Source organism: Sorghum bicolor, chromosome 1 (genome assembly GCF_000003195.3).
Source record: "Sorghum bicolor cultivar BTx623 chromosome 1, Sorghum_bicolor_NCBIv3, whole genome shotgun sequence".
NCBI lineage: Eukaryota > Viridiplantae > Streptophyta > Magnoliopsida > Poales > Poaceae > Sorghum > Sorghum bicolor.
Window position 1 is genome coordinate 52,495,526 of NC_012870.2, and position 72,089 is coordinate 52,567,614.

The window sequence follows — 72,089 nt, forward strand, 5'->3', positions numbered from 1 at the left end:
GTCGCGATCCGTCTTCTCCGGCGAGTTTTTGCCCCTCAGCCGCAGGCTTAGATTTTAGAAGAGAAAGGAGATTGTAGATAATAATTCTTGCTTGCTTATTTCAATAGAGTCTACATATATTTATGTCCCTTTAACTATGCCTCCTTATGCTAAATAGCCTATTTGGGACTAATATAAATTGCAACTTAAAAGGATAACTAAACTTATAAAAATAACTGGACCAACAATCAAGGCCCGCCCCTAGCCACCTAATTCGGCCTAGCTGCTGGGCGCGCCTTCTCCTGCTGTTGCAGCGCGCTCAGCGGTCCGCCGGATGCCTCGGGCCTACCGTTGACGTGTGTATGTGCGGCCCCACATGAAGCCTATCGGTTCAAATTGACCTATGTTCTGAACTACCGACTACAGCTAATTACAACCGAGATTATATAGAGCTTCTACATATGTACAAAGTGATGTTTCACCAACTATCTACTATATAGGCCATACTACCTACAAGGCCGTCCCGGCAATGTCTGTCTACCTTGCCATTTAGTCAAAGATAAGTATAGAGCAGTACAACGGTAGGTGTGGCAAGAGCTGACCAAATTACTAACACTGTTCTGCAACATCATTCATGATCCCGGCTATTTCCTTCGCCATCTGATCCTCATTTTCGTCTGAATATATATAAATTGAGTTGCCATTTGTCTTCTGCGATTGACATGATAATATCTCAGATCAAATTATATTGTAGTGGCAGTAAGTTGTTGAGAAATAAATGGGATAAAAAAGGCCAACTTGTGTAAATCTTCTTTGACGTCTTGAACCGTTACAAGGCTTCATGTATTTTATCATTGAATTGCAAAGGTCCTTTTTTTCTATGCCCCAATACTAGTCTAATGAATTGTACCACTACAGCATACGTAGTTCTATTTCCTTGACATAACTAGCATTTCATGTCCCTATGAACACAAACAGACAGGGTTTTATCAGTATATAGGGATATATGATTTTTTAGTCCATATTGTTTGCTCATGGACAAAACAAATTTGACTATATGGAAAGTTAATTGCACCATTTTGTGATTGACCATGGAGATGTTTTTCCTTAATTTGATGCTGGGTTTGGACTCAACATGTTTTTATTCTCTGAACTGCTGTCATCAGTAAAGTTAGGATGGAACTCTCAGGTCCACCATCTCCATTGCAGTCTATGAGGGGTAGGCGAGTAAAGTGTGTATGTACCCTGATAACAGATACAGATTACCAGGATGAGCTCCTGCGCTGCTGTGTAGAGACCGGCGCCATAATGTAACTCTCTCTCGATCTCACTGTACTCACGGTCACCACAATTACTGATGTGCCATTAGTCATTCGTCTGAATATGCTGTCACACTCACATTCGCCTTTGCCATGAATGCATTTATGTTTTAGCGAGCTCGTGTGAAAAGTCATGACTGAAAATACTGTTCGCGAAATTATTTATAAGAAAAAAATATTGCTAGCTAGCAAAAAAAATACATCTTATAAAACAAGCGAACTGAGCCTGGGTCTGAGTCCGTGTGTCCCATGCATGCTGAGAACCAACATTTACACAGATGGGCATGCAATTGCAGTGTTAGGTAGTAGGTGCAATATTAATATCAATGATGCATGCATTGGAAAGAATTCAACTATCCAAGGCACACCAAAGTAGCTAGTCGATCAGGGCGGTGGATCTGATCGAGGAGGTGGAGCCGAGGAGGTCATCTGCACATTATAGCGAGGCAGCCGAACTGTGTACTTGTTGCGTCTTGATGGTAATGCATGTAAGTTGGGCTGGTGTCTCGCATTGAACATCACATGCGGCCGGAACATCACATGTGGATTACAAACGAGTGATCGAGTCATTTCGCTTTACTATTATGCTATACATATTCTGTGATTCAATGTACAGTATATAGGAGAACGATGGCAACCGAGCGAGGGGCACCGTCGGGAGGAATCATCTACAGTAGCATTCATGATTCATGCATGGGGACGATCGACGTACTAGTGTACTACTGCTGGGGCCCCAGCTTAATCAGGGATGCCAGTGCTGAAAAAGGTTTTCAGAGCAAAGAACACATTGAATACCTAGTGTCACGGTTCTTTCAGGTAGGTGCATGCCTTTGATTTCTGGCAAGACGGTCATTCAATGTACTCAAATAGAGTATGCACATCTACTAGTCTCGGGCTTTGTTTAGTTCACTCTGAAATTTAAAAACTTTTTAAAATTTCCGGTCACATTCGAATCTTGTGACACATAGAGCATTAAATTAAATATAGACGAAAATAAAAACTAATTGTACAGTTTACCTGTAAATCACGAGATGAATCTATTGAGTCTAGTTAGTCGATCCATGATTGGATAATATTTACCACAAACAAACGAGAGTGCTACAGTAGCGAAATCCGAAATATTTTCAGAACTAAGGCCTTGTTTAGATACACCCAAAAACTTAAAACTTTACAAGATTCTCTATCACATCGAATCTTGCGTCAAATGCATGAAACATTAAATATAGATAAAAAAGATAACTACTTACACAGTTTACCTGTAAATCACGAGACGAATCTTTTAAGCCTAGTTGTTCCATAATTAAATAATATTTGTCAAATAAAAACGAACGTGCTACAATGTCAAAATTCAAAAAGTTTTTGGATCTAAACAAAGCCTAAACAAGGCATTGATTGGATCTAAACAAGCCCACTCAGATCGAGCTGATATCCAGGACAACACGGATACTGCAGTGAAGTTATTAGATGGCGGGAGAAGATGAGGTTTCAATTATGGTCTCTGCCAGATTTCTTCAGCAATTTATGTCTTACAACTGCCTCTCCATGACGTGCAACATATATACCCCGGACCACCAACTATGGGCGTACTTTCGGGTAGCTAGGAGTTGGACGAAAAATATATATAGGAAAAAAATTCTGCCTCTTCAATATTGAGGCATATAAGGTCTGTTTAGAAATTCTGAGATTAATCGAAACCATTTCCACTCCATTAAAAGTTTCTCAAATGCTCTAGATCCACCGAATCCGGAGAAATGGTGGATTTGAGGGCTAGATTCACCAGTTGGTAGAGCTCCTCATGAGGGGGTGCTTCACCAACTCATGTTTGGTAGAGTTGAGAAAAAAATACACATCACTATCACTAGTTACACACATACTGGTTCATTTCTTTTCTTTTCCTTATTCTTCCCCAAGCTTGTACGGTTCAGGTCCCTCGTGTCCTCTCTAACCGCGTCCTCCTCGATCGGACATGGCGAGTTCTAGTTAGTCCTCGATCACGAGCACCACACCCTTGCTGGCCCAACGTATAGATGCCCCGCACGTCGCTCCCCTGGCTGCCATCCGTCCACGCCCCGCCATGGCTGACCCGCACGGGATCTAGCGAGCCCCCCAGCCACCTGTGCCCCTCCCCTGGCCTCTTCTTGCACTGTTGCGCCACCGCTATGGGGATGTCGTCCACCTCATGCAATGACTTGGGGTGCCATGAACGGTTCGGGTCCACCGTGTCCTACCCGATCGAACATGGCAAAGCTCTCGTGAGCCCCCGGCTGCACATGCCACTCCCTCCGCCGCGCCGCTGTCCCAATCCCCGGTTCTGCTCTACTCTGACTATATAGGAATAGGAATGAAAGAAAAGAGTTGACGCATGGACCTAGGAAGAAGCTTTTTTCGGACATTGACAGGTGGGCCCTATATCCCAAGGGCAAAATAGGCTATTCCCACCAAAATGCCCTTGCATGGATCTAGAGTTGTTGCATTACTCAAACAGTTTCCTGGTAAATCCACAGTGATCCATGGTGAATCTAGGTCCATATTCACTTTTTTAGGTGGTAAATCTCTATTAATTAAACAAGCCTATATTTATCTATTAGTGGTGAATATCTACCAATAAGACCATATCTATCTATCTATCTATCTATCTATCTATAGATAGATTGATAGAAAGATATATATATACAGACAGATATAGGATATGTAAGACTTACAGCTAGCACACCATGGCGAGCATTATATATACCTAGGACCACGAACCACGGTTTCAATATCATCTAGAAGGTGACTCAAGGTTCTCCATAGCATCCCTTTTTTTCGTGTGACGGCCCTGTTAATTTTGTGTTAGTACGTGTAGAGAGAGAGTACACCAGCAGATATATACACGTGCAACGCGCATCGCACGGTTGTGAATGCCACTCGCCCACTCCATCTCCATCCACATCCACATCACATACGCACTCCCCACCCACGCTAGCTAGGACAGTACACACGAGAGTACCATGGTGTCCTTCAAGGCGCGTCGCATGGATCCCGAGCTGGTGTCGCCGGCGCGGCCGACGCCGGCGGAGACGAAAGCCCTCTCCGACCTGGACGACCAGCGCACACTTCGGTACTACGAGACGGTGATCGCCTTCTTCCGCAGCCGCCATGGCTACACCAGCCACAGACGTCCAGATGATCCAGCCAAGGCCATCAAGGCGGCGCTCGCGGAGGCGCTGGTGTACTACTACCCCATCGCCGGCCGCCTCAGGGAGGCCGCCGGTGGGAAGCTGGTGGTGGACTGCACCGCGCAGGGGGTGGTGTTTGTGGAGGCCGATGCCGACGTGCGGCTGGAGGAGCTGGGCAAGCCTCTGCTGCCGCCGTATCCCTGTGTCGAGGAACTCCTGTGCGATGCGGGTGAAACACGAGCCGTGATTGGCAAGCCATTGGTCCTCATGCAGGTATATACAGCCTCCGATGAGCTCCTTTCATGTGCCTCTAGAATATTATACAGAAGTTCTCTAGTTTCTTTGTAAGATTTTATACGTGACTGACATTGTGTCTTTTATGTTTTTTGTTTGTATAGGTGACGAGGCTCAAATGTGGTGGCTTTGTTATCGGATTCCACATGTGCCATACGATCGCAGATGGATTCGGTATGGTTCAATTCTTTAGATGTGTTGCTGAACTAACTCGCGGTGAAAACGTGCCCACAGTTTTGCCCGTGTGGAGAAGAGAGCTCCTAACACGACCACACAAGTCGTCATCATCATCTCTCATCATCACGCATTCAAATGCCTCATCATCAGATTACGACAACAACAACAAATCTGACGACGTGATGCTGTCAACTCCAATGGACAACATGGTAGTCCAGTACTTCCTCTTCGGGCCAAGGGAGATAGCAACCCTACGCGGCCACCTCAGGGGATACCAGCTCGCCGCCACCTCCGCTACGTCCTTCGAGCTGCTCACCGCGGTCATGTGGCGATGCCGCACGACAGCGTTGGGCTACCAGTCCGATCAGCGCGTTCGCCTCATGGTCACCATGAACGCGCGCGGCAAGTGGAACCAGCACACGCTCATCCCGCGGGGCTACTACGGGAACGCCCATGTGTCCCCCATAGCGGAGGCCACCGCCGGCGAGCTCTGCGGCCAGCCGCTCGCCGACACGGTCGAGCTCGTGCGCAAGACCAAGCTCAGCGTGACCAAGGAGCGCATGGAGTCGATGGTGGACACGATCGCGTCGACGCGGCAGTGGCCACCGCCGACGATGGACAGGATCTACGAGGTCTCTGATACCAAGTGGATCGCCACGAATGCGACGCAGTTTGGGTGGGCCGAGCTGGTGGGCGGTGGGATACCACTAGCTGGTGACCTTACTTCGAAGCTGGGAAGCGACCACATGAGCTGCAAGAACCAGGATGGTGAGCACTCCACCATTGTGTCCATGCTTTTGCCCAAGCCGGCGATGGAGAAGTTTAGCGGTGAGCTGTCGGTTTGGTTGAACAACAAACATGATGAGAAGAACTTGGTTATACTGAGTTCCCTCTAGTCTAGGAACAAATTTAAACATTGTTATTGTACGTGCAATTTGTTGTACGAAAGAGAAATGATTGGCTCAAGGTGAATGAGAATTTTTATATAATATCTTTAATTTCAATATTCTTTGCAGTTTATATATGTCAGAGAGAATGGGAGAGAACACGCCGCACACTTTCCATTACATTCAGAGAGGGTTAAATACAACAGCCGGGTGATCACACACTACCTGCCGATCCTATAATTCAAGCAAGGTGAGTGGTGAAGCCGGTGACTAGCTGTTACAATAGAAAGAACTAAGTCATGACCACTCAATCCTAACTATCATGCTAACAATATATATGGCAATGCTGTAACTCTGAGGTTCGATGAGTTTGGACGTCTGTCACATAGCGACTTAACCGCTCACTCATTCTTTATCCACCCACTCCCCGCTCCCCATCCCATCTCATTCCTATTGCCTTTCTTTCTTCTCCCTCCTCTTGGACTCTATTCCTCACAGCACTCCACTCTCTCTTTCTGCCCTGGTGGCGCCGCCCCTCCACGCCGTCCACGCTGCGACAGTGGCGGCTACCGGCGAGCTAGCCCTCTATCCCTCCTCTTCCTCCCTCCATGCCCCTGTGCCCCACACGAATCTCTATGCCACCAAGAGAAAAGGGGCGGCGGCAGAGGCTTCTCGGCATGCAACTCCTTCCTGCTTCCCTATCTCCCTCCCCTTGCTCTGGTGACCTTCATGCCACTTGAGAGAAGCCTGATGGTGGTGGCTTCCGATGAGGTACGTGGATCCTTTCTGGATCTAAGCTGTTTGCTTCCTCCTCCTCCTCATTTGGATCTGAGCTCTCCTCCTCTCCTCACTTGGATCTAAGCTCTCCTCCTCCTACTCCTATACTCTTCCTCCCTCTGGATCTAAGGAATGTGGTGGTCATTAGGGTTCCTACAAGCTCTCGGATTTGGATCTCACTGTGTTGCAATGGTTCTCTCTGACTATTTTGGCAGGTTCCCGTTGATGGTGTAGTAGTGCTGCTTGAGATGTATGTAGTATATTTTAGTTGCTTCAATCTGCATGTTGTAATAGTTATTATATGTTGTTGTAGCAGTTGTTCGGTGTTCACTAGTACACTAAACCACTACACATGAGGTTCCCAATCCCTTTCCATAGGCGGATTGGAGAACCGCCTGCGCTGGATGCCTGTGGAAATAATTTTTTCACAGGCGGGTAGTATGGAACCAACTATAGAAATCAATTTCTACAGGCGGTTCAATTATACCACCCGCCTGTAGAAATATATTTTCTACAGGCGGTTGTTATTACAAAACCGCCTGTATTAACATTTTTAAATCTCTCGCCAATTTTCAAATTATCCCACCAGACCCTATTTTTTAGTTTATACATTAATATATATACATAAACATACATATATATACACATAATATTGAAACTACTAAGGCCTAGAGATCATGTCAACCATTGCAACATGCAATTCATTTATATATATATATCGTTACTTTATACATAAAGTTACATTAATTACAAACATGATGACACATTAAGTTTTTTATGTTTACATACATAAGAGGTTTCACCTTTGAAACCTCTTTAAAGTTACATTAATTACAAACATGTTGAACGCGGTGATGTTTTGCCGAGGTATCAGAGAGTCGCCACTCCCCACTAGTCTTTGTTGGAGCACCCGCGCAAGGGTCTTGCTCCCCTTTGGTCCGCGCAAGGACCAAGTGCTCTCTACAGGCTAATTCTTCGACACTCCGTCGCGGTGAATCGCTCAAAACCGCTCACAAGCTTGACACGAGCCACCCATAAGAACTCTAGGCGGTCTTCATGCCTCCAATCACCACTGAACCATCTAGGTGATGGCGATCACCAAGAGTAACAAGCAAAGAACTCTCACTTGACCCAAACAAGGCTCTAGAGAGTGGTGGATGCACACTTTAACTCTTGGAACTCAACTAGAGAAGGATTCACTCAAGAAATCTCTCAATTCTCAATCCTCTCTTGGCTCTTGCTTCTCTCTTGCACCAGAAGGTGTTTCTCAGCTGATCAAATGGGCAAGAGACCTCCCATGGACGAGGTGGAAGAGTATAAATACTCCCCATCAAGTCCAAGGGCCGGCCATCCAAATTCCTGAGAAAACGGGAGCACCGGACGTGCTCAATAGAGCGTCCCATGCCCCTTTAATGGCTAACTGTACTTGCACCTGCCACACACCGGACGCACCAACAGTGAGTCCGGTGCCTCACTTGGACCATATTCGGTGAGAGGACAGATTGCAACCCTCTCTGGGTACGGGACCAGACGCACCACGGTGGGTCCAGTGCCCGCGTCTGGTGCGAGGTCATTCTGCAGACCTCCCTAGGTATGAGATCGGACGCACCCCAGCGAGTCTGGTGCGTGCGTTTGGTGCCAAACCCTAGGCACCCAGACTCGCTGACCCAAGTCAGCACCACCGGACGCACTCACAGAGCGTCTGGTGCTAGCGTCCGGTGATGTTTCAGCACCCAAACTTCGTCGAAACGCGACGTCTCCAAAACAAAGTTTGTTGCTCTTGATCTAAGGACTTTCTCAAAGCTGCCTAGTGCTAGGTTTACCAAGTGTGCACCACACCTAAACCTAAAGCTTCGCCTAGGTCAAGCTACCCGCTCAATACCCCCCTTAATAGTACGGTCAAAGGAAAAAAAAAGTTCTAAACTACTCTAAGTGCCATTCTTTACCATATGGTACCTAGACCTAGTCTAGTCTCAACGATGTCCAACAATCCTTTGAAAACCGAAACAATTTTCACAATTAAGTTGGCATGAACGATCTAGTCCATCGATCACCATTACCATGACCTAACACAAATGACTTTGCCTCTGCAAAACACACGTTAGTCATAGTAATCAACATTGTCATTAATCACCAAAACTCATTAGGGGCCTAGATGCTTTCACCTCTGCTCTAATAACCGGATCGAGTTAGCTTTAGCCTACTAATCTGCCTTAGCGATCTGTATTCAGGCTTTGCTAGGATGCTGGTCCGATCGTGATATTTCTCTTCGCTGGGAATGACTTCTCTCAATATGAATTTGCAGATGTCCTCAACTATGTTGTATAAAGTGGTTTCACTCACGCTCTTCGCCTTTTCAAAGTCTTTTTGCTGCATAGGAAGTTAGAAAACATCATATATTTAAAGTTCATAATACACAATTAACAACCTTAATCACACAACCATATAAATGACTATTAATTACTTAGAGCATTAATTACATTATAAGGGTTAGTGACATATCTTCCGCCCTCTCTCATGAACTCGTAGACGTAGAATACACACTGGACCGATCTGGGTGGTTGCTTGTGGCACTACATCAAATTGACAAGCTAGAAAAAACAACATTGATGGAATCAACTAAATATATATCTCCATTTCAATAAAATAAATTTGAGAAGGAAACATGAAAAAAGAAAAGGGGAGACATCATCTAACCATCTAAATTAAAGCAACCTCATCCATGAAAAAAATATAGTGCATAATTAAAAAGAATTGAGAAATGGAATATAAAATCATAGTGAAACATGAAAAGGGAGAGAGGAGAGGCATCATCTCACCATCTTAAGCAACCTCATACATGAAAAATGCATATTGCATAATTAAATCAAATTGACATAAAGGAGAACATCCTAAGCAATATAATTAAGTAACAAGAAACCTATCTTTCTCTCTCTTCCCAAACATGGAAATACTATTCATGGAAACCACTACACATATATTTCTTGGATTCACTAATTAGAGAAGGAAATATGCATTGAAAAGGGGAGAGGATAGACATCATCTAACCATCTTAAGCAACCTGATTTGAGCAAATATAGTCCATACCTAGCTACTCTACTCTCTCCCTCTCATGGTGAAATCCTGGATCCAAAAAGTACCTCAAATTGAGCAAGAGGGCAAAAAAAGGCATTAGAGGCATCAACTAACCTTTCTTAGCCCCTCCTTCTAAGAAATGAAGATCAAAACCTCCCCCCTTGTATTTTGGAAAATCTAGATCTCCAAGATGGGCTCTAATGGAAGGTGGCTGCGAGGAGGAAGAAGAGGGGATATTTATAGAAAGAATAGCATAGACCGTTTGCTTAAGAAACCGCCTGTGTAAATCGATTAACACAGGCGGTTCACATAACTGAACCGCCTGTGTAAATGTAGCATTAACATAGGTGGTTCAGTTATGTGAACCGCCTGTACTGACCCATTTACACAGGCGGTTTTTAATTCTCGCTATACAATTTTACAACACATGCGCACGATAACTAAAACCGCCTATGGAAAGTTTTTGCCACTGCTAGCTTAGAGCATCTGTGTACTAGTGGTTGTGGTAATAATATGTTCATGGTGTTTCAGCTACTTTAGCATAATGTTTCAGTTGCTTTTCATTATTGTTGCAATAATATGTTTAAGTTGTTTGAACTTCTTCTCAATATTGCACCTATTGTCCTTTTTTGTTTGTTCCAATATATATGTTTATGGGGTTTCAACTTCTTCAACCTATTGTTGTAGTAGTTTGTTTGGTTGTTGTTGCATAACACGTTTCATGGTGTTTCAGTTGCTTCACCCTACTGTTGCAGCGGTAGGGGGGCAAGTTGGGGGTGGGATGTGGAGGTGAGCTGGCGGTGGGCAGAGGTACTAGGAGGCTAGTGAGGTTGGGGGAAGACAGATCCTATGTGTGTGGGGGCAGGACAGGTGTTGATATTTACTAACGCAATAAGGAAATGATCCGCAAGCGCACGGATATCGGTGAGCATTTCACCCGGGAGGTTTTCCAGAGTATCGTATTTATATTTTTACCACTAGGAGAAAGGGTGCATCTGACTAACCAAATCTATTGCTACTATCCCTTTAGGCTACAAAGAATGTTTCTCGATGTGAGTGACGTATAGAGAAGACTGCAACCGTAGTCTCGTTCTAACCTTGGTAAGGATGATCTACTGTTCTATTGGGGAGGCTCACGGAATCTAGACAACACAAAGGATGTTCGACCCGTACCTATAAACCTACCCGTCCTGCTAACAAGATATGGGATATAAAGGTAACTCGGAAATGTCACGTTCCTCACTACTACCACGGTCCAGCTAGTCAGGGGATATCTATGAGTACCCTAGCCTAAACACCACATTTACGCTAGCAATGATTACTCTAATACTCAACCGGAAGAGTTAAAGTAAACTCATAAAACAAAGAACAATAAAACAAGAACTTACTAGAATTAGAAGTCGAATTACTGAAGAATCTTAGAAGCAAGCCTCGGGTTAGAAGACTTGATCCCGCAGGTACAACTCGGAGTAGACACCGACAGGCCGGCCTTCCTCCGATCTACACCTCCACTCTATCTCTCTCAATCTAGTAGAAACTAGAAGATCTATTTCTACTTACATTGGTTGCTAAGCCTAAAAAGAAATATTATTTAGAGAAGAGGTTTTCCTTCGAGGGCACCCCTCAACTCTATGATAACTTCTTATCTCCTCCAGGGGCCAGGGGGGTCTCCTTATATAGTCCTCCTCCTCTATGCGTTTTTGGGTCGGTAGGCGATGTGGTACTACGTTATCCTTGATCCTTTAGGTCGGTGGAACATCGTGTGCGAAGAGAGTCCCGAACGGAGTCCAGGACAGGGCGGGCGCCCTGGGCCTGGCCCCTTTCGGCCTCTGCTTTCTTCCCGTGGCTTCTGGAGTCTTCTAGATGGTAGAAAATTACGCGGTGCGTTGATATCTCTATGTAATCCCGACATGTGGGCCTTTCTTTTGTATTTCCTGATAACCCCCTACAGAAATAGACAAACACCAAAACTCGTGGAATTCTGTTAGATAAAACCCTAAGTCTAGGTGTTGGTTGCATTTGGATCCTTTTCTTTATTTATTTGATGATTATATTTGGTACTTAAGGACCGTCAACAACTCTCCCAAGCTTACCTCTTGCTCGTCCCTGAGCAAGGATGAACTCAAGAGTTTCTGCAGTGGTTTCATGCCTTAAAAGTACACACGCATTCAAACAAGATCTCATCTCTGAGTTACAATAAACTGTTAAGACTTAAAACTTACTCATTTTACCTTTCACCATGGGGCTTGTAACCGTCACTTGTGTCTTGAGCAGTTAAAAGATAGAACGGTCAAGTCAAGCGCCATGTTTCTTATTCTTGATCAGCTATAGCTCTGGAGTTTTTGCAGATTTTCAAATAAAACTCAGAGATTCCTTATATGATTCTCTCAGATCTCTCTTTTGTAGTATTTCTGGATCCTTACCAAGGCAATAATGGTATATGCCTTCTCTCAAAGTATGTGGTATTTTTGGTATAAGGCATAGTGATATTGCCTTCTCTCTCACCCTACTCTAATAAGGTTTTGATATCTGGAGCTCATAGGTGGGAGACAGCAATTACATACTTACAAGACATTTATTGCATAGTCAAACCATGGATCCAGAGAAACAAGTCAATAAGTCAAATCAAGATGTGCATGTGTGGCGAGTGAATGGTGTATGGTGATGATGGTGATAACAATGGTGAAAGTCTAATTCTACTTTTGCTCTTTTGAGGGGATACATACCTTTCTTGCACTTTGAAAACTTTTTTTTGAGGGGAATGAGATGCTCTATATTTTCTTTTCTTTCCTCTCAGGTGGGTATCTTGTGCCCCTAATTCTACTGTCGGACACTTGTCCATTTTTACCTCTCGTCTCACTTTTTCTTTTCTTCGAGGTTCCGGGCACTTGCCCCTTTTTATTTCCTCGTATATTATTTATTTTTTTTCTTTTCGTTTCTTTTTTTTAGAGCACTCATCTCCTGAAATAATGTAGCAAGTGGTAGTAACCAAAATAACTGGAGCATTTATTTCACAGAGAATAACAGGAATAGAAAAATATTTTTGGCTATTCTCTCCCGGATTAGGAGTAGAATAATTTTGGGTGAAACTGGAGATGGAAATGAGTGGATATATGTGGATGGTACTTCCGGAGTAGAAGTAGCATATATGAGTGAACGTGCAAGTGAATCTTGATTCTAACCACATGACAAGCTCCTAAGAGTCTACACAGCTTGACCACACTCAATGCTCATAAGCAGTAAAAAGTAAATGTGTGGCTCAAAGTCTAATAAGCATGTATATATGGCTGTGGTAGGATTTTAAACTCTCATCATACAGGAACTCATCATGTGTTATTTTAAAGATTTTTCAAAGATAAAATTCTCCAGAATTCTAGCATCTCTAGGAACAGATAAACAGCAGCTCAACCTTCCCATATCATATCTGTTAACAACTTAGACTTTAGATCAAGTACTTTTCCCACAAGTTCAGGTTTAGAGCAAGCTTTAAATTATAACAGTTATGCCTAAACTTGAGAGAGATTTCAATTTTAAGAACTAGTCAAGACAGAGCAACTATTCATCATTTCCATGTGAGAGTTTATCATGAGGGTTCATAGCAAACTTTATTTATTTATTTATTTAGCAAACTAAGCAAAGATATATATATAAAAGTACAAAATCTTTATTTGGGTTTTCATGATTATGTATCTTTTATTATTTGAGTAAAGTATAAACGCGAGTAGAAACACTTAGCTGGATAAATGGGGGTGCTCTCCCCCAAGCTGGATTTTGACATAATTTCTTCTGATGTAGCTAGCAGGTGGTGGAGGTGTATTTGAAAGTCGGCAGCACCCTGACAGCGATTAGGATGTCCTCTGTCTGCTAGTCTTTTTTTTGATCCTTGAATTCTGTGGAGCTCAAATAGACAACAAAGCTTTGTGGAACTGGTTAAGTGTTAGCATAAATATCTAGCCTTTATCATGTTGAGCCTCCTCAATAAATGTTACTTATTTAGCAGGATCATGCACTTATTATTTTTATATTTTTATTGTAAGATGAAAACTTATTTATTTTATTTTTATGCCACCACAGTGAATGTACTTATGGGTTTTATGCCATGAGCATACTCACATGGGGCTTACTATTTTTTTAACATTTTTTTTTCTTTTCAAGATAGCATGAACCTGATTAACTAAGCAAACTATTGAAAGGAAAAGGATAACTACCAAGTTTACCTCTTGGCAAGGCGTTCGGTGTTTTTAAGTCTTACGAACGGGACTCTCCATTTTCTCAGTCGTCCTGGGATTCGCTGGATGGCGTAGTCGGTGATTCCGGCGGCACCTCTTCTTCGTGTATAACTATCTTCTCTCTCCACACCTGACTCGGTGCTACGGTCTCCTCAGGACAGTTCTGTTCAAGCTATATGTCTTCAGACCTTATCACTTCTCCTTCGTAGTCTACCCATCCGTCCTTGATGATTTGCCTCCTCTGGTTGCGGTTGCGTTGTCTTCTTCTTGTCCTGACCTGCTTAGAGTCTTCAACTATATAGTTAGAATCATTAAAGTAGTGGCGTACCTTCTCAGAGGGGAAGTGCATGTGGACTTCTCCGGTTCCAATATAGATGATAACTTTGATAGTGTTGAGGAACGGTCTTCCAAGGATGATGGGTGGATCGTACTCGTCTTCTCCCATGTCAATGACCTGAAAATCATCTGGAGCTGAATGTATATTGGTTGTAGGGGCATGGTTCCATGCAGGAGCTGATAAGTGACTGTGGCCATTATGTTGTCGTCAGATTCGGTGTCATAGAGTGTCTTCTGAAAAGAGTATCCATTGATGTGCACTCAATGCTTGGAACACCAGGGTCGTCCTTCTTAATAAGGAAAGGTGACTTGAGTCGACGATCTTGACCTCCTCCGACAAGGATCCAATGTTTAAAATCTTCTGGACAAGACTTCTCACTGTCTTCATCCTTTAGGTGCATCATTTGATTAGGTGTGAACCTTGACGTCTGCACTTCTTGATACGGTGTCACCTATATTCTTTGATTGCCCAGCAGTTCGAAGTGCAGTGTTGGCAATATCCTGCTCAGTGTGTCTGTGCTCATAGATCCAGGTCCTTCACTTGGTGAAATCTGGGAGTTATAAAACTCCTCCATGTTTTGCTTGAAGTGTACCTGCTCATAGAGACAAGGCAGAGATCAAGTGCATGGGCCCTGTTGGTGGAAAACACCAACAGAACCAAAAGTGTATTTGTTCTTCTCTAACCTTAAGCATAGTGAGCAAGAAAAAGTTGATGGATCATGAGTGTAGCATTTGTCAGATCAGATGGCTCAACCTAATGGAAAGATAATCTATCTATATTTATGTTTTGTTTATATCTTCCAAAGATTGAATGTGCAATACTTTAGCTTATATGATTAGGAGTGTGGGATCACGAAGGTAGTACTAAGAACAAAGATTAAAGGACTCAACATGTTGAATTAATTGGGTTGGTTAATTTAGAGTTACAGATCATACATGTTTGTCTCTTTATTTTGTGTGAATGCCAGAACCAAGGAGAAGTTTATAAAAGTGATAGTCAAGTACCTTAAGGTGTTACCTTACTTGAAGAGTGATGGTATAGTATCACCTTGTGGAAGCTTTCCTTTCTTAGCGGTTGTGCATCGTGTTTGTGGCACCCTCCATGAATCATCTCTTTATGATAAATGAGCTATGTCCTTCTTGTGCAAATTGTTAAACTTCATGTGTCTCCTTTATCTCCAATGAGATTGTATCTCAAGACTTCCCAGGTTGATATTGAAAGTTTTCCTGCAGGGGTTAGTCTAACAAAATATCCCATATCTACTATAGCATACTATCGGCTCAAAAATCAACCTAGACACCATGTCTAATTTGATTTAGGATGGCATTTTAACCTAAGCACCATGCTTAATTTAAAAATCCTTTGGAAGTAAGATCATCATTCCTAAACTAAGCACCATGCTTGATTTAAGAGATAAATGAAACTAGTCCAAACCTAGACATATACTAAAGCAAATAAAGGTAGCATGAGAGCATTTATAGAGATCTACTCAAGTGGAGGTGAAGTAGTGTAATTAGTATTTAACAAATTGAGCATGTCTCAAAGGTAAGGACAACCAACATAGCAACATGGCAAATGATGTTTTTATGTAAGGTATTTCCCCCAAGCTTGAATTTTGCAAAATTCAATGTTGGATGAATTTAATTCAATGTTGCATGATGATTGGTTGGACATACCTTGTGCTTGTCATTCATCCGATCTTCTTGCTCCAATACTAGAAAGGTTAGTGGCAAGAATACCCGAAGGAATATTTCTACAATTATCTTTATATGCTCAATACACAAGGCAATGTTGCAAATAATTAGAAGTTCATGTTACGATCTGATAAGTGCTTGTTTAAGGACGCTAAGCTTATCCTTGGGAAACCATCAAATTATGTCGGCGAAGTGGTTTCCCCTCTAACGCTGACCTATATCAAGATCAACTCAACGAGATCTGCAATATTTATTATAGACATATGCATCGACAACCGCCCTTTTAAAGTTTTTATAAATAGAAAGGAAGAGGGGGTTGGAGATCACAAATGTAGTAATGTTGGAGAGACCAATTGATTGGGGAGATATTTTATATGAGCAAGGACTTGGTGAGGTATTTATGAAATAACTTCCATGCTCACTGTTGTTTCTCTCATTCTCAAACTCCAAGGATGATTCTTCACGGATGCTTAAAATTCCTCTAGGATTGTCTCTCAAGTTTGTTTTATCTATCCATTCAATGGTGATAGCACATGGATTTTTAATGCCCTCTAGCCATTGATGTTGCACTTCTCAATCCTCCTTCTTATGCATGGGATGTCTAGAGAGATTCATAGGATTATCGGGAGGTTCAAGAGAAAGAGAATAGTAGAAACTATTAAGCTCAAGGATGGGATGGATAGCCGAATCATGGGATTGAAATGTTTGGAAATTGGCTATTGAAACTTCCTTTCCTCGTCTGGGAGATGATTCCTTCTCTATCTCTAAGATTTTTCTATGAAGACTAGTACAAGAAGGATGTCCACGAATGAAGACATACCTTCCTTTACTAATAGATAAAGAAAGAAAGACTCTACCAAAGGTTATATGATTAAGACCAATGCGAAAATATCGAGAAAAAACATGGTCTTGTAGGGCTAGGTCTGAACCAGAATTTATAGAAAGATTAACAGATTCCCTAGGTGTAGCTAAAAGTGCATTATCTTCTTGATTAAAAGATAGGACCTCGGCTATAGAAAAGGGTTGGTTTTGACCTATTGCAATCAACTCCAGGCACAGATCATAATTAGGGGCAGGACTTGTTGACTCCCATGGTCTATGGCTGGTCTCCGAAGGTGCAAAGAATTCAATAATAGGTATGGAATTTGAGTTATCCATAAAGATAAAAAGATAAAAGAATAAAAGTATAAAAGTATAATACAAGATAATAGCAAGATTCAAAGTTATCTCAGCAAACCGTCTTTCTCCCCGGCAACGGCGCCAGAAATGCTTGTAGATATTTGGTAACGCAATAGGAAATGATCCGCAAGCGCACAGATATCGGTGAGCATTTCACCCGGGAGGTTTTCCAGAGTATCGTATTTATATTTTTACCACTGGGAGAAAGGGTGCATCTGACTAACCAAATCTATTGCTACTATCCCTTTAGGCTACAAAGAATGTTTCTCGATGTGAGTGATGTATAGAGAAGACTGCAACCGTAGTCTCGTTCTAACCTTGGTAAGGATGATCTACTGTTCTATTGGGGAGGCTCACGGAATCTAGACAACACAAAGGATGTTCGAACCGCACCTATGAACCTACCCGTCCTGCTAACAAGATATGGGATACAAAGGTAACTCGGAAATGTCACGTTCCTCGCTACTACCACGGTCCAGCTAGTCAGGGGATATCTATGAGTACCCTAGCCTAAACACCACGTTTACGCTAGCAATGATTACTCTAATACTCAACCGGAAGAGGATTAAAGTAAACTCATAAACCGAAGAACAATAAAACAAGAACTTACTAGAATTAGAAGTCGAATTACTGAAGAATCTTAGAAGCAAGCCTCGGGTTAGAAGACTTGATCCCGCAGGTACAACTCGGAGTAGACACCGACAGGCCGGCCTTCCTCCGATCTACACCTCCACTCTATCTCTCTCAATCTAGTAGAAACTAGAAGATCTATTTCTACTTACATTGGTTGCTAAGCCTAAAAAAAATATTATTTAGAGAAGAGGTTTTCCTTCGAGGGCATCCCTCAACTCTATGATAACTTCTTGTCTCCTCCAGGGGCCAGGGGGGTCTCCTTATATAGTCCTCCTCCTCTATGCGTTTTTGGGTCGGTAGGCGATGTGGTACTACGTTATCCTTGATCCTTTAGGTCAGTGGAACATCGTGTGCGAAGAGAGTCCCGAACGGAGTCCAGGACAGGGCGGGCGCCCAGGGAAAGAGGGCGGGCGCCCTGGGCCTGGCCCCTTTCGGCCTCTGCTTTCTTCCCGTGGCTTCTGGAGTCTTCTAGATGGTAGAAAATTACGCGGTGCGTTGATATCTCTATGTAATCCCGACATGTGGGCCTTTCTTTCGTATTTCCTGATAACCCCCTGCAGAAATAGACAAACACCAAAACTCGTGGAATTCTGTTAGATAAAACCCTAAGTCTAGGTGTTGGTTGCATTTGGATCCTTTTCTTTATTTATTTGATTATTATATTTGGTACTTAAGGACCGTCAACAACATGTTCCTTGCGTGGGGAGTAGAGGAAGAGCAGTTCCTTTCTGGAGGCGGCAGGTCGTGTTTCCATCTCTACTTTCTTCTCTTTTCTTTCTTCGTGTGGGGTGGGTGGGGGTGCGATTTATAATAAGGCCTCATGTTTGGATGCTAGCGCCCAGACCGGGCATCCCGGCGCTAGTAGTACCGTTATATATATGGTGTAGTGGTAGAGCTGGTCAAGCCATAATTACTATAGGACCACTAACTAAGTTCGTTCCTAATGGTTGGCTATTTGGCTAGCTAGATCTGACGTGATAAGAAAAAAGTATAAGAAAGAGTAGTCACTAGCGATGAACAAATAGTTGATCTATTTTAACGTAACCCAAGAATATGTGAGAGGAGCATGTGGGTCCAATAATACAATAATACATAAAATAGTCTTTGCTTATATCTCTCACCTCCGCGTCAGCTAACTATGTAGGTCAAAGCCGAAGTTTGGTTTTGGTAATTAATGACACCAAGTTGCTAATGCCTTTTGTTTAAGTGATTTGAGTTAGGCATAGCAACACATGTGATGGAGGAGCAAGGTGGCATGGAAAGGTGGCCACATGATCACAAAGAGATGTAGCATGATGTGAAGATCATGGTGATAGACGAGGAGCAAAGTTATCAAGGCAAAGGTATAAACATAGGGTTTTACTTTTGCCGGTCTAAGATGAGTAGAGAAGTGATTGACCGGGTTTAGGATAGATAGCCGACTATCAAGAGGGGAAATCACGGTCATCTCTCGAATCAAGTGCTACTAGGTCCATATCTTGAGCATATGCATTAGGATCTAGTAAAGTGCTAACTTAACTCCTTTGGTGAAAATGTTTGTGAAAAGCTAACACACATGCACTTTGGTGGTGAACACTTGATGGTGTTAGCACATTTGCAAAGGAGGTGGAGTTCCTAGGGTTGAGAGAGGTGTGGGTTCATCTATTGCGCCGATGGGAAATTTGGAGAAGTCATGAGAGTGTTTCTCACCGGACGCACTGCGCGGAGGCACCGGACGCTGGCCTTTAGCGTCTGGTGTACTGTCGGGGGGTAGCAGAGTGCACCGGACGCACCGGAGTGAGTCCGGTGCTCAGCGTTCGGTGTGCTGGCATTTTGCGAACCTCTCTGCGTATGAGTCCGGTGAGCACCGGACGGTCCGGTGCTCAGCATCCAGTGACCCCGAGAGTCTGTATACCTCCCTGAGTTTTAGTCCGGTATGCACCGGACGCGTCCGGTGTGGACCCACAGAACGTCCGGTATTTTGCAGGTGCCGTTAGAGACTGACACGCGGGATTCAAGGAGGACACGTGGCCAACCCCTGAGCACCGGACGCTGGGGGTCGAGCGTTCGGTGATCACTTGTTAGCGTCCGGTGCCCCGTTTTCAGCCCAGTGAAAGTGGCCAACGGCTAGTTCTTTGAGGGAGCTTATAAATAGTTGGTGGCTGGCTTTGGGAGGCCATCTCTTGCACATTTGATTACTTGAGAGATACTTTGAGCTAGAAAACACTCATTCCACTCATCTCCTTGCTTGATTGCTAATCCTAGTGAGATTGAGTGAGATTCAAGTGCATTGCTTTGAGAGTTGCATTTAGTGGCACTTGATACTTGAGTTTGCTGCGGATTTCTTGTTACTCTTGGGTGTTTCCTGACGCCCTAGACGGCTTGGAGCAGCGGTGGTGTTGAGCTCGTGATTGAAGATTGTTTCGAGCCTCACCAAGTGTTTTGTGAGGGATTCTTGAGCCTTCCCCGTGGGAGATCGCAATTGGCTACTCTAGTAGATTGCTCGTGGCTTGGAGGATCCCCATCTTGTGAGTGGATGTGCGGCACCCGCTGAGGGTTTGGCTTTGGATTGCCAATTAGCTCGTGATCCATCAAGTGGGTGTATCGCCACAACGAGGAGTAGCTTACCGGGAAGCAAGTGAACCTCGGTAAAAAATCTTGTGTCATCTCTAGCCAAGGTCTCACTTGTGATTGTGTACGTGATTGATTGGATATATCTCTACTCTACAACGTTGGTATAATAATCACTCTCCACTCCTTACTTACTTGTATACCTTGCTAGTTGTTTAGCTTGTTTAGTTTAGTCTTCTTGTTTAGAAGTGTAACTAGTCTTCTCTTGTTGTTGTGCTTTAGTGTTTAGCCTTGTACTAGTTTGTATAGGTGGCTTGCATAGCTTAGTTGAGCTACTGCTAGAATCGCTTCGTCTTTTGTTTTACTAACTCACTTGCTTAGTGAAGTTTGTAGAAATTTTAAATAGGCAATTCACTCCCCTCTAGCCATTTGGATCTTATAGTAAGTAGTACGATTACGGACGCTCTATGCGCAAGAGTAAACAATGTTCCCGGATGAAATCAAAGTAAATACCTATGGATGCACAAGAGTAATGCTCATAAACATAAATGTGGAAAGTAATAAATAGTGTATGAGATTGGATGCAACACTACTACAGGGCAGGGATATAGTAACACCAATTTGTGTTACTATAGGTTGAAAAAAGTGTTACTAGCTCTCTTAGTAACACATTTTTGTTTGTGTTCCAATAGGCTATGTTACTATAGACTAGTTTATTGTAACACATTTAATTATCTATTGGAACACTTGTTCAGTGTTACAATAAAATTTATTGTAACACTTTTTTTCTTCTATAGTAACACTCACGCCATGGTAGAGCACATAGTATGTAACACATTTATTTAACTATTAGAACACTTGGTAATGTTACAATGATTGTCCACTGTAACACATTATTTATTTCTAGTAACACTTTTATATTATGGAAGAGTGTAGCATACAACAAAGTAACATATACTTTGTAACACTTTTTCATGTGTACTGTAACATATTTATAATGATTCACCTTTATGCAACACCCGAAAAGTGTTGCAATATGCCGGATATGGTTGCAATAGATAAAATTGTAACGTAAAAAAAATAATTGGAAGATGTTGTTGCAACACCACGTGACACATGGATTATATAGAATCACACAAATATGATACTTTGGAAAATGACATAGACCACATTTATCAATAACAAGATCCACATAACATAGGATGGTTTCAAACAAATGTGCTTGTTCAGAACAAATCATTGTATATGTACATAACGATATATTGTTGTAGGGAAAAAGACATAGTCCAGAAATAAAAAAAACCAAGAACTAGCTAGAATTCGTAAAGGCCCTTCCTTCTTTTTCCTTTCTCTATACACATCGATGTGGGCATTCAACCATTAATCATTTGAACCTGCAAAGAAAATATAAGTTATAATAATACAAATGAGGCTATATACATAGATGTCAAGTTAAGAAAGGTTGTTCGAACATACAAACATGGAAGGCCAAGCAATTGAGACTCCTTTGGCATGTGCATCACCAATATTTTTGCATCCAGGCATGGGCCTTACTAATGGCTCATCTTTTGTTATAGGGTGATCAATACGCACTCTATAGAATTGACTTCCTATCTTAACTCCATCAACCATGGCTTCTGGATCGGTGCTGAGGAGAGTTGCATAAGCCACATGAGCCTTATTAGGATATTTTGAAGTCATTAGCAGCACCGTGGACCCAACCTACATTTATTTGACATAATCTTTAGTGACTAACAACCCTTAGTTGTATGTCATGATCATGCAACCAGAATAAGTGATATTATATTCGCCTACCTTCATTAGAGGAGGTTGTTTATGTGTTTGACGTTTGTAGCATGCAGCCTTGTCATGAGCCACCTCCTGATGGTCAGACCCTCGGTGATGACCCTTACACATGTGAAATGAAGAATTGAAATAATAAGACAAACATTTTACTATAATTATAGCAAAGTATTGTTCATAAATACCTTTTGTTTTTTTGTTAATCTACTTGTGGTGGCTAAAAGTAGACCATCATTATCACTGTATTCAGATTCACATGCCTCTTTGCTCTAGTAAAGAGAAAACAAAAAGAAGGTAGCACGAGTTAATAAAAAAAATTCTTTGTAGATAAAATAAGTATTGAATTCACAAGAAAGTGACTTTACCAAATCATTCTTGTATTTAAGGAATCCATCATTCTGGTTGGGTGCAAAACCTTGAACTCTCTAAAAATTTTAGATGATATTAAAGCCAAAAAATCTAGATTAAGTGAAAACATGGAAAAATATCAAATACCTTTCTGTTAGAATTGACCGCATGATTCTGAGAATTGTTATGATCACTCATAGCACAATTTCCCTAGAAAAGATATAATGTTTTAAGTAAAACAATTCAATATGGAGTTAAAAATAAAACTGTACATTGTTACCATTGTCGCTTCTTGGTTCTCATGGTGTCTTTGATTGTTTTTTAGTTCTTCGATAACTTTGTCTTGCATTCTAGAATGCTCTTTGAGTTGCCTTATCTCCTCCAGCATGTGAGTATCTACATCAGATGATGATCCTTCTAGTGAAACTATATTAATGTCCTTAAAGTGGTGTGTTCTTCGACCATAAACTTGTTTAGGAACCGGAAGCAATCCCATGCCATGCAATTGTCCAGCTTTCTCTTCTCCCAACACCTGATGCAATGCGTCACCTTCCCATGCAACTCCTCCCTCACTATTTTGTGCTAACTCTGGTTGTGTGTCAAGGAGATTTTCCAATTGAACCTACCAGCAAGAAATCTACAGATTAAAATACACAAATAATTTTATATTTGCAGAAATTCTCATGTGCATATACCATACCACTGGATCATTTCTCCCTTTTGCCCTTTTCTTATGAGTTCGGAGGAAAACCTTTGCTCTATGTGGCTGTTTTTTTTCAGGATCAGCTTGCCTCTGAAAGAATAGAAATAAAGGAAAAGTAAGAATAACCATATAGACATTTTTTGAAGAGAAGATGACTCACCATTTCCTCAGACCAACGAGCATAACTCTTTGTACCCGCTGTATGTGTTGTCTTCTTCATTTCACGACTTATTTTGTTTTTCTCACTAAGGGCCTACAAGAATTAATAAATATTGAACTATTATACATACAGAATCGTCAATAGTATAGATAAGGATAGTAAAGATGCCAGATTGCATAAATATTGGTGCCTTACTTTTCCTTCTCTGGACTTCCAATAATTTACTAGGGCCTCCCATTCATCTTCTTCAATATCACTAGGACAACGCTTCTTCAAAACAGACTTCTTCTTCTTTGGATTAAATAGTGTCTTTTTTAATGTTGCCTTATATTTTCTCCAATCTCTTCCAATTGATTTAAATATCCATTTCTCACATGACCGAGGATACAAGAACTTTGTCTAAAAAAGAATGTCAGTAATGAATGAATTTGACTTCAAGACATGATAACAAGCATATATATACTTGAGTTGATAACAGTATGTGTTGCAGAATTCAGCTAACCTGTATGTATTGAATTATGGTTTTTGCATTTTTTTTCTTAACTTGTCTCCAATCTTTAGCACCAACTGGACAGTAACCACCATTTCTTGCTATTGTACCCAAAAATTGGCCTAAAAGGCCACCTTCTTTTCCAATGGGTTGTCCAAGCATATTACATCTTACTACTATTCGATCTCCATCAGGTAGATCCCAAACATGTGGTAAAACAGTCCCTTTTCGCTTATTAGGTACTTCATCGCCATCACCTATTCAAAACAGAATAATAGTGATAGTAAGTAGTTAACATGCAGTCTATATGAATGGGATTGATCTATCTAATTTGTACCTAATGTGTTCTGGTTCTCATCATTGGGTTGCTCAACCTCATTAGCATATATTGCTTCAGTATGCATTACATTTAATCCTTTCAATCCTTTCTTTTTCTTTGTACCTCCACTTCCTGCTAATCAAATGCTGAAGACATGAGCATGTGTTTGTAGTAAATATAGAAGAGTAAATGATATGTTCATTATAATACCTTTAGTTTTATTCGGTTTAGATATGGATGGTTTTTTGTTGGACTTGGTAGGGACTAAAGTGGCTAGTCTCTGCTTCGTCACAAACAAGCTAACCATCTTTTTGCTCTCACACTCATTAAGCATGTCCATCACTTCAGCATCTTGTTCTAGTAAAACCAAGCTATCTTTTTTCTTGTAGAATAGATAGTCGACAGCCCTGTACCCATGATGTTCGATCAAATCAATCAAGTTGTAGTAGCATATCTCATCTCTATCCATTTCTATCTGCACATGTTTCTCTCCTTCTGCTGCCCCATCACATTCAAGCTTTATCGTCCAATTTTCCACCGCCATGGTTACACAATCCACAGTCTAAATACAATCTAGAAAAAATAGAAAAATAAGAATAAAGCATAGGATAATTCTCATATGAGAAACAAGTATAACAAAATAATAATAATTAGACTGAAGTGCATATAGATCACTGTTCATGATAGGGCATGTAACAAAAGCATACTGAAATGCTGCTCGGAGTCTTCTATAAACTGAATGACCATATGCTGACTACTTTGCCTTTGCTTATGCGAGCGAATGACAGCGGCAATTGCATAAGTTGCTGACAGACTGCTACCTGCTTAACTAATTGTCCAGGTCAAGTGCCTGAGCTCATCCTGCTATCATAGTTTTGTAGAACTGCTCAGTTTTCAATGCAAGAACACGAATTGCGCTAAGCCATCTCCAATCTGCAAAACAGAATGGTAATCAAATATTGCTTATATGACATGTCAATCTCCCACACGATGATTCTCAAATGAAGCATATGATTATTCTTAAATGAGAAACAAGTATAACAAAATAATAGCAATTAGACTAAAGTGCATATAGATTACTGTATCATGATAAGACATGTAACAAAAGCACACTGAACTGTTGTCCACAGAGTCTTCTACAAACTGAATGAATCGCTATGTTGATTAATCGACAATACCCAATTCAATCACAAGTAGTGGGGGAAGGATGGTCGTTATTGCTTCATTTATGCTTGAATTTTTATTGAATTTATTGATTGCGTGGGAATTATAAATTCAAATATGATGACATGATCACTGACACATCATCGTGTGGCGGCACGAAAACTGGGCAGTAAGTGATTTAGTGCCCAAACCGGGTGCAGGATCGCATCAGTGGCCCTGATTAGCACGTGGATTAGTTTTGCCAATGGTATGTGATGTGCCTAGAAAGATTAAGTGGAACCCATGGAAAGATACACAGATTGGAAGGCATTATCATCCCAGTAAATCATTGAGGCTGCCAGGTGGTGTCTGTGAGACTAACTATTTTCCAGCAACAAATTAGTGCTATCACCACCCCACCCCACTCCCCCCAATTTTCTCTATGATCCTGAAATAAAATTGTAGCAGTACAATCGCAACTCTACATGCTAGTAATCGTGCACATTTCTCTTCCATTATCCCAATTTCTTAGGAACCCGATCTGACAAAACGTGAGGGAAGGCGAAAGTGGGGAGGGGATTTGCCTTGTCACCGGTTTGCAAATAAATTTCAGATACCTGATAAATTTGAGGCCCTGGCTGCTCACCTTGGGCATGGCACTGGGAGCTGGAGGCACAGTGGGAAGGTGGGGGAGAACGAGTGGACATACCTGGTGGGTGCCCGTCGATGGAGAAGGGCCCGACGAAGACCTGGGCAGATGGCTCGCACAATCGTCGGGTTGTCGCCCCTCGTCTCCGCCGCACCAATCTAGGAGCTTGGGTGAGTTAGGAGGGAATGAGGACTGAGGAGGGCTTGGAGTTTTTTCCGCCAGATTAGATTGACGAGAACCTGAGAGCGTAGGTAACTGGTGCAGAGCGGCAAATGGGTCGTGGAGGAGGGAAAATTGGATAGAAATAATTTCAGTTAATTATTTAATGAGTTATAAATTAGATTGACTAGAGTCACTCTCAGATCGGCGGCGGCAACTGGTTGCAGAGCGGCAAATTCATTCGTCGGGGAGGGAAAATTGGACGGAAACAATTTCAGTTATTTTTTAAGGAGCGAAATAGTGTTCCATGCCACATAATTCTAGATTTCTAGTGCAATATCTAAAAATATACCTAAAGAAATATACTACTATATTTTGCTATTGAAAATAAAATATTGGTTTATTTAAAGAAACTAGCAAAAATACCCGTGCGTTACAATGGGAGAGAAAAAACTATCAAATCTATTCTATATCTCTATTACTTGCCTCCTGCTTTGCACAACATGTCTAAAGAGGGGAAGCAACAGTTCTTGAAAGTCCTTCGTGACATAAAAGTTCCAGATGGTTATTCTAGTAACATCTCCAGATGTGTAAATGTTGATCAATCAAAAATTTCAGGCCTAAAAAGCCATGACTGCCACATACTAATGCAACAACTTATGCCACTTGCTTTGAGAGGTCTTCTTCCAGATGAAGTTACATCTGTCTTATTTGATCTGTGTGGATATTTTAGAGAACTGAATGCAAAAGTTCTCCACATCAATGAACTTGAAAAGTTAGAAGAACGAATCATAATGACGTTATGTCGGATGGAGATGATATTCCCGCCTGGGTTTTTCACTATCAATGTGCATCTTGTTCTTCACTTGGCAACAGAGGCAAGAATAGGTGGTCCTGTATGTTATCGGTCAATGTATTTTGTGGAAAGGTGTGTTCTCCTTATAGAAAAAACTAAGAGCCATGTTTGGTACTTTTGCTTTGCTTGCTAAATTGTAGTTTTCATTAATTTATACTAGTTTGTGCAGGTACCTTGGTGTTTTGAAGTCAACTGTGAGAAATAAAGCTCGTCCAGAGGGCAGCATTGCAGAATCAGTTCTGGCAAAAGAGTCTATGCACTTTTGTTCAACATTTCTTGATGGTTTTCAGACCCTGTCTAATAGGCTTTCACGAAATGACGAGAATGATGAGTCACTTGGATGCTCTGCTAGACATGCATCAACTCTTTTTCCTCATCCTGGGAAACCACTTGGAAAGCCAAGTAGTTATGTTCTGAGAGCTTTGGCTAAACTACAAGCACATAGATATGTGCTCTTCAATTGTTCTTATGTTGATCCATACCTTAGGTAATATCTCAAAATTGTAAACATAAATTTATTATTTTGCCTCCCATAAATTTTCCTATATGTACATTGTAGAGCTCATGCTGAAGAGATCATCAAAAAAGGTACTAGACATAGAGCCAGACATAGAGATGTTGAGAAAATCCAAAATGAGAAGTTCCATCTTTGGTTTAGAAGTTATGTAAGTACCTTATCTCAAACTGCTTTACATGTAGTATTAATGTGCATCACTAATTAACGTGTGTATAATTGTGCAGATAATGCAGTTAGAGAGTGAGAATGGCATTCATGGTGTTAAAGATGACATTAGATGGCTAGCTCGTGGCCCGGTTGAAGCTGCAAAAAGGTACCGTGCTTTCAACAGTCGAGGTTTCCGTTTTAGGCCTAAACGGTTGGATCGGGTTACACAAAATAGTGGTGTTGTGCTAACTGCAAAAACATCAAGTTATGCTAGTGCAAGTGATGGCAAGCCAGTTTTAGGTGATGTGACTTACTATGGGAGGATAATTGATATTATTGAGCTAAACTACTCTGGAAAATTTTCTGTGGTACTTTTCAAATGTGAATGGGTTGATGTTATTTCCAAAAGAGGAATAATGAAGGACAAGTATGGATACACACTTGTGAATTTCTCACACCTGATACATACAGGAGAAAATATTGTTCATGAACCGTATATTTTTCCTAACCAAGCTGACCAGGTGTTTTATGCTGAAGATGAAGAACACCCTGGGTGGTATGTAGTCAATAAGATGAAACCAAGAGATATATATGACACAGGTTGTGATGAATAGCAAGATGATGTAGAAAATGAGCCATTCCATGTCACACACCTTGGAAATATGTTCAATAATTCAAATGTAAGATATCAATGGGCTAGGCCAGATATTGAGGGAACCACAGTGGATGCTAGTGATGATGTGGATGCTAGTGATGATAGTGGAAATGGATTGAATGACCAATCTTAGTTCATGAAGTGTAGTACGTGACTCTTATTGTGCATGCTTATTTCTTCAATGGTTCAGGAAGGATCACTGCAAGGTAACAAAATTAATAAATTTTCCAATGCAATAAATTTTATAATACTTCTAATTGTCGTACCAAACTTTTGTGCAGCCGGCTTTGCGTTCCTATTAGGAGAGAGCATCTCTTCAGAAACGGACACCACTAGTCCTGTAATGATGTCTACTGCATCAGCACCGACAAAGATGACACCAAAGAGATGGCTAAATATTGAATGAATGATTTTATCAGTGATGAGATGTATTCAGAATTTATTTGATATGTGATGCAACTTGTTTAGAACAAAATTATGGTTTCTTGAGATAAACTTGTTTAGGCTAATTTGTGAGATGAACTCATGATTATTGTGCTTATTACTTTGTCATATGCCAATGATTTTTTATGCCCAGAATTTTTATCGTGTTCAATATTCCCCAAAGCTTATTTGCTCCTTATTCCACAACTTTTATGACCAACTGTGGCTGCCAGCTTGCTCACTGTGAGCCTAGGCAACGGAAACCAACTTGTTTGCCTGCTTGCCGCACACAAGCTACATAAATATGCAACTAAATGAATGGAACAAGCAGATGGATAGAAGTGTCAAAATACATAGAGAATACTACAAAGAGAAAATATAAATAATGGCAAAAAAATAAAGCGTCCAACATTTTGAGGCCTATTTTTTTATGAAAGCAATTTTCTCGTGGTAGGAAAGCAAGCGAGCGAGAGCGTGATTTGAGGACGTTTGGGTACACAGCGAGGGGACATGTGCACACTGAGCGTGGGGAAGTGAAGAGTGTAGGGGACAATTGCTCTAAAAATCGTGGTAACACTTGATTTGTAACATTAGTTTGTGTTACTACAGGTTATGTATTTGTAACATATTTTATATGTTCCATTTATGTGTTACAATAGTGTGCTCTTTTGTAACATTTTGCTAGTAACATTAATTTTGTGTTACTAAAATTATTGTCAGTAACACAATTTGTTTGTAACACTCTATTTTGTGTTACTATGAGAGTTTATTGTAACACATTGATGAATATGTTACAAGGAAGTGATACTATATCCCTGCCTATAGTAACACAAATTGGTGTTACTATATCCCTGCCCTGTAGTAGTGATTCCGGTTCAAATGGCGTTCTAAAGGTATCTAAAGGTTCTCTTGTTTGCCTAAAAGGTGATATGAATTCTACACATTTATATGTTCTTAGAGGGTGTACTTTACCTGGTTCTGATTCTATTGCTTCCGTTGTTACTAATGATGAACCTAGTAAGACTAACCTTTGGCATATGCGTTTGGGACATATGAGTAAACTTGGTATGGCAGAATTGGTGAAGAGAAACTTGTTGAAGGGCTGCACTCCGAGTAACATGAAGTTTTGTGAGCATTGTATTTTCGGGAAGCATAAAAGGGTACACTTTAACACTTCGGTTCACACCACAAAAGGTACTCTTGATTATGTTCATACTGATTTGTGGGGTCCTTCTAAGAAGCCCTCACTTGGTGGTGCTCGTTACATGCTTACAATTTGTTTGTAACACTCTATTTTGTGTTACTATGAGAGTTTATTGTAACACATTGATGAATATGTTACAAGGAAGTGATACTATATCCCTGCCTTGTAGTAGTGCAAGCTCCACCACACCACCGGTGGAGCCTCGTGGAGGTGATACTGGGTGCCTGCCCCGCCTTAGTCTGGAAGAACATTAGTATATGTCTGAGTATCTGAGCATCCATGACTTATTTTGTACTGTGATTTGGCAGCTCTGTGTCTATCCATCTTGTCCAGATCAATCATCTACTCAAAGCATAGCATGCATCGATCCACTCAACTTAATCCTATCAGTACCTTGGATAGCATACTACTGGCTTTTTTTAACTGTAGTTCTCGTTGCTGGTTTCTAGAATTAACAGCAAAAACTTTTTGCATGTTTGTAATATGGAGCTAATCTTTTTTATCACACACAAGTAATCTACTGTAGCTGCCCCCCCCCCCCCCCCCTCTTTGATTATACCTCACGCTCCGCCACTGCCCCACACAGAATTTATCCTTCGGTATCATTAAATACACTGCCTGTCTGCCACCTTAGTCTCCACTATAGAGTCCATACACTCCTGTTGATGAAGGCACTATACGCCCATAAAGGCTCCGCCGTTCATCCCGAAATCCAAAAACTTTTCAAGATTCCCCGTCACATCGAATCTTGGAGCATATGCATGAAGCATTAGATATAAATGAAAATAAAAATTAATTACACAGTTTATCTGTAAATCACAAGATAAATCTTTTGAGTCTAGTTAGTCTATGATTGGATAATATTTACCATAAACAAACGAAAGTGCTACGGTACCGAAATCCGAAATCTTTTTGGAACTAAACAAGGCCCAAGCTTGAAGAGCCACCTGCTACGATGAAAGTCACATCATGGCATCCCACGTCGCCACGATGGAGGTTGAAGCCACGAGGGCAAGTGTCTCCTTGTCCCAGCTCTACCTTGTTTGGATCTTTAGGCCTTGTTCAGTTGGCAAAACGAAAATTTTTTGGACACCATAGCCCTTTCGTTTGTTTGTGACAAACATTGTTTAATTATAGACTAACTAGACTCAAAAATCATCTCACAAATTACAGACAAACTGTGTAATTAGTTATTATTTTTATCTATATTTAATATTTCATACATGTGCTGCAAGATTCGATGACGTGGAATTTTAAAAAAATTTTAAGTTTTTGGGTGAACTAAACAGGGCCTAGTATAGTCTTTAGCAAGCCGCTCAAGGATCCAAGGTACTAGTGCACAAAGAGTACAATTATATATGGTACCTCCATCAGCAATCATCAAGGAATACACAAGCTGCAATCACTCTCTCTATGCCTAATCTTGCATTAATCAATCACCAAAGCCTTGGATGAAAACTTTAACACTTCTGATTGCTTGATTTTCTTCTAAATTATAGTGTTTTCCGGCAGTATTTAACAACTCCAAATAAACTTATAGATGCGTAAAAAAAACTAAAAATAGCTCCACCTGTTGTGAATGACGGCGGATAAACGACGAAGAACACAAGATCAAAACACAGCGGAGACACAAGATTTAACGTGGAAAACCCTTCCAATGCGAAGGGGAAAAAACCACGGGCACCAGCCAGCAAACACTCACTATTATCAAGAGTTGGGTTACAACGTCGTGCGGCGGCTTACAAGATCATAACTTCAGTGGAACCCTAATTCGCTCCGACAGAAGTCGATCATTGTAATGTGCCACTAAATTTGGAACATATTCAACACCACCAACCGAAGCAAGCCATTGCCCAAAGGTACAAACTTTTTCCACTCACCAAATGACCCAAGGTCTTGGGATGGGAGGATGGCTCTTTCTCCGGCGAGTCCAACTTTGAGCGCTATCCTTTCCTGTTCCTCAAGGCTACACGCTAGTCTCCATCGAGCATTGCTCCCTCCGCGGCGAGCCCCACACCACCGGCGGCAAGTGGCTGCATCCACCAACCCAGCACTGCAGCGCTGCAATTAGTGTCACCGTCGTTGTTAGTGGAAGGCTGCCATGGCTCTTGTAGGTGACTGTTATGCCTGCGTAGGGGTGTTCCATCCCCGACTGCCATGGCTCGGTGGACCCAGTTCACTAGTGACTTGGGCCACGGAGTATGCCCCGAATGCGGACGGGTGGCGGAGGATCCAACCTTGCTCTCAAACTCATCTCCTAGGCAAAACAGCCACTATGCCCAGACCTGACCGATTCATCCACATTTAGGGATGGACCTCCGGTCATCATCGCTGAATTGCGGGGTAGGTGCTTCAACTGCCTATCCTAGACACACTGCATGGCCACCTGGTGGCTCCATCACCGCTATCTGCGCTGCCACGGTTTTTGACACCTATCTCGTGATTGCAAGCGGCACAGGTCCACAACACTATCACTACCTCCTCCACGGGTCGATCCACCTCCGAGTCATTGATGGATGCATATGTGCTGGGTGGCAAAGCATGGTCGTGGTGTGGCTCGCTTCACTTTGGCAATGTCAAAGTCAAGGCTACCACCAAGATCCCGCTGATTCATGGATGACCTATTGGGGAATCTTGTTGCAAATGAGGCTAATGTGTGCTCCCTGCTGCCCTGGGTTCCTTGCAACATGGACTTCTTGGACCCCATCACTTCCAATCTTCAGACGGTGCCTGCCCATGAACGATAGGATTTCAGTGCAGTTGTGTGCATCGCCTAACTTAGTCCTGCATCATTCCCCCTAGGGTAGGGAAAGGTCATAGCTGCTTATGTCAGATTGGGGAGGTTATGGAGCTTGAGCTGTTGATACCTAGCCACAATTCATCATACTCTTCGCCGCCCCACCTTTCATCACCTCAGTTGCTCGCTTCTCCTGGGACCCTATCCGTCGTGTCTTCGCCATGCCTCATTGTTGTCACGGTGTCGACCATATCTGCTCATCTCTCCCCGATGCGGGAGATGGCAGCTTGCTCATGTCATTGCATCTCGTGGGTAGTCTCTCCGAACACGATGAGTCACATCTTGAGTTGTGCATCTACATGTCCATCCCCAGGCCCATGTTGGACATCCCGCCTCGTCTACACGTTGCTAGGAGAAGGAAGGCAATCAACAACAACTTTTTCATGCCACGGTGTCGTTGGCGTCTAGTGGCAAAGAGCAAGTGCCATGCATCCAACAGAATGGTGCAGGCGCAAAATGCGATGACGTTGAAGTGGTGCTAGCGGCAAAATGTTGAAGTACCAGTAATGTTGCCTAGAGGTAGCACAATTTTGGCAACATTAACGAGAGAAGTATTTTGTCAAGCACCGCGCATCCAACCCGATGGGCAATGGTGCTAGCAACAAACAGTATCAGTCAATGTTAAAGTTGCACGGTCACCTTGGTGTCCTAACCTACTAATAACCTTTTTTGTCATGCTAAGGTAATGATCAAGGGTGGTGGTGAGTTCCTAGACACAATTTCCTGCAAGGCTTACTCTTGACAAAGTGCAATGAAAAAAAAAATAGTGTGACATGCATCGTGTTTCAGACGTGCCTGTGTCAACCTCAAGGCCGGCCTTGTCCATTTGTCCATATTGGTATGGAAAAAGTCTAATTTTCTTCCCTCAGCAATCGTGGATATTCGGTTTTCCTCCCTGAACTACACAACCAGTTTTTTTTTACCCGTCAATTTAAAAAATCAGACGTGAACTTTTAAAACCGTTTGTTTTGGTGGCTCGTGTGGTTTTGCTAATATGGCGTCACATTAAGAGAATAAATCAGACTAAGGTGAAAGATCAAAGAGGTAATGAGACTTGAAATTTTAATATCCAAAGAAACATAAAAATAATTCTTTCAAAAAATTACCTAAATATGTAATATGGAAAAATAATGCAATTAAAAATCCTAACTCTGGTTTAATCTTAGAAAATTCATCTAAACTTTCTTTTGGCTCAAAAAATTATGAAACTAGTTTCAAATGTTTAGTAAAATCATGTTCTATGGTGTCTAGCTTGAAATTGTTTATATGATCTTAGAGCATCTCCAAGGGTTTTGCATTTGAGGTTTGCATTTGAGTAATTTGCCAAAAAGCTCCAAAAGAGGTATCCAACGGTTTTGCATTTGGAGTTTGCAATTTAGTCAACTTGGCAAATGAGGGACCAAACTTGGCAAAAATGTCAAGCTGTGGACGACTTTGCAAACCCGATCACGCGAACAAAGTCATGCGCGAGGAAAGCGCACGCGTCTAGAGACCTTCTATTTTTATCCTTTGCCAAGTCCAAATGCCAATTCCCTTGGAGATGACCTATTTTTATCCTTTGCATTTTGTTATGGGAGTTTGCAAATAGCAAGAAATGCCAAGTCAATTTGCCAAAGCCTTTGGAGATGCTCTTATGGACTCATTTTGGTGTTTATTTGTTAGTAGAATCTCTCGTTATCTATTATATTTAGTCGATATTGGTCATCTGGACTATGGCCTTGTTTAGATGTGAAAAAATTTAGATTTCGCTACTGTAGCACTTTCGTTTGTTTGTGGTAAATATTGTGCAATTATAGACTAACTAGAGTTAAAAGATTCGTCTCGCGATTTACAGTCAAACTGTGTGATTAGTTTTTGTTTTTGTCTATATTTAATGCTTCATGCATATATGCCGCAAGATTCAATGTGACAGGCAATTTTGAAAATTTTTTGTTTTTCGACGCGAACTAAACAAGGCGTATGTAGAAATGCTAGTGGACCATCGTCTAGACCATATCTGCAACAGGATGCATGCAACCACACAGGCTAATGCTGCTACAATGAAAAATTATTCAAGGGCTCGTTTAGTTTTCAAAATATTTTGCAAAAATTTTTAAATTTCTCGTCACATCGAATCTTGCAGCACATGTATGAAGCACTAAATATAGATAAAAGAAATAACTAATTGTATAGTTTATCTGTAATTTGCGAGACAAAATTTTTTAGCCTAGTTAATCCACGATTGGATAATATTTGTTAAATACAATCGAAGGTGCTACTATTCCTATTTTATAAAAAAATTGGAAGTAAACAAGGCCTTGAGACCAATGCTCGCCGCTCTGCTGATACTTTGGTCCTACAAAATATTTTTTAATCCAATCTGATTCCTTCTCTCTATTCTCAACCAATCATATCACCTCATGTCTTGGATCTCGTGTAGACATAGCTTCTAATTTAAATCCGATTTCTATGATTTTTGCTTTATCTCTTCAATAATTATCTTGCCACATCAACAACATGCTTAGATGACACTACAATATATATATATATATATATATATATATATATATATATATATATATAACTATTACTCTGTAGCTGGCTACAAAATAGCTTATATATATATATATATGATGGTTTCTGTATTATGAGCGGTCAACTGTAGCGAAACCTTTCCTGATCACGTATAGATTGATTTGAGACCCCATCGGCGGTCATGTCCAAGACTCTTGCACATCATGTCTTGGGGCTACCATCCCTGCCTGTTCCTTTTCTTTTCTAGGGAAGCACCATTGTTCCTTTCTGCCGGTTGTATTTTGACTAGCTAATACAAAGTACTTTGGCAGCCGAATTAACATATATAAAAATAAATAATAAATATAATATTATGAGCCATTGGACCTACAAAATATATTTTCAACACCAAATTATTAATGCAGTTTAGTTGACAATAAAACTTATATTGTTATTATAATCTAGTTCAGCAAATGGTCTAAGTGATCAAATCGTAAACTGAAGTCTGGAGCGGTTTGTTATTCATTTTAGTACACTATAATAAATATCTCTCCAAAAGCAATCCTTGACTAGAGTTATCATATCATCGCAAAAAAAAAAGGATTAAATCTACCATGTAGAAATCGAGAGATGCTTCACGTCATAATCATCAGAAGGACAGTCTTTGATACACTGGTAACTATACACCTTACAGTCATAATTATTAGAGATTAAAATTACAACTTTTTATGGGTCAACAAAGGAAGACATAAAACTAAAAAATTAACTATACTAACTCATGGATAGTATGAAACTAAAATACTGATATACCTACAAATAAATAGTTTTGTGTATTTTGCATCGAGGGAAAATTCATCAAGATTGTATTCTAAATTTGCTACAAGCTTAATAGGGTATTGTCATATTATTGTCAACATTAGCGTATATTGTGGATGTCATAGTCATCACAAAAAATTAGCTTTGAAATTTTATAGAAAGAGCAGAACATAAATAGATATGTATCATTTCAGTTCTTGACTTTTCTATCTATATCTGTTATCAATTATTTATATTTATATTTATCTATTCCTAATAATAAAGAAACAAAATTTCTAACTCTTTTTTACTTTGATCTTTTCATCTGGCCTTTACATCTCTAACCATCCCTACTCCGAAAATCAACTTGAATTTCTTTCGTTCCCGAATGGGCACCAAATCTTTAGTGAGGATTTTCCAACCCAAACTGACAAGCAAGGTACAAGGGAGACCAAACCGAGACTGAATCAAAACCATCACGTTGATCCAAATCCGAATAGCTTATAAAATCAATAATTCTTCTGCGGACCACCGCAACAATCACCAAAAAATCAAGATTGAAGAGGAAATCAAAGAAAGAATTGATTCCAAGAAAACAGAGAACACAGACGGGGTCGCGTCTCGAGGCCGCTCGGAGAGCCCGCGTCGCGGACTTCGCGCCTCCACAGCCAAGTTCTCCTACGCCGTCGCCTGTGCACTCGCCGATGACCACGCCATATCGACAACTAACTCTTCTTGAATAACACATTTTAAAGGATAATTAAAGAAAGTCACAGAACTCAATATTTAAATGTGACCACATAATAGTATTTTTTGGAATAAAACAAATAATAGTATGAAAATTGAATATAATATATATTTACAATTTGTGTTTTGCACCCAGAGAAAAAATATATCAAAATTAAAAATGTGACGTGTTGTTAAATAAATATCAAGCTACAGGTGCTATAAGTGATTGTACAAGAAAGCATGTGTCTCATACTCCCATTACAACACACGGGTATTTTTGCTAGTCTAAGAGTGAAGAGGCAAAATTTCTGATCATTTTTCTCATCCTTTCATTTTTGAGATAATTACGTTACTGCTCGTGTTTTCAATTCTAACTGCATGTTTATCCCTAACTTTTTTAACTTTATATGTTTGCCATTATTTTTCCACTAGTGGATGGCGCGCGCATTTGCGCGCGAGCACAAGCAATCATGGAGTGAGCCACGGTGGTATTGAAGAATAATGTAGACAATATGGTTATATATACAAAAGACTACAAGTAGTCATTAGGTTTGATATACGTTGAGTCTGGTTGAACATATCAAAGCATCATAAGGTGCTAGATCGCTACATTACACAACATGTTTGTATAGTTGGGTGCTAATTTCCATCAGATGTGGTGTTCAGACATTTTACATTGTGCGTTCGAAATATTTTACACGGAAGAGAGTCGTGGGTTTAGGAGTTTGGTTGCCTATGCTATAGGCATCACTATCACCCAATGTTCATGCTTCAGTCTGATTCCATCCTTGTTCGTCGTCGCCTGAAATATCGATCGATGAGTCTATGTTAGGACAGTATGTTGTTCTGCTATAGTTCGATGTGTAAATACTCAATAAATACCCTCAATTAGACATACATATGTTCTTGTAAAAGTTGGAAGCTGAAGACCAACACAAAAGGAGCACGACTTATTACCACAACGTGTTGTAGAATATTGAGATTGCCATTTCAGTTAATGTTATGATACGTGAGGATTTAGTCAAAACCAATCCATGTGCTCATGGTTAGGGGCAAAAGGATTTGGCATTGGACAGTACATGTACCAAAAAATGCAACCATTTAGTTTATGGACTATTTTATCCTGCTGCAAAGCATGGAAGGCTAAGACAGTATCGTACTGATGAACTAAGTTAAATAAGAAAAAGATAGCAGGAACCTACCTAGAATTATCAAGAAATCCAACTATAACACAATATAGCTAGAGCCAATATTTTTATTTAGATACAAGAAATTTGATAATACATCAATGAAAGACTACTGGAACACTTGAGAGGAGGAAGTAACATAGCACAACAGAGGGTGACTGCCGCTTGCAGGTATGTCGTATTCCATTACCCAGAAGGCACACAACTTGGGTTTCCAACTAAGTTTCTATACACATAGATAATTTTGTAACTAAAGTTGCATGTTTTTACCTTTACATTCTTCTTAGCGACACATAGGTTGCACCTGAATCCATCAAGCATGAGCACATGGGAGGATGTCTCATTAACCCAAAAACCTCGAGTACAAAAGAATAAAAGAAAATAGTTAGAAATCAGACCCTTTTTTACATGAAGTAATTAATAACCTTTAATACCAATAAAGCATGACCTATTTATATCTATGTGAGCTAAAAACAATCAAAGCACATTTGGCACTTACCTATGAAGGATGGGCAGCTTCTTTCATTCTTTAAGCCACGGGAGTGTATTGTAAGTGGCACAAATTAGAGGTCAGCTATAATTAGGAACCTGGAAGGTGGCATCAAAATCATTCGTAAATCATATAAGTATGCGGAAAGTAAAAATAAGCATGAGACAATGCCCTTCTGTTTTAGTATATAGGACAATAAATAAAGTAGAAAACTGAAGATAAGTCAATAGGAGGCATTGAAATAAATTAAATAGTATAATTTGTTTGTATCGTCCACACAGACTTCAATATTTTGAGGAGCATGTAAACTTTATCACTTTCCTGCAATCAAACATACACATGAAAAAAACAGTTACCTGCATTTCTTCATGAGGGAAGAGTGCAAACAAACAGAAGCATGTTTGCTTCTTAGCATAACATCCACAGCCAGAAAAACCTGATAGTTCTCTTCAAAATTTCCTTTGGCTAGCCTGAAATCTAGGCCTCAATACAAAGGGTAGACAACCACCATCAGGGCGAGGAGGGAGCACTCCCTCTTGTTGTCCTTCAAGAGAAAGTGAAAGAAAGAAAAGACAAAGAAGAAAGGGGAGTTCTCGGCTAGGAAGCTCAAAAAATCTTGATTCTCGCATCCGGCCATATCATCGGAAAATCATAGAAATGTATACACTATAAATTTTTGCCTTTGAAAATCAGCAGGCTATATTCTGAAATTATATAAGAATTCAGTACAATAAAAAAACAGTAATAATGTAGCAAAGAAGAGTACCTTGAGAAATGAACCCAAAATGGCATCATTTGATCTCCTTTAGTTAGGCACAATGACATGCACTGAGAATAGTGCCCTTTACAAAAAATTCAAGTTGGTAACACATACAAAATATCACCATTTAGTTAGGCACCATTAGTAGCACTAAGTGTACTGCCAGCCCTAAGAGGAAGTTGCAATATGTTGACCTCAGGGAATTGATGAAGCATGATAAATAAATAGAAAATAATACATATATATACATGAAGCGATCCCTACATTTTTGAGAGGGCACCTGTAAATGCATAATTACATCAGTATATCAGAATAATAATAACAAGGACACTCATTAATTTGCCTCTGATTACATAGTTTCTCGCAAATTTATCAATGGTATATATTAGAATATATAATACGTTGGTCCAGCTAACTTACGAATAATCAAATTAGAATACTAAAAAACAACCACTATGTGGTTTCATTATTTAACTTTTGATTGACTGGTGTGCACAAATATTTTGAACGGTGGTCATGGAAGCTTTTCAGACTAAGGAAGTGGTTTGGAAAGTACATGACCTGGGGAAAAGATTTTCTATTTATTTTGTGATTACCATCGAGGAAGGCAGATTCCCTATTCCTTGCATAGTTGAACTTTTTAATCTGCAACAACTATATATATTATGAAATACAAAGGAACAATTGGGCCATAAAAATAACAGATGAAAATAGAAGGGTTTCTAAAAATGGGAAAAAGAAATGAGTTTGGTTTAAGGGAAAAACCATGTAATGGAAACTGTAGGAAATGAGGGACCAAAGATGAGTCGTATGTAGTCCCCTAGATCATGGTAACAAACAACACAACGTTCTAAAATACATAATATTTATATTTCATCCAACAAGACCATAGATAGATCACATAGGTGCAGGAACTCAACTATAAGTTACCATGATCAAATCCAAGAATAGGAAACTATTAAAATGTTCTAACTTTTTTTTTAAAAAAGATGTCACAGAAGAGAGGAACCATTATCGTGCATACTGACAAATAGTAGAGCTGTAGACCATGAAACACATTGAAGCTGATATCAAGTGCAATGGCACAGTGCTAAACTGCAAATTGATCTATATAATACATGTGAACTCACTCAGGGAACAATATCAATATGTATCAGCTAGGTCTGGAGGTATTTGGATGAGAAAATATTAAGAATCAAAATTACTTGAAATGATCAGCAAGCTATGTTCTTTCCTGGTCTGAATATGCATGCGTATTTAACCTTGAATTATTTAGTTACTTGGAAAACAGAAAACAAATCACTTTGTATAGTGTGGCACAGAAAGTTTGCAGCACAACAATTATAGGGTACCGTACAAAAATCCAAAAGAGTTGCTATGATGCTATCAAATAAGCACCTAAGAATCTTATCAGCATATATGACAACATTGACTATAAAAATATGAGAAATAAGCAGGAAGCATATTTTTGGAAAGATTTTTTTTACGGTAAGCATCGAATCAACCAAACTGATCTTGATGTGCATCAAATCGAATAAGACACTTACCACGTAGCTACTCCAAGTAATTGCTTGGGCGCTGCACTGGTGCTCAGGTCTATTTGTGTCCCTACACCATATTAACTCAGATTGCTACAGCAACCAGGAACTCACTGGTAAGTAAAGATGCAAGCAGTAAGTTATATAGGAGCAAGCATAAAAGTAGTAGTATGTAAGAGATGATGCCGAGGCCGGTTAATAGCAGGGAAAAGGAACTTTCCATGGTTATATAAATCTTGGAAGGACCAAGCAAGGAAACCAACATCAAGCACTAATAAACATTCTAATAGTTGAAGGTATATATTGTAAGTCAAAAGCATGCATAATGGAGGTGGAGTAAAACAAATGGGTATTGGATTAGCCGACTTAGTTTTGCTAGATCAAAAAAAATTAAAAGAACCACACTTTTTTCTGAACTGTTAAAACATAATGTAGTACATAACTCTTGACCAGGTAAAAACCACAGCTATGAATTAGCATGCCAGAAATAAATAAATTGTTTCTTAGTACTAAGGTTTCCTTTAGACAATTAGAGCCTATTGCACAATAGAACTAATGAACATGAATTTCATTTCATTTTAATTCAACATATAGCTGTATTTGTCAAAGGCAATTCGAAAGCATCAAATCTCACGAATCGGCTGACACGCGGCACAAATGTTTGGTAGTATAAATCAAATTATGGCCATGCTATTGTAGAGCTAAACACCTATAAATTTGGATTCATATTATAGATACCCTGATTCAGCGACATATGAGTTGATAACCCAATGTATTGTCTGCTTCGAATCTGTACATAAAATGGGTCTGACAACTCTACTCAATACTGAAGTAACTTTGATATGGTAAAACTCTAAGCTTGTCTTGATGGAAAATGTACTGGGAACTTATTTATGTGTCAGTAAAAGTAGAAGAAGCACTTCAGTGACCAATTTGCTTGCCAAAGTCCAAAGGTGTTAATTTGTTGTTGCCGTCGCTAAAATAAAGAAGCCTTAAAGAAAGGAGGAACTAATTAAGAAAATGGCAAGGCTAGATGAATTTTTGTTTCCCTTTGCTAGCAAGCACCTAAACAACCTTAAAATACCATAATTGACTAATTGAGGCATAAAATTTTTCAGTCTTCTAAAAAATACAAACAGAAACATTAACTGGATCGAGATAAAAGCAAGTATACCACAACGAAACACAAGATTCATACCCAAAAAATCAAGGAAATAGGTAAACCGAAAGTGACTGCACACAACCAAAGTGTATGCCAATGTAATCATTGGGATAGGGCATGTGCTCAGAAGCGACAATATAGCATCACAGGCAATGCTCACAGGTAACAAATAAGCAAATGAAGAAACTATCACACACAATGGCAACACAACCTCAAATCTCATAATCAATACTAAATTCTAGTCGCATAGTATATGACAAAATAGACAATCAGTATTATCTATCATTGATGCGTTCAAACTAAACAAAATAGATCAGGAAGGAATGATTGGAAGAAAATAGAGACAACCAATTGACTATTGCCTTAGCTATCATGGGACAGGTAGGAAGAGTTGGCAAAAATAGCACAACACTGGCCATGGTGATTGCCTAAGTTGTCGACATAGAAAAAAGATGTAAGAGGAAGACTGATCATAGGTCATGAGCATTGCCTCAGGCATATAAAAAACATAGAGATGTAACCTGTGGAAAGGTACACAATGATCATTACCTAGAACACAAAGGAACAAAATATATGGTGCAATCATCATAGCAATAGCCCATTCCCTCAATTGTAGATGTAAACCATACTCATCACCGCACATGGCTCAAATGCAAACATGAACCCCAAAACATCATACTACAGTGCACATGGTGTGAAACCAATATTAGTGACATGCTCATGTGCTCAGAGTTCAGGACTTACAGTGAAATTGTGAAAGCTATAAAAATCAGGCATATGCAGAAAGTAAACCCAAAGAAGCATATGAAATCACAGGGGGAGGTATTTGGTGACAGAATCTGCTGAACCAGCTGCAACATTTATGAACCAGAGGATAGAAAATCAAAGTGTTGAAAACATTTGAGGAGACATGGCCAAGGGTTCTTTGGAGGAGTTACACAGGTATTCTAGGGGATAACAACAAAATCTAAAAATAACCATATTTAGATTGGTGGGAGAACAGAATGGGAACACCACATCTACAGCAAAATCGAGCATGCGTCCATGCATATCCCACATCAGGAGAGAGAGGGGGAGGGAGGGTGCAAGAGAAAGAGAGGAAGAGTAAACCAGCGAGTGTATGGATCCACGAGAACAGAGCCGCGCCGGCTATGTGTCGGACCTCAAGCGTAGGGAGGCGGCCATGGCCAACGGCGGTCTCCGCCCACGTCGCGCCACCGCACGAAACCCGTGCCACCCGCGTCGTCCAGAGCGAGGAGCCATGCCACGGGGCCATGCCGTGTGGGGTGGGGGAGAAGGCAGGGGCCACCGGTGCCGGCGCTGCCACCCAATGAAGGGACGAAACCCTAGGTCGGGTTCATGCCGACCCAGGACCAGAGAGGGCGTCGCGGTTGGCAGCAGCGGCGAACTCGATGGGGAACAAGGACGGTGCTCGCTGAGGGCGAGGGTGAGGGTGGAGGCAGGGACGGATGCGGCGGTCGACATAGTGCTGGAGATAAGAAGAGGGAAGGAGACGAGAAGTCCTAGGAAGGACATGCGTTGGGAAGAAGAAGCGAGGAAGGCAAACACATATATTTGACTGGGCAGCTACGCAGCAGAAGCTGTAACAATCAGGCATAAGCAGGAAGTAAACCCAAAGAAGCATAGAAAATCACAGGAGGAGCTAATTCTTCACAGAATCAACTGAAGCAGCTGCAACATTTGTGAACCACAGGATAGCAAATCAAATGGTTCAAAACTTTTGAGGAGACGTGGCCGGTGGTTCTCTGGAGGAGCTCCACGGGTATTCTAGGGTTAAAAAAGCCCCTGCATCTCAACACTGTGAGGTGAAGATAAATCATAGCCTAGAAAAAATGTTAGAAAAAAAGCAAAAAAGATCATAGTACCCCTATCCAAAATACACAGAGTCCTCTTTGTTTCCTTCTCGGTTACACCTGACATGTTTCAAATAAAAAAAAGGGATCAAGAAACCAGCAGCGCTAGCGCATCAGGAGCGCGAGGGAGGTTGGTCGGCATGCTGGGGCACGGCGGGCGAGTGGCGCAACATGAGATCCAGCGGCGAGCTAGAGGTAGGGTGCGCTGAGCAGGCCTAGGCAGCTGCCCTGAACAGCAGCCGGCGCGGCGGGCCTATGAGGCGTGGCTAGCCGCGGCGGCCTGAGCGGCGTGGCCCTGACCGAAACCACCACCAAAGCAAAGGTGACTTCTGGTTCCCACACAAGTACAACATTTTAGTTTAAGTAAACACATCATGAGCATCCAGTTCTAGGCACCTTGCTAGAAGACTATAGCTTTTTTGACCGAAGTCAGCAGGGAAACCCAACCTATTTTTTTATTTTTTAGTGCAGACCTATTTGAATTTACTCCCACGGGGAGTCGAACCCAGGCCTGCTGGATGCTACTTAGGTGCTCTAACCACTAGATTAAAGGCCCTTTTGCCCAAAGGACTATAGCTCATTCGTTAGAGTTCCCCATGGTATAGCTAGGGTTCGAAGTTTTTTTTGCGATTGGGAAGAATCTCTTTCTTCTTAGTGAAATAAGGTGGGGGCCTCCGGATCGCGTATTCTTTTAGTTCTAGGCACCTTGTAACCTCATCTATATCATGGCACTATCTCAGTAGCAGCAGACCCAATTTGAAGAAGCAGAGGTTGCGACACAGTCTAGTAGCTGGACAAGAGAGGGGAGATGGCGTGCTAAGGAGATACCAGGCTAGGAACTCACCTTGCTCACCTGAACACAGCCGGCGTTGACCTGAGCGCTGGGCAGCCGGCACGCCTTGGTTGAGCCGCCGAGGCCTGGAGCGGCAGGGCGACCTAGGAACACGGCAGGCGACAGAGAGGGCGCACGCTTGCCGCAACATGGAAATAATTGTGTCAATTTCTTGACCTTCATCCTTTTGTGCAGTATCCTCATGGTTTTTACGCTTAGGTTCGTAGGATTAGCTGGCTTATCAAGCATGCTACGAATTGTAGGCCAAATTAAAACCACATAAAACTTTTTCTGGTTCGTGCACATTGGAGCTTGCTAGATGGGGGTTCAAAGACATATAGAAAGAGGGAAACCTTGAGTACAATTGTTGACAGCCATGGTTATAGCGTGCTGAAGTTGATAAATTTTATTGCTGACAGCTTTGTATGGGGTTCTAAGCAGTATATTTCTCTGTGGCGAGCACTGGAGGATGATTCTATTGAGATTACAACTGATGAATAGCTGTCTGAGTGGTTTGAGCTCCATAAAGACAAGGGGGGAGTCCATATTATTGGTCAAGTCAATGACTTTGAAGGGCCATTGCAGTTCTCACCGACCAAGCGCCAGCTTCACCCTACTGTTTGGAACTTTCCGAGTACTGCTCCTATTGATTTGGATCCTTTCATAGATCCAACACAGCCGCTCAGCATACAAATGAGCTTACCAAGGAAGACAAGAAGGTGCACAGGGAATTCTCTGATGGTGTACTTAATGACAATAGCTATGACTCAGTTGGCTTCATCTTCTGACTTTGAATTAGATGTATTTTTTTGACTTTGAGTCTCTGATCTAGAGTATGAACCTGGTCATGAAATAGTAGATGACGATGAGAAGTGATGGTGCCACTCATGTTAGATGATGAAGACCACCAACTGGGAGGGGAAGGGGTAGAGGCAGAGGCAGTGGAAGAGGTGCTTCAAGGCTTGCTGCTTATTTCAATGTCTAGAAATGACTTGGACATGATCTTGGCATGTATGACCATGTATGCTTGCTGCCTTTTATTTTGTTGCTTGCTGAACAAAGTCTTGCTGGTTTGCTGCCTCAACGAGTACAAATGTCCTGGACATGATCTTGGCATGTATGACCATGTTATGTATGACCTGAACAAAACAAAGGCATGCTGCTTGGTGCCTTTATTTTGTTGTGTATGTGCCTGTATCTATATGGACATGATCTTGGCATGTGGGGCCTTCATATACTATCTGAATCTCTCTTCATGTATTGCCATTTCTCCAAAATAAATGGACAGTAAGTCTGTACAAAAAAAATCAGATTGATTATTAGGTCATTTATGTCGAGGGTATTTCTATCTTTTCAGCTTGCACTTAACACCGTTAACTCTCCTTCACGAAACAGGAATTAAAAAAATAGGAGCAAATAAGCAATTGGACCTTAAAACAAGGGCAATTATTATTTTTTATCTGTTTTTCTCTATCTAGCGGACAATAGAGATTTGTTACATCTAGACTTATATATATAACTCGTGCTCATACATGTTAGAACAACTCCTAGCGTGATACAAAGTTCAATTACAAAACTTATTGGGTCGTTATGTGACTCGGACTCATAACCATCCTCATATGTGATGTGTTAGAATAATTCGCATCTAGCGATGAGCATGATTCTAATAAATATTAGGTCCCATTCGAACGTACATGCACGTCTTGAACATATTTTCTTGAAACCAGGATAGTTACGATTCTAATCCAAGTGGATTCATATGTTGAGTACTGAATAGAATAGAAAAAGCTAAAAAATGTTTCTTTTTCTAAATTTCTATTTTTCTATAGCCGTCTGCCCGCTTCAGTTTCCGTCCTGGTTTCTGGTGTCCAGGTTGTTTCCATCCGATCCTTTTTAAGGGGTGTTTAATTCCCCTTTTATCCCAAACTAGCAAAAGTGTTGCACAGGAGAAAAATGTTAAATATTCATGCAAAGCGATAACTTGAACGGTATATACCTTCATATCTTTTATGATTTTATAATTTATTTTGTGATGGTTGTAACATCCGCAATATAAGTTAATGCACCTTGCTATATTTTCCTTCCATTGCAAAGCATATTCTGGTTCACAAAATAATTAGTTGTATCCTTGAGTAATCCATATTTTAATAAAAATATTTTTTTCTAATCAAAACTACACTAGATAGTGTAAATCCGTTTTCTCAAATCAAAACTTACTACACAAACAGTCATAATAAATATTGAGAAGTAGGACATATTGTTAATCCCGAATTTTGGCGAAACAGAAAATTGCCTATGGGCCTACTTCGCGGAAAGGAGGGACAACCGGATAGTGGATCGGTTAAACGAAAGTGCAAATGAAAATAGTCGATCAGAGGGTATCAAATCAAGGCAAGACGAAGAAGACGTGTCGGGTTCCACTAACAAAGAAGGAATTAGAGTCTGGATTACCCTTTTAAGTAGTCGTGTAATATTACGACATTTCGGGCTATAAATATTAGAATCCCAATCCTTATAAGAATATACACAATCATAATATAAACCCATTTCGGCTCCGGCCACCAATCTTTGGAGTAGGAGTAAGAGTAGATCTCGACAAGACCTTCGATAAATCGAGCTGCATCAGTTGATTTTGATCTTCGGTTTGCTTACAAGTATTGTCATGATTCATGTTTAGTTTATTATGGCTGCATCTTTTGAACTCATGTTAAACTCGATTTGAACTAGTTATCGACTTAGACCTTATTTGTAAGGCTGCATTGTTCCAATCTCTTACAAAGATCAGTTTAAGTTAGTTATCGGCTCTATTAAATTGGCAATTTAATAGATTCAATAAGTTATCAATATTGTTTAAAGATTAATGTTTTATTTATCGTAACAATATTAAGCCCAATCAAGATTCGATGGATTAGTTTAAGCTTCAAATCCAAACACTTATAGTAAATCATAATAAACGATGATCATTAAGTAAATTTAAGATAACTAATTTGTTGATCTTGATTGTTACATGTTGTGAGTTTGAGATATTTACTTTATTATGATTAATTTGGTAACTAAAACTAAATTTATTTGTGATGGAATAGATAGATCTTGTTTGTGCTTTATGGATATTGGGCTAAATAGCCGATCCAGTTAAGCTTCAACGAAGAGCGCAGTGTGTAAATCCGATTATGATATTAAATAGACTAGGAATTTGTGTTGAGTTTATTGAAGCCTGCTGGCCTTTAAACCAGGTGAATATGAATTTAATACATTTGTGAAAGTAATTTATTAAGACTGTAGGCCTTTAGACCAGTTTTAATAAGTTATCGTTTATTTAATGAATAAAAGAATAAGCATACATGAACTATCTATTGCATACATACGGCGTACCGACTAAATAGTTGATCTAGTTACTTTTGCTCATAACTTAATTGTTTGATAAATAATCAAAAGTAACATAATAATTGAACCACAAATGTTATAATGCATTATCTTTACATCATCATTAGGGGTTGACTTTTTAGTCAATTTCTTTTGGTCAACGACTATTTTGGGCCACATATTCTGGAACTATCTGGCAACAACCGGCAGGTTTCATAATTTGACATTTGTGTTTCTTCCTTGTCAATTTTAGGTCAAATTGACTGACACGCCTTGAATTTGAATCACCAAGCTAAGCTCGTGTGTTTGAGGCTAAGGAGGTCAAGAACTTCAGCTTCTGCACACCCTCTGAGAACCACCGAGATTGTTGAGCAAGAAGCGAATTTTTGCACCAACACATATGACCAGGACTTGCCTTTGACCGTAACTGAACTGTGGAAAGTTAGTGAAGGCTTCTGAAACACCGGCGAGGAGAAAGTCCACCTAGTACTCCTCGGCTACCTTCGCGTATTCTGGGTCTCGCACATTTCTGATCATCACCGAACCTATATGCATGCAACATATGTAATGATAATTTAGTACATTAATATAAATAGCATAACCAAACAAGATTCATGACATCTATGGATAGATCATATTTTTATGAAGTGAACAAAACTGGTTTAACATTTTTCTAATTTTTCTACGATATTTGGTGAATTTTAAAATATCTTTGTTTTTAATATAAAAATCATAGCCTAACAAGATTTTAACATCTATGGATAGACAACATTTTATGAAGCGAACAAAACTAGTTCGATATTTTTCTGATTTTTTTTATAAAATTTAGCGAATTTTGCAAGATCTTTGTTTTACAGAAAAAAGAAAAAACAGAAGAAAAGAAAAAAGTCTTACATGGCCCAGCCCACAATGAAGGTGGCCCAACTTCAAGGATTCAACTTAGATTGAAAAAGAAGCCCAACAGAAGAGCTACTTGCACCTAGATATTTTACATGAGGAATCCTAATTTATTTTAAAAACTAACATCTTAACGTGGAAAGCTTAGGTTGAAAAAGAAGACTCTTCCACCTTTTCTTTCTCTCTAGCATCTTCACTTTTGGATCCTGTATTTCTTTTCCCACCTAGGCTCAGCAGTATTAGGGAAGTCTTAATGCTAGAAATTATATATAGTTTCTATATCTATTAATTTTTATAGACACTACATATAGAAACCATAACCCCAATGGTTAGTTTCTAAAGAATAGTTTTTTATCTAATCACATACATTCACTTTCTATTCTCTACCAATCACATCGCTTCATATCTTGGTTCTCGTGTAGACATGGTTTCTAACATAGACCTGGTTTCGATGATTTTTGCTCTCTCTCTTCAATAACTATCTCACATCAACAAAACGCTTAAGTAGCACTAGAATTAATATCCATAGAAACTATAGTAGTTTCTGCATTGGGAGTGCCCGAGCTGCCTTTGGCCAAGGCTAGACTTAAAAATAAGCCTGAAATTTTGTCACACCCAATTTCAAGGAAGAAATCGAATGCATAAACTTATGTGTGCCCAGAGATCAATCACACACATAAATCACAAATTAAATACCGTCATCGCAGTGTCTACATCACACGTAGTCATTATAACACAAAGTCTGGTACAACAACGAAAGATAAATATGATAATCTAAGATAATTCTATCTTGGCCCTCACACAGGAAAGGTCGACTAGTGAAGCACAAGCCTAAAAGTCCTCCAGGTAGTCCTCATAGCTACCACCATCTGTTACCCATCCGGGTTATCCAAAAAGAAATATAAACAAGCGTGAGTACATCTCGTACTCCACAAGCATAGCATGAGTATTTATGAGGCTCAAACAAGCTAGACTAGGTTTACTGCATCAACATTTTAGTAGGTCAGTATTTTAGCATTAAATATTATTATGTTACACTTAAACTCCTAATTATCCCATATGATCAGTTGTCAAAACCATAGTAAGTCATTAAGTCACATTAAAGCATAATTATAAATCATCGTGTATCATGAATCATTAGTAACCAGTTATTCTGTGAGTTTTTTCGGGCCGCTAATGACCGTGAGTGTTGACGGTCCTTAAGTAACAAATATAATCATAAAATAAATAAAGAAAAGGATTCAAATACAACCAACACCCAAACTTAGGGTTTTATCTGACAGAATTCCATGAGTTTTGGTGTTTATCTATTTCTGCAGGGGGTTATCAGGAAATATGGAGGAAAGGCCCACATGTCGGGTTTACATAGAGATATTAACGTGCCACGCAATTTTCTATCATCTAGAAGACTCTAGAAGCCACGGGAACAAAGCGGAAGCCGAGAGGGCTCAGGGACAGGGCGCCCGCCCACCTATTTCGGCCAATCACGTTCAACTTCGCGGATTATGCTCCACCGACCTAAAGGATCAAGAATAACCGTTCAATCAATGTCGGTTTGATCCGACGGCCCAGATTCACTGGAGGAGACTATATAACCAGACCCCCTGGCCCCTGGAGGAGGCACCCTTTGATCATTATTCATAGACAGAGCAAAAGCTAGGGTTTGGAGATGAGAGCTCTCCTCTCATCTCTAAACTAGAGTAGATCTAGATAGTAACGAGATGGAGAGCGAGGGAGGATTGGAGGAGAGGCCGGCCTGTCGGTTCTTCCTTCGGTTGTACTTCGTCATGATCAAGCTCTAATCAAGCTTGCTCATGGGATGACTCTGGTAATCTACTTCTAATTCATTATGCAATTACTAATCATGTATGTTCTGGTTCACAACTCTTTTGAGTACTTCTAATCTATAGGACGCTATGGGTGAGAGTTGTAGTATAGGTGTAAGCGTGGTGCTTAGACTTAGATTACTTGTGGATATCTCCTGTCTAGCTGGATCGTGGGGTAGGCCGCGTAGGTGACAGTTACGTTGGTCCCCTGTAGTCCACCTCTTGTTAGCAGGACGGGTAGGGTTTATCGGCCTATGGATAAGCATCCTTTGTGGTGTATTCTTATCACGTGGTTCGTCCCAGACATAGACATACCCCTTTGATGTAGAGAAACCATATTTATCCTCTCTATTCTCCTACCATCGCCTATATATTAGATTGCTCTACTCTCTATTCCCATATTATCACCCATTGTTATCTTACCTTTAATATTGTTCTTATTCAATTCTACCATCTTTCCTATTTGCACCTATCTATATATCTTGGTTAAGTTAGAGCGTAGTTGGTTCTCCCGTTTCCCTGTGGATACGATAAAACCTTTAACCGGGAAAAAGCTATAACGGTATCCATGCGCTTGCGGATTAACTGTGTGCGTATAAATACCATAGTACACTCTAGTGCCATGTTGGGAATGACAACCTAGTATTCAAGTGGTGTTAGCAAGCGTCAACAGTGAGCATGGCTGTTATAACAGTTATACACTCTGCAGAGGTTGTGCACTTTCACCATGAGTCATGTTGCCCATATACCCGAGGTCCGTCGACCCCCAAACACTACCAAGGTGAGCGGATAGGGTACACTATGTAGCCTTCTGTAGGCCTATTCTAACCGATTAGGGCCGCGAGGTTTCCTTGGCAGGCAGATATAGAAAACCCCCTTTCCTATGGCACATTTCCATCGCGGCTATACTCACAGAAACAGGGCAGCACTACACCTAAAGTGGCAAGCCCCTCTTGCGCCCTTTCAAGTAACCTACTACTGAGCTAAAAGTCAGAGCCATGTGACTCACCCGGTTGCACTGTATGTCCCAAATTTTGCCGACAGATAAGTCCTTACGGAGGGTATAGGACAACATGACTAACAATCATTTGTACCATAGCCCTAAGTTCCATTTACTATAATTATGTTTAATCAATTAACCATGGTTCCATTATTGATTTCAGATCATGTATATATAATTTAGAGTTAGAGCACTAGCACTTCTACCCATATGCAATAAAAACCCTCGGGAACAAGGTAATTGTCATCAACAGCTAGGATGTCCTTATAGTTTGCAATGTTATACACATGTAGGGTGAAATGTTTAAAATGAGTAGGACAACAAGGTAAGCCCATGCTATACATGCCTTGGTTCATGAACTCTTGCTGGTCCTGCTGGTCACCGAAGAACTCCGGACTCCTAAAATACTCCTCACCGTCTGGGCTCGATCAACACATCACAATCATCACGCATAGCAAGACAGTCATGCAAGAGAACAATTTCTAAAGTTAGAACAATACACCAGCAGTAAATAAATTTAAATAAAAGTTTTCCAAAATCATCTACGTGCTGCTACGATCACGTCAACGCAAAATCCATAAAAAACGGACTTACGACGCGAAAGTTACGCATTAAACGAGATTTCAAAGCAATCTACGGGCTCATATTTATCTAGGAAATCTAACAGTAGTAAACCTATACAACAGTGGTACCAACACGAAGCTTACAAAATTATGAAACTAACGCAACTTGAACAGATCAATTCGGAGTTCAAATGACAATTTTATAGCTTAAACAATGTAGTGGCATTTCTGTAATTAGTGCAAAGTATAAAAAAATTTTAAATCTCCTACAACTAAAAAGACTAACGTGTGGACAATTTTTGGTGCAACTATTTTTTGATCATCCGTCTGCCTTGGACACCTGCAAACGACGCCCCACTCGCAAGATTAGGAAGTTTTTGCCTCCGTTAGTCACGACATCTCTTTCCTCTCCAGCGCCCCCAATCACGGGAGGATTCATTGTTTGTACGCTGTAACCTGCGATCCCTCCCCTCCCCCGCGATAGCGCCTCCCTTCCCTCCCCTGCCATAGTGCCTCCCTACCCTTCTCTCTCGATACCGCCTCCAGCTACTCCCATGATATGCGTCTCTGGCACACCTGCCCCCCCCCACCCCCGCCTGCTCACACGCCCTCTTGCTCGCCCGACACTGCGCTGCCGTGCACGCGTCGTAGTTGTAGTCACTGCATCCACAGGCAGCAGCGCCGTCAGGATCCACGACGACAGCGCCGCCACCACAGGGTCGAGCAGCCGCCTCACTCCACGACTGGTAGGACTGCCCCGTCCATCCCGGCGGACGATGGCGCGCATAGCCCCTCCGTCCCAACCCCGGCACTCAGATCTGCTGAGTAGGAGCGTGGCTGCAGGGCCTCGACACCGACACGACGACGAGGCCACATCGGGCGTCACTTTCTCCATGTCCTCAGAGGTATGAGGCTCCCGCACTGAGGTTTCCATTCGAGCAGGAGGACCACCACCATTGGAGGATCTACATTCAAGCACTAGGATCAGCGTGGAGATACTAGCTCGCAATTCTGTTTGTTACATACGTAGACCATACCTAAGTCAGCACGAATAAAAACTTAGGAAATACTGCTGTCCACTAATATTGTTATCGCTTACAGGGATTAGAATATGGCTGGTGAAGATGTTGCATCATTGGGACCACAAGCAGTCACCAAGACCCATCAGTTTTTTGACTGGGAGAAGAAATCTGATAGGGGTTTCCTCCTCTTCATAGATGAAGCAGATGCTTTCTTATGTGAGTAAGTGAAAAACAAAATATTCATATACTTTTCTTGTAGCCATATTTGATTCACATATCTGTTGATCTCCATTTATTCAGTGAATGCTATCATTTAAAGAAATATACAGTGTCAGCGCATAACTGTAGATCAATCGTGAAGGAACAAATATACAATTTAGATTATCTATCCATCAGATCTATTGCGATCATGTAATTGTGGAACAAAACTAATTTGTATATATGTCTTCAATTAAAGAGAGAAGTCATTTTGGAGCCATTCAATTACCATGTCGTGAGGTCATCACAACAACATATGAATTTCATGGCCACTTGATTACCATATCGTGAGATCATCATAGCCACATCAATGAATTTCACTTGGGCAAAAACTGAGATATAAGGTGAGGGACTATGGGGCATCACAGTTTGTATTACACTATTTATTTATTTTTTGTTTATTTTCTGGTTTTGATTGTCACCAATTTAATAACACTGTTGATTGTGTCTCATTAGCAATACAACAACAAGAGATGGTAATAAAGTTATCTCTGGCTCTCTGCACCACAAAATGCATGTGGGAATGACCTTTATCTATTGTGTCTCATTAATAAGTGGAATACATATGTTGTACTAATCTCAAAAATTGGCAAATAGGAATATTCATGATATAGGTTTTAGCTTTAACTAATCGACACAAAATGCCTATCAGCTGCAAATGATTTCCTGATCTAAAGTTCTAGGAAGAATATGTGTTTCCACCTATACTAATGGTTTAAATCAAGTTCAGAGGGACTACTGTTAGATTGCGAAGATCCTCCATCAGTTCAAGCTTCTCTGACTTTTAAGGCATACTGATATTATTGAGGAAAACATGTCATATTACATCTACTGAGGAAGGATTTCAAAGATATTTATGTTGTCTTTTGAACTAATAGATATCGACATGGTAATTCAGGCTAATAGATATGATGGTACGTTGCTCCTGACCCATGTGGGTCTTTCTTTACGAAATATTTCATATTGTTGTTTTGTTAATTAATCTACTCTTATTTCATGGCCTCCACCTTTGTGTTTAGTCTCAAACACCTACGTGATTATATTGAGTTATTACTGCAACTTTGCAAAATTATATTATTTCAAAAAAAATGTGTTGTATGAAAGATCAGGCGGTGGATGATGCTCAATTTAAAGGCATTAGAAAAGTGAAGAGGGACCATCCTGCAAGCTAATTTTAAAATGGAATTTGAGTTTGATCAGTTGCTGAACATTTAATTAGTTTTATCAGGTGCTGAACATAGAGTTTGGCCAGAAAATATTTGCTGCGTACAGTTATTTTTTATACATAATTAACTCAAGAAAATAAAGTAATTTAGTTGGCAACTGTACATGCTATCTTCAGACTAAATGATTTGGAGTGAACCTTCAGCCGACACAATGGAAAGATCTGAGGCTCAAAAGATTCGTCTCGCAAATTATACTGTGCAATAAATTTTTTTTATTTATATTTAATGCTCTATACATGTGCTGTAAGATTCGATGTAACGGGGAATCTAAAAAATTTTGCAAATTTTTTTGGGAACTATATTGAACTAAAGCCTGAGTTTTTCAAATAGGCTTCGGCATGTAAATTGTTTGTCACCTATACAAGATCTTTGCAGCTGCTGAGAAGAACATTTACAATGGTGCGTATTTTATTTTGGGTCACTTTTCTTTTATATATATATATATATATATATATATATATATATATTTTAAATATTGATTTAGCATAACCAGTTTACTTCTCATAGTTTTGATGTGGTATATCAAGGAAATATTAGTGAAAGAAAAATAAATCAAACAAATATTCAGTTTTTATTTGTCTTTTGCTCTCCTATGCTTCATTTCTTTTATCTCTTGATTTTGATATATGTCTTGCATACATTCATTGGAGAAAATCAGAATACTCATTATGCGGCATTATGGTGCCATTAGTTTCTCCAATTTTACCCTCATTACAATTTAAATATATGATTAATTACTCATTGTTATTCGTCTACATCCACAGTCGCTGGCTACATCGTGCTCTTTGTGATTGTTAATTTTCATGAACATTGCTTTTGGACTAAATGTAACATCGGTATTTAATTTTATAGTAATATTATCTTATAGTGCGATCCGTATGTTTTTAGTATAAAAGTTTTATTGTCCCCGTAGCAACGCACAGGCATGCTACCTAGTAATAAAGAAAATCCTGGATTTCATCCTGGACGGGGACTGCGGGCGGGATTTAGCAAGAATTGGGGGACTCTTTAACAAAACAAACACCGAAGGGGTATGGGTCGTTTCTGGCCGTTGATCTTTCGATTGACGGCTAAGATTAGAGATGGGGAAGGGATAGAGCGGCGCCGACGGCCGAAACAAGGAGGAGGAGGCGGCGCGCCATTGCTGGTGGGTGTTAGCACGCTGTGGTGCCCTATTTTCCAAATTGCGAGTACCGGGAGATAGAGGAGGGTAAGACGAGTTCGTTCTCGCCCTTTGCGTGGCCGGGGAGGGGCTCGCACGGCCCGCACCATGGCCGACGGCCATGGACCTCGCTGGAGCGGGTGGAGCTGTGACTCCGGGCCATGATTGACCAAACCAAAGACGCAGGAAGGAAGAGGGAGGCAAGGCGAACACAATTCGGCCCTAAGCGTGGCCGGGGAAAGGCCCGCGTGGCACGCTCCATGGCTGGCGGCCATGGAGCTCGTCGGAGCTCACGGCTAGAGCATTAGGAGGCACCAAATCACGCAGAAATTGATCAGGAAGAGCACGGGGAAGAAGTGGAGCTCACCAGCGCGAATAATTTGGGCGGGGATGGCTCTGTTGTTCGGGTTGAACGCGGTGGTCGTGGTGGTCTCCGGTGGCGTTCCCTGCGCGTCCGAGTGGGAGCGAGAGTGGGAACAAAGGCGAAATGCAAGTGGGGAGGGGGCTTCGGTGTGAGTGCTGCTCAAATGAGGCCAAGGCGTGGGGGGATCGTGGGGAGGAGTGGGAGCGGAGGGAGCGAGTGCGGTTGCGGGCGCTGCCAACGAGCGTGCGAAGGGGAGGGAGCAGTTGCGGGAGGTGGGGGACGGTGCTGACGAGCGAGCCCCACCTGTCGGGGAGAGAAGGGGAAAAAGGGAAGGCGGGCTGGCGGTTGCCCCAGGCTGCAGACTGGGCCAGCCCAGAATTGAGAGAAGGGGAAGAGAGCTTGTGGGTGTTGATATTTGGGAACACAATAAGGAATGGATCCGCAAGCGCACGAATATCGGTGAGCACTTCACCCGGGAGGTTATCCAGAGTATCGTATTTATATTTTTACCACTAGGAAAAAGAGTGCATCTGACTAACCTGGTCTATTACTACTAACCTTTAGGCTACAAAGAATGTTTCTCGATGTGAGTGATATATAGAGAAGACTACAACCGTAATCTTTTTCTAACCTTGGTAAGGATAATCTACTGTTCTGTTGGGGAAGCTTATGGAATCTAGACACCACCGAGGATGTTCAACCCGCACCTATAAACCCTATCCTTCCTGCTAACGAGATATGGTTTTCAAAGGTAACACGGAAAAGTCACGTTCCTCGCTACTACCACGGTCCAGCTAGTCAAGGAATAGCTATGAGTATCCTAGCCCAAACACCACGTCTACGCTAGAGATGATTACTCTAAACTCTACACGAAGAAATTAAAGTAAACTTATAAACCAAAGAACAATAAAACAAGAACTTACTAGAATTTAGAAGTCGAAATACTGAAGAATCCTAGGAGCAAGCTTCGGGTTAGGAGAACTTGATCCCGCAGGTACAACCTCGGAGTAGACACCGACAGGCCGGGCTTCCTCCGATCTACACCTCCACTCTATCTCTCTCAATCTAGTAGAAACTAGAAGATCTAATTCTACTCACATTGGATGCTAAGCCCTAAGTCTATTTAGAGAAGAGGTATTCCTTCAAGGGCTCCTCTCAACTCTATGATGAAATTGTCTCCTCCAGGGGCCAGGGGGTCTGGTTTTATAGTCCCCTCAAGTGAACGTGAGCTGTCGGATAAAACCGACATTGATTGAACGGTTATCCTTGATCCTTTAGGTCGGTGGACCTTGATCCGCGAAAAGAGTTCTAATTGGAGTCCAAAGGGGGGCGGGCGCCCTGGGCCAGGCCCTGTTCGGCCTCCGCTTTGTTCTCGTGGCTTTTGGAGTCTTCTAGATGGTAGAAAATTACGCGGTGCGTTGATATCTCTATGTAATCCCGACATGTGGCCTTTCTTCCTTATTTCCTGATAACCCTCTGCAGAAACAGATAAACAACAAAACTCGTGGAATTCTGTCAGATCAAACCCTAATTCAAGGTGTTGTTTGCATATTGGTCATTTCTCTTATTTATTTGTTAATTAAAATTGATACTTAAGAACCGTCAACAGTGGGCCGGGAGGAGAAATGGGCCAGCAGGCCGAAACTAGTGAGAGGAGGGGAATTCCCTTTTCTTTTTCAAACAAATTTTCAAATGCATTTACAAATTGAATTTTGAACAAATTTTCTTTTGCATAAATTCACACATCACAAAATAAAATGCCACAACATGAATGCATCAGAAATGTTTTCTAAACTTATTTTCCCAAAATTTATTTATTTTTTCTATATTTTAATGCTCACAAAAATTATTTAATAAAGCCAAATTCATCTATTTAAAAGAGGCAAATTTTGGATGTTACAAATTTTGCCTAGCAAATATACCCGTACGTTACAACAAAAAAAAACTATTAAAGATTTATAAGAAACGAGGATAAGAAAATGGCACATATTTTTATATTTTACTCTCTTTTTAGAGACTGATATTATGATATTATGATAAAGAGAGAATTGGCTGTGGGACATGTAGAATGGTGGCCATTTGCCAGCAGACACTAGAAAAATTAGATTGCTCAAAGACACTTCGCTTCTTGTCAAATTTGCTGGCGGACACTACGTTTAATCAAACATTATTACAAAATAGATATAAAATCATATAAGTGCTAGAAAATTATAGTATAAATTTTTTTACACTCTACATTATGAGAACTATAGTGTAAATATATTATTTAGTATTTTTAGTATCTTACTAATATTTTTAACTAATTAACCATGGTTATCTTTGTCTATTTATGAAGAGGGGCAAAATGGTTATTTCAAGTGAACGTGAGCCGTTAGACACCGACATTGATTGAATGGTTATCCTTGATCCTTTAGGTCGGTGGAGCTTGATCCGCGAAAAGAGTTCTGATTGGAGTCCAAAGGGGGGCGGGCGCCCTGGTCCCTAGGGCGGGCGCCCTGGGCCAGGCCCTGTTCGGCCTCCGCTTCGTTCTCGTGGCTTCTAGAGTCTTCTAGATGGTAGAAAATTGCGCGGTGCATTGATATCTCTATGTAATCCCGACATGTGGGCCTTTCTTTCTTATTTCCTGATAACCCCCTGTAGAAACAGATAAACAACAAAACTCGTGGAATTCTGTCAGATCAAACCCTAATTCTAGGTGTTGTTTGCATATTGGTCCTTTCTCTTGTTTAATTGTTAAATAAAATTGATACTAAAGAACAGTAAACAAATACCCCATACTTAGGCTTTTACTCGTCCTCGAGAAAAGGATGGTTAAGAAAAATATCTAGGGTTAAAACATTGTAAAATATTTTCTTCATTCCTGCAAGGTGTTGTAAAAATTCACTATGTACCATAGTCAGGGAAATATATGATCAAGAGTAGAGGCCCTTTCTTCTCAATCTTGTCACTTGGAGTTTTTGTATATTTTTGAAAGAAATTTAGCATACCTTTTATCCTCATAGGTTCTCTCAGATCACTCATTATCTTTTATATATCTCACTCATGCTATTTTAATTTGCAAAAATTCTCAAGCATTCTTATATTGCATTTATTGTCTGATCAAAACAGGATCCAAGGAGAAGAATTCCATACTCTTAGATCAAAGACTTTGGAAATTAAAAACTTGTCAAGTACTGGAATATTGCTTATTAGAGGGACCATGGGCTATCATTTTCTTCTTCTCTCTCTCTTCTTTTTTTTAAGTGGATACCGAGGTACCCCTAATTCTACTGCCGGACACTTGTCCATTTTTTCTGCGAGGTTATCGAGCACTTGCTCCTTTTTATTTCCTCGAAATATCCTTATTTTTGCATAGCCCATGTCTCTAACGCAATAATACTTCAGAAGAGTGAATCTTTCTGAATAAATGTCTTGGTCTTAGGAGCATGATAAATCTCTCAACAAGGGTCTTAACTTATTTTGAACAAACTCAATACAGAGCATATAGCTTTTATAATCATAATTAATATTTTCAGTTTTATCAGGCATACAAAACACTGAGGATGGTAGCTAGAATTTTGAAGATTTTGAAATAAATTCTCCAAGCAACAATAATATCAAGAATAAGAAACACAAACTCTACCATCTCACATTCCACAATGACTTAAGTAACATAGGGTTTTAAAACGATTTTTCAATAATTGCAGGTTTTCAGAAAATATCACAGAGTGAGATTAATCATGATTAGAAACATTTGAATCTTTTTAATTTATCATGTCGGAGACAATATTCTGCATAATCCAAGATATATATGTATATGTGTAAAGTAAAGTATGCAGAGTATGTACCTGAATCATAGAGTGGTGTAGTCGAAGTGTGTTTGGCATGTCGAGGGATCTCCCCATACTTGTGTTTCTGCTTTCTTACACAAAAATAAAGTAGAGACACACAAGACATAATAATAATAATAATACTCTTTATTAATCTTGAGGCATTTATTACAAATGACTAGTAGCAAACTGACGATAATAGTAAATCTAAGCCATATTTAAAGATAAATAACTAAGATGCATTGCCTCAAGATCTAATCTAGATAACTTAGCGGCGCTCTAACTCCTTGATCTTCTTATTGATACTAGCAAGATCATGCCTAAGGCCTAGTATAACGGTGTTGTGGTTAGAGAGCTGCCTAGTGATGGAGTTAACCGAGGACTGGAGGTCTATGATGACCCTATCTAGCCTGCGAACGACCTCATCAATATCTACTATAGTCTTGCGACGCTTAGGAGGTGTCTCAAAAGCATTGAGAGAGTGCTTTGGGGCTGCCTTTGGAGGGATGAAACGGACTTTGGCTGCTCTAATCCCTTCAAAGTAACGCCTCTCTTCCTCCATAGTGTAGCGGATGCTGCTGATCTCGCCGCTCCGGTTGGTCTTAACTCCAACGACCCTCTCATTGGGTCTAGGTGGAAGGATCCTTGTGCCGGTTGGCACCTTGATAGTGGTCTCCTTCTTGGCTGATGGTCCCTTGAGAAGTAGGGGTTATGGTGGTGCGGTGCGAACTGGTTGAGCATGGTAGGATTGGGCGGAGCTGCACTGGCGTAATGGCATAGCTTCTAGCTGTCGCTCGGTGTTGGCCGAGACGAGAGCACAGGCATCGGGGTCTTCCTTCGGCTTCATGTTGAGGTTGAAGGGGACAACTTCCCAATCGTCGTGGAACTCTTCAGCCATTAGAGCAGCGAGGGACTAAACAAGCTCTAATTGAAGAAGAAGAGAAGGCTTGGGTGGATTGGTGTTTGAAAACTGACGTCAGAGGTCTGTTCATATAGGGGTCAAAAAGTGCCTCTAGGGGTTGTTCGGGTTGCTCCCGTCGAAGTGCGTGAGAATCTTTCCATCTGAAGGATTATTTGGATTACCATAAGTGTGTTTTCCGCAACGTGGGAAATCGGGACCAAGAGGGATCAGGGGCTGGGTGCCCGCCCTCATCATCAGGGCGCCCGCCCTGTGTCTGGCTCCTCTATGGGCCCACTTCCTCGAGCGTGTTTCTAGATGCAAAACTTATAAGGAAAATATATGTATGACCCAAAAACGTCAGATTAAAAAGGTTGCACTCTAATTCTCCATGGGAAGGTAAAAATAGATTACGTCCATTTCATCTAATTCTTTATTGGGCTCTAAAAATAATTTAAGACGTTGACCATTTACCTTGAATAACGTACCTTCATCATTTTGAAGTGTGATAGCTCCGTGGGATGCTGAATTGATTACCTTGAATGGTCCTTCCCATTTACTCCGGAGTTTTCCATGCCCGGAAGGCTTCACCCTGGAATTAAAAAGTAATACCTTATCTTCGGGTGCGAACTCCTTCTTCTTGATCCTCTTGTCATGCCACCATTTGACTCTTTCTTTGTAGATCTTCAAGTTGTGATATGCTTTCTCTCGCCATTCTTCCAATTCTAATAGTTGCATTCTTCTATGATCTCCAGCAACATCTAGGTCCATATTCTATCTCCTTATGGCCCAGTGTGCTTTGAATTCTAGTTCAACAGGTAGGTGGCAAGTCTTCCCGTACACCAATTGGTATGGGGACATTCCAATTGGGGTCTTGTATGCTATCCGGTATGCCCAGAGTGCATCAGATAACTTGTCTTTCCATGTCATTCCCATTTCATTCACTGTCTTCTAAAGAGTATTCTTGATTTGCTTGTCGAAAGTCTCTACTTGGCGACTTGTCTGTGGATGATAGGGGGTAACGACGTTATGACGGATTCCATGGTTTGATAGGTATTGCTTGAAGCGTTTGTAGATGAAGTGTGCTCCCCCATCACTTATCACTACTCTGGGAACTCCAAATCTTGGAAATATAATTTCTTCAAACATCCTCTTTGAACAGATGTTGTCGGCATGCTTGCAAGGTAATGCCTCTACCCACTTGCAGACATAGTCAACTGCCACCAAGATGTACTCACACTTCTATGATGGAGGAAATGGACCCATGTAGTCTATTCCCCAAACATCAAAGAGCTCAATCTGAAGGTTGTTGGTGAGTGGCATGGCATCTCTTGTGTTTATGTTTCCGTGCCTTTGACATGGCCCACATCTTCTGAGATATTGCTTCGTGTCTTCATACATTGTAGGCCAGTAGAATCCACACTGCCAGATCTTTGAATGTGTACAGAACGCTCCATAATGACCTCCATATGGTGATGAATGACATCTATTGATAATCTTCCATCCTTCCTCAGTGGTCACACATCTCCTGAGTAAGCCATCAGAGCATACTCGGAAGAGGTATGGCTCATCCCATATATGTGAACGACTTTCTTGAATAAGCTTCTTCTTGTTTGCTCCTGGTGGTACATACCCTGAAACCATAAAATTAACAATATCTGCATACCAGGGGTCAGACCTGTTAATCCCGTAGAGCATGTCATCCCGGAGTGAATCAATGATGGAGGTTTCCTGTGGATTCTTAAAATACATTCTAGACAAGTGATCAGCAACAAAATTTTCTATTCCCTTTTTATCTTTTATTTCTAAGTCAAATTCTTGAAGTAATAAGATCCATCTAATCAGGCGAGGTTTAGCATCTTTTTAGTGAGCAAATATTTTAGTGCAGCATGATTAGTGTAAACAATTATTTTAGCTCCAACTAAATAAGATCTAAATTTATCTATGGCAAAGACAATAGCCAGAAGCTCTTTTTCAGTGGTTGCATAATTAAGTTGAGCTCATGTCAATGTTTTACTGGCATAAGCAATTGCATGATGCTTCTTATTTTTAGCTTGTCCCAAAACTGCCCCCACAGCATAATCACTAGCATCACACATAATTTCAAAAGGTAACGACCAATCAGGGGGTTGAATGATTGGTGCAGAGATGAGTGCTTTCTTTAATAAATTGAAAGATGTTAGGCATGCATCATCAAATTCGAAAGGAACATCCTTGGCTAGCAAAAGAGTAAGTGGTCTAGCAATGAATGAAAAATCTTTTATGAATCTGCGATAAAAACCAGCATGGTCAAGAAAGCTTCGAATTCCTTTTATATTCACAGGTGGAGGTAGTTCTTCAATTACTTAAATTTTAGCTTTGTCTACCTCAATACCTCTTTCAGACACTAGGTGTCCCAGCACTATTCCTTCCCTAACCATAAAATGACATTTTTCCCAATTAAGGACTAAGTGCTTTTCTTCACATCTTTGCAAAACCTTGTCTAAGTTTTCAAGACAACTATCAAAAGTTTTTCCATAAACAGAGAAATCATCCATGAAAACTTCCATAATCTCTTCAATCATATCAGAAAATATAGACATCATGCATCTATGAAAAGAAGCTGGTGCATTACATAACCCAAAAGACATTCTACGGTAAGCATAAGTTCCATATGGGCAAGTAAAATTGGTTTTCCTTTGTCATCGGGATGGATCGGGATCTGGTGATACCCTGAATATCCATCTAAGAAATAGAATAACGAATGGTTCGCTAATCGCTCTAGCATCTCATCTATGAAAGGTAAAGGAAAATGATCCTTTCTTGTGGCTTTGTTCAGTTTTCTATAGTCTATGCACATTCGCCATCCTGTGACGGTGCGTTGTGGAATTAGCTCGTTCTTCTCATTCATAATGACAGTCATGCCTCCCTTTTTAGGCACAACTTGAACTGGGCTTACCCACTCACTATGCGACACAGGATATATAATCCCTGCATGCAGCAACTTCTTTTTTAACTACCTCTCTCATAGTGTTGTTAAGTCTACGTTGAGATTCTCGAGAAGGTGAAACAGAAGGATCTGTTGGAATACGATGGGTACAAATCATAGGACTAATTCCTGTAAGATCTTGGAGTGAGTAGCCGAAAACCGAGTGATGTTTCTCAAGAATGGTCATTAATCGCAGAGTTTGCTCCTGAGTGAGTTTATCACTAATGATCATAGGAAACTCTGGATTATTGTTTAGGAAAGCATAGATAAGACCGGGTGGTAAAGTTTTAAGCTCTATGGGAGGTCTAGGTGTTTCTGCAAACTCATCTAAGGGTTCAGGTTCAGAAGGTTCAGCTTCTCCTTCTGTGAAGAAAGGAGTTTCATCTTCTATGTCTCGTTCATCTAAAAACTCTAGAGATGCAGCCTTTACCTCCTCCATAGGATGAGGCAAAAGATATGACTCGGCCTTATTATTTATGGAGTGTGAAATTGTTATTGGAAATTTAAAGGTTTTCCCAAAAGAAATGTGTAGCTTTCTAGTAGGACCTTCATAAAGGAGTCTCCTAAAAGGTTGTCCTATCAACAGGTCGAAGTCCCATGTATCAAAGATATAGAAGTTCAAATGAACCATGGAGCCTTCTACCGTAAGAGGTAGGACATTAATAATTCCAAGACTGGGGACTAATCATCCCGAAGATTCCTTTATGACCTTCGTTGTGGGGGTTAGGACCAAATTTTTAAATAATTTAAGTGCAAAAGATTCAGACATGATGTTGATCCCCACAACAGGATTATAGAGAGCATCAAATCGATCAGAATCATAAGCACAGCATATAGTTATAGAGGGTGTGTCCAAACGGATCACATCAGAGGAAAGCTCTGATTCCTCCAACCATTCGCTACTCATGATTGAGATAAGCTCTCTCAATTGATGTTCACTTGGTAAACAAATGCTAAAATGGCCGTTTTGGGGTCTATTAGTAGAATGGTAGTTTGAAATGTTTCCAAAATCAGCAAAAAGATCAGATTCTATATCCAGCATGAAATCAGGTGGTGGAATTTCTTCCTTTTGTGGCTTAGAACTTGGGATAGCTAAAGTAGATGGAGAATTTGGCAGTGTCTACTTTGGCTTCATGGGTTTCATCATGAAGGGTATTATCCATCTCAGCTTCTAGGATTCTATGCAGGATCGCTCTAGCATCATCAGTAGGGATGCGAAAGAAAGAACCTCTAGACATTGTATGTAGCATTTGTTTGTGATTTTTCTGAGGACCTCAAAAAAAGTGAAATAAAAGAACAGGGTCTTCAAGATTAAGGTTTGGACCAGATTCTAAAAGATCAGAAGAACGTTTCCAGGATTTTCCCAAAGTTTTATTATCTTTTTGTTTAAAAGATAGGACATCGAGTCTAAGGTCACCGATACGGTCGAGGGAATAAAAATCTAGACAAAAGTTGGCTCGTAAAACTCCCCATTCACCTCGTTGTTGACTAACCTTCTAATTATACCATTGTCTAGCTTCTCCCCTTAAAGAAAAAGGAAAAAGCTTCCAACCTAAAGTTTTATCAGAAATGCCTTCAATGCGAAGACAATCACATGTTTGCTCAAAATCTCTAATATGAAGGTAAGGGTTTTCGTCTTCCTTTCCCAAAAAAGATAGGTTTTGAATCATCACAATCAACCTAGAACTTAACCTATACTTGGATGTTTGGATAGGCTGTGATGACTCCCATGGTAAAAGGTCAGTTACTGAAGGGATTGCAGATTCATGGATCAATTTAGAATCTTGGTTTTCCATAAGGTAAGAATAACTAAAGAATATAAAAGATAAGAAAAGATAAAAGTATAGATACAAGCTAGTAGTAAGACTCAAGGTTATCTCAGCAAACCGTCTTTCTCCCCGGCAACGGCGCCAGAAATGCTTGTTGATATTTGGGAACACAATAGGAATGGATCCGCAAGCGCACAGATATCGGTGAGCACTTCACCTGGGATGTTATCCAGAGTATCGTATTTATATTTTTACCACTAGGAGAAAGAGTGTATCTGACTAACCTGGTCTATTACTACTAACCTTTAGGCTACAAAGAATGTTTCTCGATGTGAGTGATATATAGAGAAGACTACAACCGTAATCTCTTTCTAACCTTGGTAAGGATAATCTACTGTTCTGTTATGGAAGCTTACGGAATCTAGACACCACAGAGGATGTTCAACCCGCACCTATAAACCCTATCCTTCCTGCTAACGAGATATGGTTTTCAAAGGTAACTCGGAAAAGTCACATTCCTCACTACTACCACGGTCCAGCTAGCCAGAGAATAGCTATGAGTATCCTAGCCCAAACACCACGTCTACGCTAGAGATGATTACTCTAAACTCTACGCGAAGAGATTAAAGTAAACTCATAAACCAAAGAACAATAAAATAAGAACTTACTAGAATTTAGAAGTCGAAATACTGAAGAATCCTAGGAGCAAGCTTCGGGTTAGGAGAACTTGATCCCGCAGGTACAACCTCGGAGTAGACACCGACAGGCCGGGCTTCCTCCGATCTACACCTCCACTCTATCTCTCTCAATCTAGTAGAAACTAGAAGATCTAATTCAACTCACATTGGATGCTAAGCCCTAAGTCTATTTAGAGGAGAGGTATTCCTTCAAGGGCTCCTCTCAACTCTATGATGAACTTGTCTCCTCTAGGGGCCAGGGGTCTGGTTTTATAGTCCTCTCAAGTGAACGTGAGCCGTCGGATAAAACCGACATTGATTGAACGGTTATCCTTGATCCTTTAGGTCGGTGGAGCTTGATCCGCGAAAAGAGTTCTGATTGGAGTCCAAAGGGGGGCAGGCGCCCTGGGCCAGGCCCTCTTCGGCCTCCGCTTCGTTCTTGTGGCTTTTGGAGTCTTCTAGATTGTAGAAAATTGCGCGGTGCGTTGATATCTCTATGTAATCCCAACATGGGGCCTTTCTTCCTTATTTCCTGATAACCCCCTACAGAAACAGATAAACAACAAAACTCGTGGAATTCTGTCAGATCAAACCCTAATTCGAGGTGTTGTTTGCATATTGGTTATTTCTCTTGTTTATTTGTTAATTAAAATTGATACTTAAGAACCGTCAACAGTGGGCCGGGAGGAGAAATGGGCCAGCAGGCCGAAACCAGTGAGAGGAGGGGAATTCCCTTTTCTTTTTCAAACAAATTTTCAAATGCATTTACAAATTGAATTTTGAACAAATTTTCTTTTGCATAAATTCACACATCACAAAATAAAATGCCACAGCATGAATGCATCAGAAATGTTTTCTAAACTTATTTTCCCAAAATTTATTTATTTTTCCTATATTTTAATGCTCACAAAAATTATTTAATAAAGTCAAATTCATCTATTTAAAAGAGGCAAATTTTGGATGTTACAAATTTTGCTAGCAAATATACCCGTATGTTACAACAGAAAAAAACTATTAAATATTTATTAGAAACGAGGATAAGAAAATGGCACATATTTTTATATTTTACTCTCTTTTTAGAGACTGATATTATGATATTATGATAAAGAGAGAATTGGCTGTGGGACATGTAGAATGGTGGCCATTTGCCAGCGGACACTAGAAAAAATTAGATTGCTCAAAGACACTTCGCTTCTTGTCAAATTTGCTGGCGGACACTACGTTTAATCAAACATTATTACAAAATAGATATAAAATCATATAAGTGCTAGAAAATTATAGTATAAATTTTTTTACACTCTACATGATGAGAACGATAGTGTAAAAATATTATTTAGTATTTTTAGTATCTTACTAATATTTTTAACTAATTAACCATGGTTAACTTTGTCTATTTATGAAGAGGGGCAAAATGGTCATTTCAGTGCAAAACAATATTTTTGCACTACAGTTCTCATCATGTAGAGTGTAAAAAAAATTTATAGTATAATTTTTTAGCACTTATATGATTTTATATCTTTTTTATAATAATATTTGATTAGACGTAGTGTCCGCCAGCAAATTTGATAAGAAACAGAGTGTCTTTGAGCAATCTATTTTTTCCTTGTGTCCGTTGGCAAATGGCCACCATTCTGCATGTCCTACAGCCAATTCTCCCTATGATAAAATGAATTGTATGCTCTTGATTGTAAGAGTGAGTAAAAACAAAGATGCATCGGCTGTAAATGGCGATGAAACAAGCATTTCAAAACATATTGCTTCTATGCTCTCCAAAAAAACCAAGGCCTTTCCATCAAGGTATGAGACAGTTTTACTATTTTTTCAATTTTCTATTTCTATAATTTTTCACATAATTTACATGTTTATTGTTTTACCAGAAAATGAAATAAAATAGAAAAAAGAAAAAGAAGTGATGCCACGGCTCGGCCCAGTGCACCCGAGCAAAAGGCCCACAAGATGGATCTAGTCCAGTAGAAGCCTAACGTGTGTTCAAATTTTACATCGATTTCTCGAATTCCCTCTCAAAAAAAAATTCTCGAATTCAATTTATATCCTTTCACCTTTTCTTTCCCTTTTACACTTTTGCACCTGGAACCCTTCTTTGTCTTCTATTTCTTTTCCTGCCGCCCACAAACAGATCGGACACAGATAGGCCGGACAATAATTTTAGGTGGCAGAAATTTTGTCTCTTTATTATTAGAGATATAGAAAAAATTTTGGCTTTTAGTCTACCATTTTGCATAATAAAACTAAACACCATACAAAATTTTTTAGCAAAAAAATGGCTATTCTCTATTTTAGATTTTGACCCCAAGAGGCACAAAAGATCCCAAAAGAGTCTTAAGAGGCCATAATGAGAGTATAAATTATGTATTTTGGATGGGAATCCTGAAAATTTTAGAATTTTGCATTTTATAATTCTAAAATAGTTGATAATTTGTATTTTATATCCCATGGCGAAATAAACATGCCCTTATGCTCGCCCCACACTACAGTTCCAAGTTGATTCCAATTTGCCTTCTTCAGCTTAGGCCCCATCTGGCAGGCCTCTTTTAGTGGTTGTAGGAGCTATTTGAAGCCGTTTTCTGCCAACTAGGATAAAATAAAACGGCTTCACTAATGAAGCCCTTAAAAATATACCTTCACAAAGTGAAAAGGAGCCAAAAATAGTGGTTTTTTCTGGCTTCATCTCATCCTACGTGGTATTCTATGAGAGTATATTTTAAGGAACTTTATATGTGGAGCAGTTTTACAAACGATTTACCAAAATATCTCCAGCTCCATCGATAGAGCTATTCATGGAGTTAAAGTCCAAAATTCGACTTCACAAGTGAAGTGGAGCTGTGCCAAATGGAGCATTCGATTTTTTATGTGCACGTTCCTTCGCTCATGTAACTTTTTCTCATGTAAATATAAACATTAAAAGAATAATAGATACAATATTTTTTTGATCCATGGACCCTTTCCTAAGAAATAAAATATTTTCATCTCCAAATTGTTGATGGTAGTTTTGATTAGAAAAAATATGTTTATTAAAATTTAGATCAACCTACAGTCCAACTAATCAAATATTATAACTAAAATATTTTTTCTAATAAATAAAATAATTTCATTACCAAATCGTTGATGGTCATTTTGATTAGAAAAAATTATTAAAACATAGATGCGCCTATAGTCTAACAAATCAAAACCGTATATTAAAATTAAACTCTTGACCAGTTTATTGTCTATTTAAATGTGTGTATTTGCTGCTTAATAAGGGCCGACACATGAAAAGTCAAGAGAGGATTTCAGCGGAAAGATATATCTTTATATATCGACACAACTAACTTATTGCCAATTTTGATAGTGTATATTAGAACTACATAAATTTTTTGATCCTCAAAGAAGATCATGAAAATTGATATTTAACTGTACAAACAAGACATGGATAGTAAGAAAATTAAATTATGGTATATTTACATCAAAATAAATTATTGATGTCCTTTTCAATGGGAGGAAAATATATCAATGTTGTATTTTAATTCGTTGCAAACTTCATAGGATATTATCATATTATTGATAATGCTAATTTATGCCATGGATGTCATGATTATTATTCTAAAATAAAATATAGATTTATAGATTTAGTAAAATAATTATATTATATATATGTACTATATATTCTCGTTATTGTTTCAAAAATAGTCATTTTTCTTCCGTTACAACGCAAGAGCTTGTTTGCCAGTAATAATAAAGAGACAAAACTTTCGCCTATTTTTTGGTCCATTTTTTAGTCTATTTCCCTCTAATTATTAGATAATGGAAAGTTTTTTTTCTTCCGGACTTATATATTTGCGAGTAATAATAATAAAGAGATAAAATTTGAGCCTATTTTTGGTACATCCACTTTTTGGTCTGTCTTCCTCTAACTAAGAGATAATGGAGAGTTTTTTTGGTAAGGACTTATATATAACCCATGCTCATACCTAGTATGAGTTTTTTTTGCCAAATAATGTTTCACCAAAACAGCTTCATCTGCATCACTAGAGCAGCTTGTGGATTTTAAGTAAAACTGAAAAACTAATTCACTGGTGATATTCCTCATTGACTAATTGTATGTTATTGGTCTCGATCGGTTCTTTAACAAAAGTTGTAGGATGAAATGTTTATATCGTAAGTAAATCCACTGATATATAGTATGCTCAATTATATTTGTTTATTCTTTGATGTTTACATGCAATCGATTACTTAAGTAGAATAAATTATATTGACTCAAAATTATTTAGGTACGTTTTTAGTATAATATCGAGAGTGCAATAAAAATATAATGATGTAAAATAAAAAATATAGCTTTAAAAATAAAATAACACATACGTGTCAAGGCTTTGATGACACTATACTTTTTCTCTCATTCTAATGTACGGATATTTTTGTTAGTATAATTAGATAATGGAAGCTTCTGCGACGAATCCTATATCCTGTGAATATGGAGATTACTGTATGGGACCGAGAGTCCACAACGAGCGGGGCCATGTTTGTTATTCTGCTGAAACCTTCAATAAAATTTTATTTTATTATATATAATAATAATATAATCTGCCGACGCTGTATATCGAAATCGAAGTGGATCGTGTTTCGTGACCACCAAATAACGCATCTGTATCAACGGCGATGGCCGCCGCCGCCAAGTCCTGGCCCCTCAACAAGGTCACCGACGCCGCCCACTGGGACGCCGAGGACCTCTTCGGCCGCCTGTGCATTGTGGGCGATGCCGCTTTCCTGTCCTCTGGCTTCCTGCCATGCGACGCGTCGGAGACGACACCCTGCTTTGTATCCCGCCGCTACTCGGTGCCGCAGCTGGCCCACCGAGAGGGCGCGGACGCCGCCGTGCTGTGCATCTCACGGCGGGGGCGCCGTCGTGGAGGCTGCGGCCACGGCAAGATCACGGTGGACGCCTACGTCGACAGCAACGGACGCCATCTGAACGCCCGAAGGGAGCTGCTGCCGCTGGCGGCTTTCGCGCCTGTCCTCTCGTGCGGTATGGACGACGCGGCTCGCGCGCTGACGATGTCGTCGTCGTCGTCGCCAGATGACGACGCCAATGGCGGCGCGACGTGGCTCTGGAAGCTTTTCGCAGATCAGCTGTGCCGCCGCCTCTTTCTCTCCATCTGCCACCACAGCGACGTGCCGGTGTTGCCCTGCTTCGTGTGCCTTCCCATCGACCTACAGGTGGCGATCCTGTGTAGGCTCCACGTCGCCGAGGACGTCGCGACGGTTGAGTGCGCTAGCAAGGATCTGAGGTGCCTCGTCGCCGACCACGACGCCGTGCTCTGGAAGGCCAGGTATGAGTCCATGAGATCTCAGTACTCCTGTCTTCAGCAACCTGAATACAGACCACCACTGATCTTCGCCAACAAGGGACCACCGTACTTCACCGACGAGGACATGCCATTGATGAGCTGGAAAGAGAGGTACGCGATGGCTAGATGGCAGACAATGGTGATGTCAAGATGGCGGTTCAGGACAACTCCCATGCCGACATGGAAGCCATGGGTGCCGTCTGCAAAGAGAGCAAAGCTACAGACCATTATAGATATGGTGCGCCGACGTTGTGGGCAACATAGTTCACCGCAACACCATGATCGACCAGAACAACCGAGGACAGTTGCGCGGACAAGTAGTGATCATGGATGGAGAGGCACCACCATTGATGACAGAAGCAGAAGAATGATGGCGACGGTGGTGCTGTGCAGCAAACCCTATAGGAAGGGGAACGGTGCTGGT

General features: G+C 40.4%; 3 protein-coding genes and 1 long non-coding RNA gene across 14 annotated transcripts; 2 read left to right on the top strand and 2 right to left on the bottom strand.

Annotated features, from left to right (window-relative positions):
* On the top strand, positions 4,071-5,933 carry LOC8083597 (acyl transferase 1). The gene is made up of 2 exons (XM_002464736.2): positions 4,071-4,729; positions 4,855-5,933. Exons 1-2 carry the CDS (start codon positions 4,289-4,291, stop codon positions 5,821-5,823), a joined length of 1,410 nt encoding a protein of 469 aa, XP_002464781.1. The 5' UTR covers positions 4,071-4,288; the 3' UTR covers positions 5,824-5,933.
* LOC110434619 lies at positions 21,612-22,361 on the bottom strand. Of its 2 annotated transcripts, XR_002452166.1 has the most exons (4): positions 22,277-22,361; positions 22,104-22,196; positions 21,765-22,010; positions 21,612-21,682 (listed from the first exon to the last, which is right to left on the bottom strand). XR_002452166.1 is itself a non-coding variant. In XM_021459007.1 (3 exons), the coding sequence occupies exons 1-3, from the start codon at positions 22,203-22,205 to the stop codon at positions 21,662-21,664; spliced, it is 369 nt and encodes a 122-aa protein (XP_021314682.1). In that variant the 5' UTR covers positions 22,206-22,223; the 3' UTR covers positions 21,612-21,661. The 2 variants fall into 2 exon arrangements, 1 of the variants encoding a protein (XP_021314682.1); XM_021459007.1 differs by lacking the exon at positions 22,277-22,361 and having other exon boundaries at positions 22,104-22,223.
* Positions 26,546-28,196, top strand: LOC8083878. Its single transcript, XM_002464737.2, has 4 exons — positions 26,546-26,990; positions 27,088-27,405; positions 27,478-27,583; positions 27,660-28,196. Exons 1-4 carry the CDS (start codon positions 26,566-26,568, stop codon positions 28,194-28,196), a joined length of 1,386 nt encoding a protein of 461 aa, XP_002464782.2. The 5' UTR covers positions 26,546-26,565.
* On the bottom strand, positions 37,150-43,374 carry LOC110436936. 10 transcript variants are annotated; one of them, XR_002454918.1, is made up of 5 exons: positions 40,663-43,373; positions 39,712-39,760; positions 38,365-39,395; positions 38,136-38,221; positions 37,150-37,480 (listed from the first exon to the last, which is right to left on the bottom strand). It is a non-coding gene; the product is annotated as an uncharacterized LOC110436936 (long non-coding RNA). The 10 variants fall into 10 exon arrangements; XR_002454915.1 differs by having other exon boundaries at positions 38,365-42,493; positions 42,978-43,374; XR_002454914.1 differs by having other exon boundaries at positions 38,365-42,493; positions 42,926-43,374.

Coding starts and splice junctions, on each gene's coding strand:
- LOC8083597 (XM_002464736.2), top strand. CDS start 4,289: ATGGTGTCCTTCAAGGCGCGTCGCATGGATCCCGAGCTGGTGTCGCCG. Junction 4,730..4,854: donor AGCCATTGGTCCTCATGCAG/GTATATACAGCC, acceptor TTGTTTGTATAG/GTGACGAGGCTCAAATGTGG.
- LOC110434619 (XM_021459007.1), bottom strand. CDS start 22,205: ATGTGTAAGGGTCATCACCGAGGGTCTGACCATCAGGAGGTGGCTCAT. Junction 22,011..22,103: donor AACAACCTCCTCTAATGAAG/GTAGGCGAATAT, acceptor AAATAAATGTAG/GTTGGGTCCACGGTGCTGCT. Junction 21,683..21,764: donor TTGCTTGGCCTTCCATGTTT/GTATGTTCGAAC, acceptor TTTTCTTTGCAG/GTTCAAATGATTAATGGTTG.
- LOC8083878 (XM_002464737.2), top strand. CDS start 26,566: ATGTCTAAAGAGGGGAAGCAACAGTTCTTGAAAGTCCTTCGTGACATA. Junction 26,991..27,087: donor TCAATGTATTTTGTGGAAAG/GTGTGTTCTCCT, acceptor TAGTTTGTGCAG/GTACCTTGGTGTTTTGAAGT. Junction 27,406..27,477: donor TATGTTGATCCATACCTTAG/GTAATATCTCAA, acceptor TGTACATTGTAG/AGCTCATGCTGAAGAGATCA.